This window comes from Amblyomma americanum, chromosome 8, assembly GCF_052857255.1.
Source record: "Amblyomma americanum isolate KBUSLIRL-KWMA chromosome 8, ASM5285725v1, whole genome shotgun sequence".
NCBI classification, from domain to species: Eukaryota; Metazoa; Arthropoda; class Arachnida; order Ixodida; family Ixodidae; genus Amblyomma; species Amblyomma americanum.
The window spans coordinates 66887227-66948174 of record NC_135504.1 but is presented as its reverse complement, the minus strand read 5'-3'; the positions used below and the strand labels follow the sequence as shown (position 1 = coordinate 66948174).

General features: G+C 45.1%; 2 protein-coding genes across 2 annotated transcripts; both read left to right on the top strand.

Annotated features, from left to right (window-relative positions):
- The first annotated feature begins 1809 nt into the window (after nucleotides 1–1809).
- On the top strand, nucleotides 1810–30149 carry LOC144101845 (retinol dehydrogenase 13-like). The gene is made up of 6 exons (XM_077635066.1): nucleotides 1810–1914; nucleotides 16169–16405; nucleotides 18576–18668; nucleotides 19300–19479; nucleotides 23353–23462; nucleotides 27779–30149. The coding sequence occupies exons 2-6, from the start codon at nucleotides 16300–16302 to the stop codon at nucleotides 27944–27946; spliced, it is 657 nt and encodes a 218-aa protein (XP_077491192.1). The 5' UTR covers nucleotides 1810–1914; nucleotides 16169–16299; the 3' UTR covers nucleotides 27947–30149.
- Nucleotides 30150–31785: 1636 nt separating this feature from the next.
- LOC144100400 (retinol dehydrogenase 14-like) lies at nucleotides 31786–53604 on the top strand. The gene is made up of 7 exons (XM_077633360.1): nucleotides 31786–32058; nucleotides 35862–35946; nucleotides 41182–41418; nucleotides 45309–45401; nucleotides 45879–46058; nucleotides 48355–48464; nucleotides 53347–53604. The coding sequence occupies exons 2-7, from the start codon at nucleotides 35871–35873 to the stop codon at nucleotides 53512–53514; spliced, it is 864 nt and encodes a 287-aa protein (XP_077489486.1). The 5' UTR covers nucleotides 31786–32058; nucleotides 35862–35870; the 3' UTR covers nucleotides 53515–53604.
- The last annotated feature ends 7344 nt before the right edge of the window (nucleotides 53605–60948 follow it).

Below are 60948 nucleotides of genomic sequence, written 5' to 3'. Positions count from 1 at the left end.
GAATGAAGATTATACATGATAGCACACATTGCAGGAATCACACAAAACTAGTGAAATTAAAAAGAAAAGAATTTTACTACAGATCAACAGAAGCGAAATTACGCAGGTACATGTGGCACATCGGACAATACAAACAATAATTTTCACGATAAGAGAACACATTTATACTTGTCATTCGTTAGATAATTATTTCATACTGAACGCAGCATATATCATAAATGTTGTTTGCTGGAACTCAGCCGAAACGTAGGCACAACTGATTATTCTGGAGAATGTGTGGTATAATACAGTGCTTTAAGGTGCAGCAGGGCGAGAGTTTGAAGAGTAGATAGGTGTTTTGTACATCATATTTAAACTTCCCTGTGAGTCGTTATTTATACCGGTGTAATATCGTAATTATTTAAGATTTATAGAAAAACATTTCTGGTTTCCTTGCAGTAGATCCATATGGTTTATTGTAGATGTGCTGAAAGTAATATCGCGGACAAAATTGCCCAGGACCCACGATCGCCATCAAAAGCATCTAGCTTTGTTATCACCTGGTGGCTGTAGATCATACTCGAGGTGATGAAACTTGTTTTCGACTCTAAAATGTGTGCTAGTGTCATCCGTAGAGCAAGAGCGTACTTGGCGCTTACAAGCTAATAACATTGTCCTCGAGAATTTTGTCCCTAGTAGTACTTCTTAGCCGGGAAGTGAATGCACTGTAAATTTGAGCAAGAGGCTGTAGCCCAAACTAAATGATAATTTTGTTTAAAGCAGAAACCTGTTTTATTAACAGTAAGCAGAAGATATCTAATTCGATATATAGTATTTGTAATTTGTGCTAATTTCTTAGTTATAGAGAGGATTCACCTCATACCGAGTCACCTATAATGGTCGACTATATCTATCTTACGCGAATTCATTATAATATATTCGTATACTATCAGGAACTTGTTTTCCGTCCTCAGTATCACTACCTTATCTATATTTGCATTTATACGCATGATATTCGGTGGCAACATGACGCAGTAATACAGTAATGATACAATGAAGGAAGCCGCTAACACACAAAAGCTTTGAGGCCTAAGCGTATTCACATGGCTTTGTATCGACGACGAAGTGAACGTGAAGAGTGTAGACGCAGAATGAGGCAAACAACAACAACAACAACAGAAGCTGGCCGGACTGGCCATGTTGATGTTTCCGTCCCCGCGTCACAGGACGCGGTATATAGACGTGTTCAGTGCGTGCTGGGTACGTAACATCATAAACTATTCCCATATGCTATGGCCGATGAAAGAAAGTGGCCGTAGTCCCAAGCCGCAGCACAAATGTCCGTTAGACTATCATGTTTCAGCTCATCCAGCATAGTGTCATGAGCACACGTTATAAACAACGTTTTGTCTTCCTCTATGTACTTTAGTTATGAATTTTTTTGTAAAAAAATGCGCTACGCTTAAGAGCCATTCTTTCATTATCAGACGCCGTTGCAACAAACAAACGATCCCTTTCTGAGAGCGAGCCACAAACACGCCTGGCAAAGTGCCCGACAGTTGTCTCTGTAATTTCTTTCCGCCTTTCTGTCCGTCATCGAGGCGTCTCTCCGCGTCTCAGCGTTCTCCGGTTTTTCCACGGTCAAAAGGGAGCGTCATGTTGGTCCACGAGTGATTCCAAAGTTGAAGGAAAAAAAAAAGAAACACAACAAAACACGTGGCCATTTGCGTAGACAAGGAACTCCCGTGCAATCGCTACGACGGCGTCCTTCTATCCAGCTTGAATGTTTACACCTTCGTAAGGCAAGGCAAATGCTTGCGCTACTCGGCCCGCGTATATTCTTGTGCATTATCCGATGCGGTACGGTCTGAAAACATCGCGTATTCCAACACTTACAGCAGTGGCAGCTGGCCTGTTTGTATTGACTGTATACAGGTGCGTACTCATTCCTGCCTTCTTGTAGGCTTCCTTGTTAAGACGTAAATTAGTAAATAGTACCTTTTCTCGCATTTGAGATGATGTACGTAGATAGCGTCGATGCAAAGAGCGCTGTGACAGAAGGTTTCAGACTGGGCGTTTAGATGAAGTTGATGACGTCGGGTCGAATCGGTATGCTTGGATTGTTTGCTTCATTACCAGCAATTCGGGACATGCGCTTCAAGTTCCCTTGGCTACCACCGCATAGAGCATCACTTGGAGCATTCAAAAATAGCGCGTTGACGTCATCAGTGAAGAAAGAAAGAAAATGACCTGGCAGCTGCCATTGTAGTTGCATAGGCCGCTAGGCTTAGCGGCACTAGACGGGTGTTGTGCCGAATTCCAATGGTGATGGTTGGCCACATGTAAACGGCAATAGGTCAAGCTGAGCGGCTCCAGGGTCAGAAATACATAGTACTAAAGAAGGGAGTGGACTGACTTCCCAGCCCCCCCCCCCCCTCCCCCTAACTTGCAGTCATGATTACCTGCAAGGTAGAACTGCATCAGGAGCCGATTTGCCTCTCACGCGGTCGCGCATTTGTCCTGACTCTCTGGTTATGAGTTCCTCTAAACAAGCAGTCCTCGCTCTGGGTGACTATGCTCAGCCCGGCTCTTGACTTGACTGGGGAAATATTCCCGAGAATGTGAGATACCAACTCACCCCTCGTAGCAGTTGAAAAGCCGTTCACTCTGCTGTGATGGCATTGTTTCAAGCTAATTTGTGTGATTATTGAGTGTATTTAGTAATCTATCCAATGGCGTCAAGACCTCCTGGATGAAAGTTATCAGCTAGCAGCGAAGTAGCGCGTCTAAAAGTTGTAATTTTGAAACGTCAGTCTGATTTTAACTGTTTTCTGTCTTTGTATGCTTGTGCGTCATAAGCAATTTGGCAGTTTTTTTTTATTCTCGCGCAGTTCTAGGAGAAGTTGTAAACGAGGGAACAGGAAAAGTTGTCTGCCTAGCAACGCTGTCTTAGCGCTCCCAGTTAGGAAGACTTCAATAAAGAACTCGAGGAAAGCAAATGTACCTAATTATAGAAGCGAGTGTTCTATGGTCGTACTGCATCCAATTCTCGATTGCTGCGACTACACGCTGCGACTAGACGCTGCGCAGTTAGAATTTGTTTTCATCGCGCTTTTGCTTCGGTGATAGCATAAAGACGCTAGAATCGTCTATGATGCCACCCAGGTAAAACCCCGATGAAAACAAATTCGAACAGCGGGGCGTTCGTGTTTCTTTCCATCGCGATAGTATACGCACCCTGGACAACACTCAGTGTCCCCTCTTTTTGCTGCTTTTTTGTGTTGATCTTTGAAGAACTTATTATTCCAGTGATCGGGACCCTGATTTGCCTAGAGTTCCCGATGTTAGACGGTGCGCAAACTTGATTTTTCGAATTTAAAATGCGCACTGAGAAGCAATAGGAAAGTTGAAAACAGGCGGGGTGAGGTTGCGGAGCGCTATGTTCTGAATGATCCGCTCAGAAGGCGAGCTGCGTATCTTGTGGGCATGTTCTCTCGCGAAAAGCGAGGCAAATGTGGTAGCGCTGTACACTTTGTGTACTGGTGTGCGCTCAGAGAATGCCTAGTCCCGTAACATCGCACACAACAGCAGCTTACAGCTTCCACGTGGGCGCTTACAGGTACGGTTCTTCTCCCCTTTCTAACATTAGCATGTTCCTTAGAGCCAGGTAAATATTCAAATTTTGTCGCACCTTTCATTTTGTATGCTGTTAATTCCGTGTCAGTGGAACCATGTTTTAAAACGCGTCATTAACATCTGTTCTAGTGATGACCATCCCGGCTATGTAACCGGCATGTTTTGTCCAGCTAAGGTTTCAGGTTTTCATGTTAAAGTACATGTCAAAGCAATGATGCATACATATCCGCCCTACTATGATGGGATCTCCAAATTGCAAACAAATCAAAAAAAAAAAGTAAAGTTTCAGCACCCTTTCAATACCGTTTACTTGATGCTTTTTTTTAAAACCGTCGACAAGCTGGCTAGAGACGAAGGTAACAGATAGAAAGTCAAGAAATCAGTTTAGAAGACTCGAGATACTGTAAAGTTCTTGGGATAGGCAGCGATATCAGAGTGGTGTTACATTAAGGCAAGCGGCAACGGCATGTTAACTTCATTGTACGGCAGTGGTCTCTAGTGCAACAAGGTGTTGATTAAAAGGAAGATTGGTCCCTCTTAAAGAATATAATCTTGAACATTTCTCCCGTGCGCACTGCCTCATGTTGGCAAAAGTAGTACGCAAGCCAACAGCCACCGAAGCCAAGGGAGGCGCAGGGGAATGTTTTTTATTTGTGGCGTTGACCAATGAAAAATTAGTATAGTGTGATTGTTTTATGTTAATCGATTAGCAAATGGAAAAAAATGCATCTACATGCCCTCAGTGGGACCCGAACCAAATATTTGCGTCTGTCGCATACGATTCACGCGGTCCATCCACTATCTAATCAATTATCTTTCAGCCATAAAATGATCCTACTGCTAATTTCTCGCTGCTGAATAGCTTAATTAAAAAAACACGTTCACTTATGCTTTACTTTGTTTCGCTGACTGTCGGGTTCATAATACATATGTCATAACGAGCCTCTAATTTGCACACCCTTTCCATCATGCACGTGCACGGGCTGTGCGATGTCAGTGCACGTTAAAGAGTCCCAGCTTGTCGAAATTAATCTGCAACCGTGGACAATGGCGTCTCTCATAGCCCATGCGATGCTTTGCAAAGCAAAACTCAACAAACTACCCAGCTTCCATCTACTGAGATCGCTCTCCTTCCACAAGTCCAGCTTTCTCAGGAAACATTTTGAAAATTGGTAAATTGTTGGATAATGTTATGGAAATATTGATGGTAATTATCCATTGTTCCGATATATAGAAAAATATTTCTTCCAGTGTTTCCAGCGATCGCATCGAACAGTGAAGACTCATAGAAAACCAATAGGAACGCTTTTGAGGATAGAAAAACTTGAACAAAAAATACAAGACTGCTGTCGGGTGATGTGCGGATATATTGATTGTTAAAGTGAAATCTTACAGTGTATGAAAGAATAAACGGCTTCCCGCTCAAAAATGCTTTCATCCAGAATTGATGGGTATGAACAGCTCTTTCTCGATTCTTTTCGGAATATAGAGCTAACGCTAGGCATATGTCTAGATTTGTACAAATATGTGGTATAATTAGGCTGCTTGTTTTTGACTCTTGATTTAAACAAAAAGATAAGTGAAATGAGTCAACATTCACATTCGATGTACCTTTTTCTCTCTGCGACAGCCCTATAGAGAGCGCGCTGATACAGTTGCTTTGTGGCCTGCCAATCAAATGCGCTTCAGTTAAAAATGCGAAAGCTGTATATGTTTATTTCGCCTAAGTAAAAAGTGTCCGCAAAACGTGTCTGCAAATTTGGTCGGCATGATCCTGTCGTCCTGTATGGTTAGATGTGAAAAAGTTTGTGTAAGTTAGTGTGTGAGTATTTCTTGAAATGGGAGAAATTTGTTTGACGATTTGTGATTATTGAATTAATTCAATTGGTTTATATTAGTAATTATTGCGTGTGAAGCATATTTTGTGGGAATGTGTGGATAAAAAAACAGTGAAAAAAATAGAAAATAAGAAATAAAATAAATAAAAATGAAATTATAAAGTAAAATAAAAATAAATAAAATTAATAACGTAACCAAATTTCAATAAAAATGAAATAAGAAACAAAATAAAAGAAAATAAAAACAAATCAAAGGTACCAAAATATTAAAATGTAATAAAAGCTTAAGGAATGAAAAATGGAGGGACAAAGAGAGTAAAAAACAAAGGCCTTCGCATTTCCGCTCTTAAGCAGACTTAAGTGCAATCCTGTAATTAATTCTCGTGCCAGTCAGTCGTATTTTCTGCCTGTCATGATAATTTTATTCGCAGATGTTGGGCTCACTTTTGAGGTCTGCGTAGTGTTTTACAATATGGCCTCAGATGGAGACAAGTGCTACATCGTAATTACGCTTTTTAATGTCTTGTTTAGGCATCGGCGTCCTTGGCCGACGTATTTCCTTTGCCCACGATAGTGGCAAAAAATGTACGAGTCCTTGCTGACAAGAAACAGCACAATGGAGCATGACAGATTACTATTGGCAATATATTTTGAGCGTGACACTTGCGTTAGTAAGTGAACTCTGATGCTGTAGCGTCAAGCGATTCTATACCTGCACGATTAAGATTGCAGTGTTATGGGTCTTAGTTTTGGTGCAGTTGTGCCTTGGTTTCTGTTTTTTTTTACTGTTTTAACTTTTATTTTGGTTACTTTTGCTTCCCCATCCCATTTCATCTACTTTCCTGTTTAATGCGCAACTGCACTAAAATATCCCAGCCGCGATTCAGCGTCTGCAAACTTCTTGCGATCTTAATCGCTCAATGGTGATTACTTAAAAACGCACCATTGGCAAGCTTAGCACAGTGTCCCCTCGGTTATAATTTAGAGCCGTGTTGGTTCCCTCGCGTATTTGAAAGATGTCGCCGGAACAACCTATGACACGTCTACCACGCAAACCGTTGTGCAATGGACAGCCTGCGCACATTTATGCTGACGCAAGTTTTTTTCATTGCTATATCATAACTTACATTTCTGTGCTGAAATTTTTTGACCACACAGATTTTTGACCAGAATAGCCTTTTTTCCTTTACGTGTTCAGCGTTCGGTTTGTCTGCACATGCCTCCATGCCTACACGCGCTATTAGCAAAACGCAACCAAATCAAGCAGCCGAAGTCAATCCTTTCTTTTGCAATTCACTAATTGCGCAAGCTTGCATAACGAAGCGCGTTTTGACTTCCTGCCCGGACCGATATATCGCAGGAGCAAGCCAAGCCGCCATCATGGTGTCAGCATGGTACCTGTTGTGTCTGCCACTGGCAGTTGTTGCCCTTTTGGTGATTGTGAAGTTCTACTGCATGGCCACCGTAGGCAGGTGCAGATCAACACGTGACATGTCCCGAAAAACGGTCATCGTTACGGGGGCAAACTCAGGTAACAGCACCCGTTGCTTTCTCAAATTGTCTCTTCACATTACTTCAATTCGTCGAAAAGGTTGGCGGCAGGCTGTTGTGTCTGAGGTATATCTGTCTGGCTTGACAAACTGAGCAAGTAACAGCATTGTATGATATGATATGACTTTGATAAAGAGGAAACCCTTTGTTCAATACCGCCACGCTCACGCTTCTATTAAAGAAAGCTGGATCTCCATTAGTACACGTTTAATTCAGCGCTAGTAAGCATTTAGTGGCGTAACAATTGCTTCTGAAGAAGAGGTGTGAAAAGCAAATTTCATGTGTGAACCACGATATAACCCTTGAATAATTCTATAACTCCTGCCGTGATAAAATAACCGGCTGATGGCTGCTAAAAGAGCCTCAAGAGTGCTGCACATACTGAAGGCGCGGAATTTACCTGATTGCCTTTCTTTTCAAGGCCTGCCTTTCTTCGATTTCCTGATTTGCAACAAAACCTGGGTGCGTGCCGTGCCTGAAATTCCGGAAAGCGCCCAGCTGGCACTGCCTAGCCAAGCCGCCTATCGCGTATTGTTCTACAGCCAATCAGCCATTCTTTTTCATTCGCACGTCATGGATGACGACAGCCCGCTATTTTTGAATGTTCAAAGCCACACGCTACGTGGTGGCAGGCGAGGGAACTAGAAGCACTTGTCACGAATTTCTGCTAATATCTATAATGATATTGCCACGGACCTGGCTCGAGCTACCTGCGCGCTAAGCCGTGACGAGGACGAAGTGGTCGCGTTCGCGTGAGGCGCGCTCGAGCTGGCTCTGTTCTGGGCGATTAAAAACCTCGGCCGTTCTGCGGTCCCCCTCTACGTCTACGACTGTTCTCCGTCTGGCCTGTGACATCTGGTGGAGGTCGCTTGGGTATTCTCGGCTGATGCTCCATCCTTCCTCGGAGAGCCTAAGCACAAGCCCGGTGCCTCTTGTGCGAACCCCCGTCCATCGTGTCAGCCGCAGGCTCCGCGGCTTGTCTCCAGAATTCGGACTCCAGCCTCAAGAGAGCGCACCCATGGCTACGACCACGGCAGCAAGGTCAGACAGCGCCCCGTTCATACCTGCTTCTTTTGTGAGCCTGCAAAATCCCCGGATCCCGAAGCCCTTTCACGGCGGATACTCGGAGGACGCCCAAGACTGGCTTGATCAGTTCGAGCGCGTTGCGCGTTTCAACGGCTGGGACGACAGTGCTAAGATCCGGAACGTTTACTTCAGCTTAGAAGACGCCGCTCGGATCTGGTACGAAAACCGCGAGACGAGTCTAACGACGTGGCAGGACTTTCGTCGCCAGCTGTTGGAGACTTACACCAGCAGCGATCGCCGTGAACAGGCCGAGCGTGAATTGACCGCTCGCATTCAGCTACCAAACGAGAACGTAGCGATGTACGTGGAGGAAGTGACGCGCCTCTGCAACCGAGCGGACCCGACCATGACGGAAGAGAAAAAGCTCAGACACCTGATGAGAGGCGTGAAAGAGCAATTGTTCTGCGGTCTTGTGCGAAGCCCGCCCAGAACAGTAGCCGAGTTCCTCTCCGAGGCTGTGCTCATGGAGAGGGCGCTCCAGCAACGGTACAATTTCTACGACCGGCAGCTAAACCCTATCTCGGCTCTACACCCCCTGGATGCTGCTTCGGGGGCCAATACAAGCTCCCTTCGGGACATCGTGCGTTCTGTGGTCCGTGAGGAGCTGCAGAAACTTCAGGGGATTTTTCCTGTGGACTCTCTGACTAGCGCCATTCGGGAGGAAGTTCAGCAGGCGCTCAGATCGCCCGTCGCTCCAGTAGAGCCGCCACCACAGCCAGCTGCTTGGCCGCCAGCGACGTATGCGGACGTGCTGCGCCGTCCTGCGCCGGTTCTCTGCGCGCCACCGTATGCCCCTTCGGTAGTCGCAGTACACGCCGAGCAGCCGGTTCCCTACTGGCAAGCTCGAGGACAGGCGCCGAGGAAGACCGACATTTGGCGTGCGCCAGACCGACGTCCCCTGTGTTACCATTGTGGCGAGGCTGGTCACATCTTCCGGCGGTGTCCATATCGGCCTCTGGGATTGCGAGGCTTGTCTGCAGGTAGTCCCCGTCCGCGGCATGCCGAACAGCCTCAGGAGTTTGACGAATACGTCACCCGCCGGCGTGGTTCACCACCTCCTCCGCGCAGAACGCCCGGATCGCCCTCACCTCGCCATCCGTCGCCTCATCAGTCCGGTTATGGACCTGGTGCACAGCGTGGGTCCTCGAGCCCGCAACGGGAAAACTAGAACAGGCGACCTTTGGAGGCGAGGCCGCCGAACGCCGTATTGCCGAAAAGCTTACACCAACGCGCCGACTGACCCTTCCCGAATCGACGACCACGATACCGATGACGACGACGACGACGACGAAGACGGCGCCGACGACTGGGTCTGGTAAGACCAAGGTCTCCCTTGGCATACCCGTGCTGATTGACTCTAAGGAGGTTGGCGCACTAGTGGATACGGGTGCGGACTACTCGATAATGAGCGGTAGGATGGCTAAGGTGCTGAAGAAAGTTATGATGCCGTGGGCAGGGTCACAGATACGTACGGCTGGCGGCCACGTGGTTACGCCGCTCGGAATGTGTACGGCAAGAATTACGGTGCGCGGATGCACGTTCGTGGCAACGTTCCTCATTTTGCCTGAATGCTCACGAGACGTCATTCTCGGTCTCGACTTTCTTCGAGAAAATGGTGCGACTATAGACCTTCGAAATCGATTGGTTACATTTTCAACTGAACTCGCTGCCACCAAACCCGCCCCCGAGAATTGCAGAGCCGCACTGCGTATATCCGACGATGCCGTAACGGTGCCTCCACGGGCGAGTATTCTGGCTAGGGTCACTTGCGACGCGCCACATTGCGGACAACGTGTTGTTGAGCCAAATGTCTCTCTTTTGCTCACCATGGGTGTTTGCGTAGCAAGAGGGCTCGCCTTTCGATCTGACGGTCGCACTGAAGTCCTCGTGACCAATTTCAGTAATGAACACCGCCATTTATTTGGTGGCACAGTCATCGCCCACGTCGACCCCGTCCAAGAGGTGGCTGAGTGTTTCGCATGCCTAGAAGACACGCCTGGTGAAGTTGACGAAGAGGCAGTACGCGCCGTTCACATAAACGAGGGCCTCCCGCCCGCAGAAAGGCAGCAATTGCAAGAATTGTTGCTGCAGTTTAAGGACTGCTTTACCTCGTCGTCTAAGGTACGTCAGACGCCCATCACTAAGCATCGGATAGTCACGCACGATGGCGCGCGCCCAATACATCAACAGCCTTATCGCGTATCTCCCCGAGAGCGGGAGGCCATCCAAACGCAAGTGAAGGAGATGCTCAATGACGGCATAATCCAGCCATCGAATAGTCCCTGGTCGTCTCCTGTCGTTCTCGTAAAAAAGAAGGATGGCACGCTGTGCTTCTGTGTGGATTACAGAAAACTTAACAGCGTAACAAAAAAAGATGTCTATCCGCTACCTCGTATAGATGATTCCCTCGACAGACTGCGCCAAGCAAAATACTTTTCTTCGGTAGATCTGCGCAGCGGATATTGGCAAATAGAAGTTGATGAGAGGGACCGGGAGAAAACCGCCTTTGTCACCCCGGACGGCCTCTATGAATTTCGTGTGCTCCCTTTCGGACTCTGCTGTGCTCCAGCAACGTTCCAGCGAATGATGGATACCATGCTCACCGGCCTTAAATGGCAAACATGTCTAGTATACCTGGATGATGTAATCATTTTTTCAACAACGTTTTCGGAACATTTGCAGCGGCTCAGAGTGGTGTTAGAAGCCGTCCGATCAGCTCATCTTACTCTAAAGCCGCAAAAATGCCATTTTGAATTTACTGAATTGAAGTTTCTCGGGCATGTCGTCAGCTCCGAGGGCATCCGGCCAGACCCTGACAAAATTTCTGCCGTCGCGGACTTCCCGGTTCCCACTGATAAAAAAATTTCTAGGCCTTTGTTCGTACTACCGACGTTTCATAAAAAACTTTGCTATGCTGGCCAGTCCTCTGACGCGCTTGACACGAGATGAGGAGCCATTTTTGTGGGGTGCCGAGCAGCAAACTGCTTTTGACGATCTACGACGTCGGCTACAATCACCACCAGTACTAGCCCATTTTGACGATGATGCCGCCACTGAAATTCACACGGACGCCAGCAACGTCGGTCTTGGAGCGGTTCTCGTCCAGCGTCCGAACGGTGTCGAAAAAGTAATCGCTTACGCTAGCCGTGCACTTTCCCGTGCAGAGTGTAACTACTCTACAACTGAGAAGGAATGTTTGGCCGTAGTATGGGCCATCACAAAGTTCCGCCCCTATCTGTATGGCAGGCAGTTCAAGGTTATTACTGACCACCACTCATTGTGCTGGTTGACAAACTTGAAGGACCCATGTGGCCGCCTAGCACGTTGGGCATTACGCTTACAGGAATTTGACTTCACGATCATCTACAAGTCTGGTCGCAAGCACACCGACGCTGACAGCTTGTCGCGTTCACCCGTGCAACCTTACGAAGGTAACACAGAAGACGAAGCATTCCTTAGTGCAGTCACGTCGTCCGACGTCATCGCACAACAACGTGCGGACGACGAGTTGAAGCTGCTCATGGAGCATCTAGAAGGTCACCATCCCTCGATACCCTCCCACCTGGCTCGTAGGCTGCCATCCCTATGTCTTCGAGGCGGAGTGTTGTATAAGAAAAACTCCGCCTCCAGTGGTAAGAGTTACCTTCTGGTTATACCAGCCGCCCTCCGCCACGAGATCCTCCTCGCCTGCCACGACGAGCCGACCTCTGGGCACCTTGGATTCACGCGCACACTTGCCAGAGTGCGGCAGAACTACTATTGGCCCAACCTTGCCTCATGTGTGAAGCGATATATTCGGACCTGCCGTGAGTGCCAGCGTAGGAAGACGCCGCCTCTGAAACCGCCTGGCATGTTGCAACCTATCATGCCTCCTAACATACCCTTTGCACAAGTCGGCATGGACCTCCTCGGACCATTTCCCTTGTCGTCGGGAGGAAACAGATGGATAGCTGTTGCAACCGATTACCTGACGCGTTACGCCGAAACGCAGGCTCTCGTTCAAGGCACAGCGTTCGAAGTTGCGCACTTCTTTATGCGTGCAATAGTGCTTCGACACGGCGCTCCGTCCGTCGTCATCACAGACCGAGGGAAGGCATTTACAGCTCAGCTTGTCCACGACATCTTTGAGCTGAGTCACACCAGCCATCGAACAACGACAGCATACCATCCCCAAACAAATGGGCTCACAGAACGCCTGAATAAAACACTGGCCGACATGATTTCCATGTACGTGGATGTGGAGCAGAGAACCTGGAACCAAATACTCCCCTACATCACATTCGCGTACAACACTGCGTCTCAAGAAACAACCCGCTTTAAACCATTCCGTCTAGTCTACGGCAGAGAAGTGCGGATGATGCTGGACGCCATGCTCCCGTGCGTGGATGATGACTTGACACCAGATGCGGGCTCCTTTGTCGAACAAGCCGAGCAAGCTCGCCAGCTTGCTCGTTTGCACATCACAGCTCAACAAGACACGGACTCCAGACGTTACAACCGGCGCCACAGGGAGGTTACCTACAACATCGGTGACCGTGTGTGGGTGTGGACCCCTGTCCGCCAAAAGGGATTGTCCGAAGAACTGCTGCACCGATATTTCGGACCTTATGAAGTGCTCCGTCGTGTTGGAAACGTGGATTATGAGGTTGTTCCCCGTGGAACTGTGGCTACCGGTCGTCGGCAACCACGGACTGACATTGTGCATGTAATGCGACTTAAGCCATACTTCTCGCGTGAGAGCGATGACGCTCCACTTTAAACTGTGTTTGGGTTCTGCGTTTTAATTTGTTTCTTTTTGTTCGTTTTCTGCTTTGTACATACCCTCGCATCGGGACGATGCTCTTCTTTTTCGGGGGACTAATGCCACGGACCTGGCTCGAGCTACCTGCGCGCTAAGCCGTGGCGAGGACGAAGTGGTCGCGTTCGCGTGAGGCGCGCTCGAGCTGGCTCTGTTCTGGGCGATTAAAAACCTCGGCCGTTCTGCGGTCCCCCTCTACGTCTACGACTGTTCTCCGTCTGGCCTGTGACAATATTAACATGTTGCTTCAACCGAACTGAGTCTGCAAGGGAAAGCTTCCAGATAGCACTTTGTCAACAGCTTTAGGTGGCCATAGCATCCTCCGTCCACCGTTCCCGCAATCGCTATTGATTTCTCCGCAGTCAGTGATCGCTTGAGCTCAACAGGGCCACGGTATTGCAGCTATTATTGCCAGTTATTCCCATAGCGGAGTGAAACATTAGAAACATCAACTTTGAATTTGCTCCTCTCTTTACGCTCTGCGCAAGGCATTTAAGTAAACGCACAAGCATCATTCTGACACAGATACCTTTTTAGTCAATGTTTACTGTCTGGAATGCTTTACTTTCTTGGGCGGCTGGAGTGGTTGACGGATATCATCCCATTTTGTTTGTTACGTTTTTCTTGTGCGATTATGATTAGCTGGTCTTCGCCCATTTATTTTCATTGGCTTTCGCCGCGTCATTTTGCGTAGTACGTAGTGGTAACAACCTTTTTTAAATTTTTTGCTTGACCGACCGCGTCTGCAACGTTCTGCTACTGATCTTCATGTAACGGCATAGGAATCGGACAGCAGTCACTGTGTTTTAATGGGGTCGAAATGCAAACACACTTCTGGGCTGTGCGATGTCAGCGCACGACGGGGCCCGAACTAGTTACAATTATCCAACATTTTCTTTACTTCCCGGGCATTAGCTTTGTCTTCCCTTCGCACCTCAACAAAAATTATACTCTATTTTACAGCAGACCTATAAGTCACTAAATTGTGGCGTCGTCTTTGGCGTAATGCAACATGTGACCATGACGTCACTGCCACTTGACCGGCCACATGGCATAGTGTGACTGTGGTGTCCTCGTCTGTGGTCGGTCACGTGCTGTTAGGTGACCGCGAAGTCACTGTCACGTAACCAGCCACGATGCGTTAGAGGAAGAAAGAGCACAAATCGCAAGAGGAAACAGCTCCACTGGCCGAACGCGGTATTGTGGAATCATAACCGTAGAGCCATTTTTCCAGCATTTCTGTTTTTACTCATTTCCTCGTTGCATATGGTAAAGACCCTGTATACTCACGCAGCGGCTTTAGAGCGGTGCGTTTATTGTTCAGACAATGAGTGATATGCTGCCAAACATGCAATGCAGTTGATTGAAGAGGCGAATATAGCATCCTTAACATAATTGTTCAGTACCGGGGCATTTGTAGCGAATGATAAGCGCAGGCTAGTCACGTTGGCGAAGGGATAAACGCCATATTCAACCAGAAACAAGTGGAAAAAACGCGCTACCTAAACCAAAGACTGCATGCAATAAAGGGTGCAAAAATAGCATTCTTCTAATTCGTGTTTAGCACGGTGAGCTCAGGGTTTAGGTCCTGAGACGCCGATGTCATACGAGCACTCTGAGTACAGGAATATGGAAGTTTATACTTTTGAACTAACTTTAAGTGTTTCGGTATATACTGATGTTCCTGAACAAGAAAAGATATAAAAATTCCAAATTCCCCATTTCGAAATTACTCAAAATTGAACTTGCCGGTGCATCACCAAACAGAACGGGAAGCAACCAAAACATTTACCTTTCAGATGATTTAGACGGCAGCTTGTAATTCCTATTGAATACACAGTGTTATCAATAATGTTCGATAGCAGCACGTTTTTTTCATACACGTGCTATAAAGGGGACGCAGCATCGGATTGTGCGGCCCGAAATGGACAAACTTATTTTCCTGCATTTCGCACAACGAAAATTTTAAATTTAGTTGCGTAGTGCGCCCGTTATTTTTTAACAATTTGGTATAAATTTGCCAGTGGAACCATTTGGTTTAGTACGCGCCGTCCCTACCATTCGCTGCACTGCACAAAAATATATTGAAAGGTAGCATACCTGAAAAGACATATTTTTTTCACAATTGCTAATACTTGTTTTAAACTTCAGAGTTTAGTAGGCAGTAATGTAATCTACCCAGAGAAGCCTAGGAAACTAAGGCTCGCCCATTGAGATACATATTTGTTTCCTGCCAAATAATACAGTGATTCCTAAAGTCTCTTTTGCCATCTTTATCAATGCAAGTCTCAGAATCTGAAATATTTTGCATAACGACGTTTGCGATGAAGTTTCCCAAAACTAGAAGGCTGAAGCCAAATCAAGGGAATCAGCTGCTGGCTGCCAGCGCTATAGAATTCTGGAAAAAATGGCGCTTCTCTAGTGAGACGGTGCTGTATGACCATCCGAATCCTGCCGAGTGTTCTCCTTTTGAATATATGGAAGTGGTACGAACAATTTAGAAAATATGTGGTCTATGCCGGCAAATCATAGCCAAAGGTGCAATACACACGGGCGCGACATTGTCATGAACGTACTTTTTTCAAAAACCATAACGAAAGGAAACGGAAAGCATGCCGAAAACTAACGCAAAGCACATGAATCTTAACGCATTTTCTACATCACAAGGATTTTTTTTTGTGTATTGCAACAACTCCGCATTTGCGGCACGGAGGGAAAAGTTTAGTACGTTTCAACTCCATGTCTTGCAGAGAAGAGAAACGCGGTAGCCGTGGAGCTCTTCAGCCAAGCTGCTCTGGCCCGTTTTGGAGCGAAAGTTTCACTAAGCTAGGTTTTCAAGAGGGCAGAGTCAGTGCAGTCACGTGACAGGCGCCACGTGGTGTCACGTGGCAGGTCATGTGACCTACTGACGTCATCACAATCTGCCCACCGTGGCAGGTGGCCACTGCCCCGTCGGACTGCCCCATCGGCAGTGTGCCATGCAAAGGAAGCTTTCACTTCTCACCAGGGTTAACCAAAGTTAAAACCACAAATAATTTTTAAATAAAATCCTCATGAAAGGCAACAAGTGCAATGAGGGGCGCTGGTCACGAGAATATGCCACCTGTGGCCACTTATGGACCCGACAGTAGCTGCCCTCACGAGTACAGGATAGAGTACTACATTCGTCACATGCTCGCCTTGAGTTGAGGCTCTGTCAGGGGACTTAGTGTTTGCCTGCAACGCGGCGTCCGCGAGTGGCTTGTGCGGACCACTAACTAGGCTCGCCTATTATTCGCAGGCATCGGCAAGGAGACGGCCAAGGAGCTCTGCCGCCGCAATGCCCGCGTCATTCTGGCCTGCAGGAACCTTGACAAGGCTCGAGTGGCAGCCGAAGAGATTGCCCAGCAGACAGGCGTGCGGCCCGTCTGCATGCAGCTCGACCTGTGCTCCCTGAAATCGGTCAGGGAATTCGCTGAGGAGGTACTCGAACGTGAAGAACGTTTGGACGTTCTCATCAACAACGCCGGCTGTCTGGGTGAGTACGGAGCGCTGGGTCTACCCTGTAGTTTGATCCAGAGCTAACCCTAATTTACGGCTACAATTTGATTCACTTAATCTTGTATCTTTCTCGCGGAAATCTGTCTGCCAAACCACGGGACATAAAAATGTGCTGCCAACCCTACCACTTTTTTCGTAATTTTTTTTAGTCGGCATCCGCGGATTATGTTGTGAAGTCGCATAAAATTTGTATTATTTTTCACCGGTCTCAAAGAGGAAGATATTTCTTCAATCACATGCGTGTATCTAAACATGAAAATGAAGCATCTATTCTTTGCGGTAATGAATAACTTTATGCGGATCTGCAACACAGGTTAAGGTTCTTATTACCTACAGATTGGACTAGCAAGCCTTCGGTCTGCCGGCAGTTGTTGCACTCCACCGTTCCTTCCATGGAGTTATGTCTTCAATGGGCATTGCATCGCATGATATTTGAACTTAGGCGTTTAAATAACTGTCTAAGAGCGAAAATTTTCAAATAAAAAATTGTTGGAGGCACTTAGATATCTCTTAACTGCAGGAAGGCGAAAGCCGTTAGCAATTTTTACCCAAATTAGAGATCTTTCGGTGATCTTAAGGTCACAAGGCCGTGTGACATCACAAGGTCATGTGACCTAGGTGGAGATGTAACGGACGGACGGTCACCGCGAGTACGAGCAATTAAAGCTATCGCCTTAAAATTACAGGGGAGAGGGGAGGGAGCAGCATAGCAAGAACTGATGTGCCAGGAATTGGCTGTCAGCGAGCCTTACAACAGTAGAAGAAGTGAATCGCACATCTTGACAAAGCTGACGACGCACAACTTCGATGAAAAGAATAAAGTCGAGGGCGCTGTTGAGTTAACAGCACCGGCTGTGTTAGCGTCGGGTTTGTAGGCCCTTGCCGGCCGCCGCCAAAGGCGCATAGTGAGCGGTCACGAGCACAGATTTGAAATGCATGCCATTGTTTAAAACGAAAAGTGAAGGAATTGTACCATGGCAGCCGTTTTCTCGGTTGCTTGATTCCGTATCACCTTGTTGCTATGGCGAAATTCAACGTCACAGTCAAGCGAAGTAGATAATGAAATCAATAGCACAGTAATTTTATCTCAGCCACAATTCAGCCAACGGGACAGCATACAGGGCTCGCGTATTATGTTGGAAATTACCATGCATGCAATTCGCGAAGAGAACAAAAATGAGGCGTCATGTAACGTCATGTACGTGCTAAAAATAAAGAAAATTAAGATTAATGCGTCAGTGCTTGATATGGGTTCTTTAAGTTTATTAGGACTGCCAGGGTGAGCAGTGTCCTCGGGAAGCTCTGACCAGTACTTTCTGGTTTTTATAAAAAAATTAAGGCTTTAAAGAAATTAGGATTAGTAGATGATGAGAGAAAGAGGAGCAGAGGAAAGGCAGGGGGTTAATTAATTAATTAATAATTGGTTTTGGGGGAAAGGAAATGGCGCAGTATCTGTCTCATATATCTTTGGACACCTGAACCGCGCCGTAAGGGAAGGGATAAAGGAGGGAGTGAAAGAAAGGAAGAAGAGGTGCCGTAGTGCAGGGCTCCGGAATATTTTCGACCACCTGGGGATCTTTAACGTGCACTGACATCGCACAGCACACGGGCGCCTTAGCGTTTTTCCTCCATTAACCAGAAGGGCATTTCGGTAGTAGATGATGCGATTCCAATACAAGATTCTGTGTAGTATCTTCCGCGTCTTCAATCGAAAACAAGCTGCTTATTTCCAGTTGATTTGTACGTGCAACGCCGTGAAAAGCGGAAAGAAATATCCCACCATACGAGTAAAAGGGAAAAAAATTGCCATGACGGAACTTGTGTCATGCGTACCCCTTATTAACAGCAGAAAAAATCATGCTCTCGGCCACTCCTTTGGTCGCGTGCGGCAACTGATACTTTCTGTCGCTAGTTCCTCTTCCCCAGCGCAGGCGATTTTAAGTTTTACATCAAGTGAAAAAGCAGAGTGTCGTATGGGGAAAATACGACACTGATACTATTCGGCCGAAGTATTTACAAAATTACTGCCATAATAAAATGAAGGATTTCACTATCGATAACCTCTGAAGATCTAGCTTTGTATAGTGCAAATTTCGGAACTCCGAAGTTTGATGTGTAGTGGTCCACAAATACGCACTTTCTTTCAGCCCCTCTCAAAAGAACTGACACGGAAGATGGACTTGAGATGACGCTTCAGTCAAACTACTTAGGTCACTTTCTACTGACGAACCTTCTCATTGGTGAGTTCACTAGTCAAGCACGAAAATGCTTCGCAACACTTAAACACGAAAAATTTTCTTAGGGAAATGGATCAAGTCACGCGCATAATGAACTTGGCCAACATAATGCCCCATGACAGCCAACGACGTTGACTTGACTGGCTTTGAGTTTATATAGATGACACGGTAGAAAATACACTCGAACAATATATAGCTAAAGTAATCGCTTTGAAAACAAAACAAAGGCACTGTGAAAGATGTAATATAACTGGAACTGTTTAAATCACACACACCTAGTGGACAAGAGCATCTACTGAACGATAATTTGACATGTACTCCTTTTTTCTTCTGCTTTCTAATAAATAACATTTAAGTGATAAAATAACTGCGCACTGAATTTCCCATTGATAAAAACTATAAAAAACATTTCCCCTATGCTCTTTGCTTTCGGTGGCTGCTGGCTTCCTTCATATGTATGTCATAACGAACCCCTTATTTCTCTTCCCTTATCTGCTCGGATATATTTAGCGATATATGTTCAGTTACCATACTGGCCTTGCCTCCATCGCAGAGGTTTCAAGCTTCACTTTAACTAACATATTTATTAGCACTTCTTAATTCTCAATTCCTCATGGCGTTCACACCTTCCCAGAGCGTCTCAAGAGGAGCGCACCAAGCCGCATCATCAACGTGGGCTCCATTACACATTGGCTTGGGAAATTTGACGGCGACATCGATTCCATGGGTTATAACCGGCACCAAGTATACGCGAACACAAAGTTATTCAACATGTTGTTTACCATAGAACTGGCTGGAAGACTCGCTGGAAGCGGTAAGTTCATCGTATTGTAGACAAAGCACATTCTTGTACACATTCATTCGCAATACTTTACTTTGTCTCCCATTTTGCAACACTTATTTTCTCTGATGTATTTTTTCCCGACTTTTTCATTTGCAAAGCCATGAAACGCTCGACTGTTAATATAGCTATTAAGTGAACTAACACAGGTGCATTCAACTAACTGGCTCATTAAAACTGTTAACGAACTTTGAGCTGCTGTTTGCGAACAGCCGTGAAATTATTAGCACGGAAAATACCCATTTTGCGCTTTTCAGTAGCAATTACACATTGAACACCCAGCTTGAACGTGTCCTCGACAAACTGTACGCATAACCTCGCGCGATCTAGTGCCCAAAAAAGGCCGTGCCACATCATTGCTGTGTATTTAGAGGGACGTACCCATGACTGGCTTCAATCCTCGTGTATGTCGTTCCTGTCTGTAATTCAGTGTTCCACGCAGGTTTTTATCCACAGTGTTCAGTTACTAACTCGTAGAGCAACCTACGTTAATGCACTGCCTTCAGATTGGTCGTGGCTCCACAGGAAAATATACACAAAGCTCAGAGTGCCTAGCGCACATTTAGAGCGAGGCTATTTCAATAGAATATTTCGGAACACCCTTAAGACTACTGTGGTTCTAATGGTGACGATTTACTTAGTCTTTTCCACACCATTTTTGACCAAAATTAAAAAGACATTCGACATTCACAGCATTTAAGGTTAATATAGGCATATCAATACTGGGGAAATGTCAAAATAACAATTATACTTGGTTTTGGAGGAAAGGAAATTGGCGCAGTATTTTTCTCATATATCGTTGGGAACCTGAACCGCGCCGTAAGAGAAGGGGTTAAGGAGGGCGTGAAAGAAGAAACGAAGAAATAGGTGCCGTAGTGGAGAGCCCCGGAATAATTTCGATCACCCGGGTACCTTTAACGTGCACTGACATCGCACAGCACACGGGCGCCTTAACGTTTTGCCTCCATAAAAACGCGGCCACCACGGTCGGATTCTAACCTGGGGGAAATTCAGTGGTAAAATTGTACACTCTGAACATTAGAAAAGGTTAAAAAAAACGGCAGACATAAAAACACAAAACGCATTTAGTTCATCTTCCGGGAATTTGACTTACACTTTCCCGCAGTTGTTTTTTTTTCTTTAAAACTTCAGAACCCAAAGCGCGTGACACTGCTCTAAATGCGCTACCTTTTGCGGTGACCGTTCTCATAATTTTACTTATTTAAAGACATTTAGGGATACCTTTTCGGCAATCAGTGACAGTGCCATAGCTTCAGCAGCGCTTCTTTGAATACGCTGACGAATGAGCGACGTCGTTCTCATTCTTCGTCTTCAGTGTGTCCGTGTCTAAGATTGCGCTGTTAACTTCATGATGTTAAGACCACTAACTTATTTGTATTGAATAAACTTTCACCGATCTACTTACCTACCTAACGCCTGCATTGCCACGCTTCATTGCCGTAGGACGCAGCTAACAGCCACGTTTCCGCCGGCTCCGCAATGCAAGTCGACGAGGAGTAACACGCAATGCTCACTGCCGCGGGAAGGGCAAACTTTTCCTTCAGTGTGCTCATTTTTTTTTTTGACGTGCTGCCAGGAACTTCTTTCGTCCGTATCTCGGTCCTCTGAGAACCGCTTCATGTTTTAAAATTTATTTTCAAGGATAGTGCAAAAAGATAATTGTACGTAATTTCACATTGGCTAAGGTTTGCTGTGCGATGTCAGTGCACGTTGAAGATCCCCAGGTGGTTGAAATTATTCCAGAGCCCTCCATTACAGCAACTCTTCCTTCCTTTCTACCCTCTGTCCCTTAATATAAATTGTTTTTGTGGAAAAAAATGGCGCAATATCTGCCTCATATATCGGCGGACACCTGAACCGCGCCGTAAGGGATGGGATAAAATGAGGGAGTGAAAGAAGAAAGGAAGAGAGAGATGTCGTAGTGGAGGGGTCCGTCATAATTTAGACCACCTGGGGATCTTTAACGTGCACTGACATCGCACAGCACACGGGCACCTTAGCGTTTTTCCTCCATAAAGACGCAGCCGCTGAGATCGGGTTCGAGCCCGGTTGCTCCGGATGAGTAGTCGAGCGCCCTAACCACTGAGCCACCGCGGCGGGTATCCCTCTGTCCCTTCTTTATCCCTTCCCAACGGTGCGGTTCGGGTGTCCGCCGAGAAATGTGGAGCAGTTGCTTCGCCATTTCCTTTCCCCAACAACCAGTTTTTATTTTCAATTTTTCAAAAGAGGTTTGAACTCGCGGGGCATGCTAACGCAGAAGGCAGTTCCGCATTAAGACATGGCTTAATCATCTCTACGTTGCTTCGTTGCGCTGGCTCAAAATATGTCGTACTTAGGACTTAATCCATGACTTCATTTCCAGCATATGGGCAATCGCTTCTCGCTACTTGCATTGCTTCCTCAACACGTGTTTGTGGTTATAAAGGTGTCGGAGTTCCTTTCTAGCTTAGTACATGCGCATATGTGCTACTTTCTATAAACCTGTCACGTCCTATGCGGCACTCGTGCACGTGTCGTGCATGTCTCCTAGTATTCTTTTACGCTGCGTTTAAGTATCCATTCATTCCAACACACCCAACCACCAACCAGGAGTCACCGTAGAGTGTTGCTTCCTTGGGAATCTCTGTGAAGCTTGCTCACTGACGCAACTCCTTGGAATCACACATACAACCTTCCCTAGCTTATTTATGGAAATTGTATTTATTTGTTGTATAAAATGCCTGCGCGCCCGAAGGAATTATTGCAGGCGGGAAAGAATACGTAATGCTTGCATGAGCCGTACATAAGTAAAGAAGGAAAAAATATATGATTGCATTAAAACACGAACAAGTAACGAAGATCAACAAAAATCACAACCGGGTAAGTCGTTAAATTTATTTCAATTTCATCTGCGCGCAACACTGTGTCATCTCCAAAAGCGAAAATTTACACCGAGCAGTTTATAGCGTTTCTCTCTTTGTGGAATAAAGCACATATGTTCAACTAAGTCTCTATATGTCCAGGTTTCTCGGGCAAAAATTTTGAAAGTAGTAAAATTGTAATAAATATAAAGGAAATATTGAGGGTAATGTTTCATTATTCTGATATGTAGGAAAATCTTCCTTCTAAAGTGTTTCCATCGATGGCATCGGACAGTTAAGTCTGCCATAGTAATTATTAGGGAACTCTTTTGACGACAGCAAAAACAGGAGTAGAAAAAAATACAAGACCGCGCTCAGGTGATCTGCGGATTTATCTATTGTTATAGCGAAATATTGCATTGTATGATAAAATTTCATTCAGAAAGCGTTTCCAGGTGGTGGTGGTATTGGTTTTTATTAAAATAATAGTAAAAAAGGAAGAAAAAGATTTTTGCTAGCACCTGCATCTGCCATCTATACTGAAGCATTTGAGCTGGGGCAGCGGAAATGAAAGATAGCAGGCAGAATGGTGAAATGAAATGAAAGAGGTGAGGGGACAGGAAGAGAGGATAGGGGGAGAAGTAATATGTACAAACTATTTACACAATAAGAAATGTGTCCAGGTTGTGCGCGTGATTAGTTAATTTTATAGGAATTAAATAACACACGCGCACAGCACTGTGTTGGCTACAAATGGAGTGGGGCGTCCAGTTATTAATCGTTCAAGGTAGAACTTGAACGATTAATAACTGGACGCCCCACTCCAGTTGTAGTCAGGTCAGAAATGCTTTTGTCCAGAATTTATAGGTATGTACTCAGCGAGGGAAGGAGTTCTTGCTCTGACCAGCACAGTATACGTGCATGGCAACTGATATTCACGACTGCAGCAGTAATCAACGACCTCTGCTTTCTTTTACTCATCCAGGAGTAACTGCAAACTGCTGTCACCCAGGAGCGGTGCAGTCCAGTTTGACCGAACATCACGGCGACCTCTTCACAAGAATAGTTACCTTCGGCGTGCGAATGATCGGCAAGGTGAGAAATGGTATTAACTGGGAGGGTGCTGGACATTTCCAAGACGCCTATTGCTAGAGTGGTTACCTCCATGTTTACACAGTCCAGTGAAGTAGTGGACGCCACCATTCCGCCGTTTCCTGAAGAAACTAAACGGTGATGGAACTGCGCCGCGGATGCAACCTCTGGGACCGAATCACGGAATGCTCTCATTCTGAAGGCAGCCTCAAAACAGCCTCAGAGCTCCGTAGTCAGGGCCCACCAGTAGCAGCGGGGTTCTGAGTCTGTTTTAAGACTGTCTTTAGATTGCGAGCGTTTCATAGTTCACCCCAGCGCTTACACACACACATATGTACGTACCTCGGAACGCCGAATATATTAAGTGTTCCGCTGTATGAAATTGGCTGAATCATCACGAAAAAAAATAGGAAGACCTTTCTCGTATCAAGAGCGTTCTAATAATCCACGTCAGCTGGAATTGCCGGCATTACCAAAAGCAATTTAAAGCGAAATGCTTTCTCAAGCCCGCGTCGTAAGTGCTTTCCTGTTCTGACAGTAACGTACTTTCGACCAGTCTGTATTATCCTGCTTCCAGTAAATTTTCTCTCCCCTGCATCCTCAGCACGTGGCCAGCACGTGGCTGACGGCACGTGGCTCATGATGCCGCCGTTGATCGGTGGGTTGTTGCCGTGTCAGAGATGGGAAGCCCGAAGCTGTACAAGGAAGGACTTCGCGAATGCCGCCGTGGATGCAAGCGCAAACCGGCTACTGTGTAAAGAAACGGTGTAGTAAGCCCGTGGATTTGAGCTATAACGTCATAGGAGAGTAGAGAATGGAAGGCACTCAGACATTCCAGTCCTAAGATTTTCAAATTTTGTGGTATACTGATGACGTCACGACCCTCACAAATATTTTTATTTGCCGAGAAACCGAGTGGTTTTAGAAATACGACAGCTTAAATGGTATCCCGGCCGCCGCGGTGGCTGAGTGGTCACGGCGCTCGGCTGCTGGCCCGAAAGACGCGGGTTCGAACACGGCCGCGGCGGTCGAATTTCGATGGAGGCGAAATTCTGGAGGCCCGTGTACTGTGCGATGTCAGTGCACGTTGAAGAACCCCAGGTGGTCGAAATTCCTGGAGCCCTTCACTACGGCGTCTCTCATAGCCTGAGTCGCTTTGGGACGTTAAACCCCGATAAACCATAAATGGTATCCCGTTAGAAGCGCGCCTTCGAAGCCAAAGCCGCCGGACGTAGGAGGCGGCTAAGGAAATGGTATTAATAAGGTGTTTGAGTGTCAGTTGAATGCCAACCCGCTTGGCTGTGAGCGTTCAGTTAGTGGCAGACATCCAATGGTCTCGCAAATTTTACTCGTAGCGGTGCTTTAATGGGGACACCCGGGAGCTATACAAGTTCACCTCTATCGATTGATAAGCCATAATCTCGAGAAAGACGTTAGTTTAACTGAAAACAGAGCTTTAAGTTAGAATTGGCAAAATACAGGTGCTACAATGTTGAAAATATAGTACAGTTGCTAGAAATACGCTACAATAATAAACACAGCTGTCGCCGTCTTCGGCTGCTCTCGGGCTTAAGATTTGGTGTGTCGACACAGCCTCTTCGTTGTAGATCTCGAAGGCTACGCTAAAATGTCATGGAGTTCAAAACAGGGATTACGGAGTCATTTTTTGGAGATGAACGTCGCAAGTTTGAATCGAGCCGCGCAAATTTTTTCAGAGCAATAAATATGCTTTCTGCTGCTGGACAAATAACAACACACTCAGGAAGAGCAGCAAAATCAATATTGGGGAAACAAAAAATAAAATCTGCCCTCAGTTTCTCTTTAACTTCCCGTTCTTCAAGTACGCCACAGGGAGGAAGGATTAAGTAACGTGCCAGCGCTCAGATTCGCAACGCCTTTGATCGAAGGCTGGGAACTTTTTACAGCTCTGTAAGTTATATTCGTCACGGTGAACCACGTTAATAAGCAATAAATTTCACCCGACCGCATTTGAACCAAACCAGTATAAAACGTACACTTGTGAAAAAGTCTACTATCCTAGTAGGTATATGTAGCAATACATGCGGAAAATTATTTTGGGCGGACATATTTCGCGAAAAAGCCGCCTACCTTTTGCTTCGGTTTTGCACGCATTTCAAACAGACGAAATTCATTCGCATTGCGACCAAAACTCAATTTTTAATTAGTGCGACATAGAACTGAATATTAATTTATGTGGCGAGCACATTTTATTGGGAGGTCCCGCCTCACTTGCAGCATTTTGACATGAATGGCTGGAAAATTACCGCTCGGATTTTTCTTTACCGCAAAGAGTCGATGTGATGGGCGAATAGCTTTTGCTTAAATGATTTCGGCGGCTTTCTTATTCAAAAACGCGACAGGACTTCTAAGTCATTATGTTCCACCACCCCGCTTATCGCTTTACTTAAGCTTACTCTTTAAACAATGACGTAGCATGCAGTATGCCAATGCAGACTTGCAAACTGGCGAGAAGGCATGAGGACGAACACACAGAGATAGCACTTGGAGCCAGGAATGGCACCAGTCCTGTCTCTGTGTGTTCATCCTTGTGTTTTCGCGCCAGTTTTCATTTGTGCAGTCATCTTTCGTTACAGCCAACTAGTTCAGAGTAAAGTATTGCTAGAAAGCATGCACTTGTACGTATGCCCGCGTGTATGATGAGTGTACGGTGCAGATATATTAGTATCAGTGCTAGTTATAAAAGCAGCGTGCACCAATAAAGGATCATCACTGCCCGGGAACGCTCTGAAAAACAAAAACAATGTCAAATTACGATTTTGTTTCGCCGTCATTTAAGTGAAGAAGAACTAGAAGGGCGCCCAAGTGTTGTGCAATGGCCGCACAAATTAAACAACCCCAGGCGGTCGAATTAATACGGTGTCCTCGACTAGAGCGTCCCTCGTATCATTTGTATACAGCCACTTAGTAATAGCCAGTTCGCTATAGCGAACCGATTCAGTCCTCATATAGAAGTTAAGTGTTTATTCTGAGCATGTCGCGCAACCCAGCGCAATCTTAGAAGCTTTTGTAGCGATAGCTACATTACGGTTGCATTTCGAGCCTTCAGCGTGGCGGCGCCGCCACGCTGCCGCGTGGTTGGTCACGTGGCGCGGAGCAGCTGCCGGCGGCGCGGCGCCGTGGCTGATCACATGGTTCGTCACGTGGTTGGCCACGTGACCAAGTTTCACTCGGCCAGCTGTAGCTATGGTGTCAATCCAGGTTTAACCAAACCTAAATACCGCCATTTTTTTTTTACCTATTTCTGCTCATTTAATCGAATACGATCAGAAATGTACCACAGCGTCCCGAACCTCGTTCTCCTCCAAAACCGCGCGGTTTGGCAGCCTCACTTTATCCTTTCAATCTGATACGTTCCACACCCGTCGCTGCTCCTCTAGATGCCGAGCTGAGGGAGCACACCGCAACGCTGGATATTTTCCTCAGCGGCCGTAGTCAAACTGTGCGCTGGGCATCGGTAATGGTAATGTTCGTGTTATCGGTCCTACGATTCTTATTCATAAGAGATTACAGTTTATACAACTTACCTGACCACAATGGCGTTGAATTTGAAGCTTGATAAGTAGAATGGACCGGTTTCTAGACACGCTTATCTTGAATGGTCTGCCGCAGCCATTCATCACAAGCGGACTTTGCCACGGCATTCTGCGTCGCATCAATTTCTTCGCACAATAAGACAACTGCTGGTTAGCTTTGAGGAGGATGCAGTTATTTCTTGGTTTTTTTAAGGTATCCTGAGAACTATGGTCTTGAGAGGGAGTGTGGGGGAGTTCGTGAAACACTAACTTAGCGAAACATAAGAGAGCACGAAGAATCTCTTACACGGTCGGAGTTAATAACCAGTAAAAAGTTTTAGATAACATGTTACGAAATTTGTTGTCCTCTGCTAAGCATTTGTGGATACGGCAAGGCGGCTACAGTCTCTGCAGGTCCTGAAAACGAAGAGTTTTGAGCATGCTTTCAAGCACCTGCAAGAAATTGCAAATATTTGCTCATGCCCATAGAGGGAAAAAATACGCGGCGAAGACGACGGCAGGCCATTGTGCAAGAAGCTGTTGTAAGAGTAGGTTTTTTTTTGTTAAATATAGCAACACGAAAGTCCAGACGACGGGAAGCAAGAGACGGCAGTTGTAATTGTTTTTCTTGGTCGTCGTGCTAGCTCTCTGTGTGAAGTTACGGGAGATGAAACGTCCTGGTTTATTTTTAGAACTACTCTAGAGTCACTACACGTGACACCTCTACAGCGCTGACTGGGACCACTATTTTTTTTTCTCTTGCAGAGTGCTGAGGACGGTGCGCAAACCTCAGTGTACCTGGCTGTCTCAGAGGATGTGGAAAACATCAGTGGGAAGATGTTTGCTGACTGCAAGCCTTCATGGGCTCCCGGAAAGCCCGAAGACGTGCATAAGCTATGGGAGATATCTGAGCGTATAACTGGACTCTCCTGACTGGAACTTCTTGTGCTTGTGCATCAATGATGTTTATGCTTTTCATCAGTCTATTACTTATCAACCGAGTATAAGCAGACTAAGGGCGTTACAGACACCTGACTAATGCTTACAAGTTGGCATTTCGTGTTTAATATCATGATCGCATCCGATCTAAAGGGGCGACAAACTCAGGGGTTAGCGGTACGAATAGAAGATTATGCCCAAGATAATGTAACACAATCTGCCGTTGTTAAAAATCTACAGACACTACAATTAGACAGAGGTATGCATAACTACATAAGGACCTTCCTCAGTAACTGAACAGCAGCCCCCACACCAGGCCCCCACACACTCCCAAACATCCAGCTCGGTGCTCGGGAACCCCTCAAGGAGCGGTCCTTTCCCCGATACTTTTTTACATTGCTCTTATTTATCTCCCCCAACAACTCTCTCAAATTCCAGACATACATTTCACTCTTTATGTGGACTACATCACTTTCTGGACATGCCGAGGCAGTGAGGCCGCCATAGAGACCCATCTAAAGACAGCCTTTAGCACTATTGATACACATGTGAAGGAAAGGATTATCCTGCTCACCCTCTAGATCCCAACTCATTTTATACCAGCCCAAATCCACTCAGCCTGCGAACCCACACTCAGAACACAGCCCATTCCATTAGTAACTCAAATCAGAGTGCTATGAATGACACTCTATTCCCATGGAGGCCAAGGAGACGTAATGAAAGCCCTCCAGACTCACACTCCACAAACTGCTCAACATCCGTCGAGTTACACATCGAAGAACTGGCCTTAAAAACACCCTTCGCCTCACCTAAGCATACGTTACTAGCAGAGCCACATATGCTGTGCCCTACCTACCCCTCACTAGCAAGGAAAAACTCTGCGCCTTCCTCGCAGCACTTCTACAGTGCACCTATTCAAGACTGGAGCCTATAACACCTACGAAGAACTCCGCGAGGCCACAGTCATAGACCAGACGGCCCGCCTTTCGCGCACACCAGCAGGTCGCTCACTACTCTCTTCTCTATACATCGCCAGTAGGACTACCCTCTGGGGGCACTTCACCCCCCCCCCCCCCCCACCGTCCTGCAATTCGATCCAAAACTGTACTACCCCTTCCCTAAAACATGCCCCAAGAAGGGACGGGAAACGCAGCACAGCCAAGGCGCAAGACTTACACAGACAATTTGGCGAAGGCCCCAAAGTAGCCTATGTCGATGCAGCCACCTATACAACCGGCCATCGCAAAGTACTGGCAGTCACAAACAATGACACAAAACTTCTCACTGCTGGCTCAATTCTTACTGACTATACAACCGAGGCAGAGGAGGCAGCCATGGCGCTAGCCATGACCTCCACGCCCGCCACCAAAATAATATCGGACTCTAAAACGGCCATCCTTAAATTTACCAATGTCATAGTGTCTCCAGCCAACCGCCGCTTTTTGCGTTCTTGGCAGCACCGACAATCTGTCACCCTTATTTGGACACCCGCACATGCGGGCCTTCCAGACAACGAGGATGCTCACTCCTTGGCAGGAGGTCTCACTTACCGGTTTGGGGAGGAACGGCTTTTCTCGGAATGCGGTGGGTGCCTGCTGTCGTTTCGCGACATCCTCCTTATTACCGCGAAAATAGAACATGCGCTCCCCCTGTCCCGACCCTCAGAATCACGCAAGCCGCCCTTTGGCGCAGGCTACAAACGCGCACAACCCCATACCACTTCCTCCTCTACGCCAGCTTTTCTGATCAATTTCCCTCCACTTGCAAGCTCTGTGGCAAACCTGGAGACTTTCTACACATACTACTCACCTGCTCCTCATTCCCACATTCTCCTGCGGCAGAAGTGGCCCTAGATTACTGAGAGTGCCTACAGACCAGCACTTTAGATCGGGACCAGGGCAAGATAATTACTAGCGCTCCCTCTGGGATAGCCCTAGCCCTCCAAGGACCCTGCTTTGCTTTGTAAGCGGGCCTTCCATACATCGGGAGGGCTCCCAAGTGCCATGTAGGGGGCTCCGCCCCCACCCTCTGCAATACTGGTAATAAATGTTTCCACGCCACCACCACCAAGTCCCAGAGGACATTTCGCAGATGCACTTCGGGCACGCAGTGCAGTCTAGCAGAGGAACGTGACAACCATCTCTGCACATACATTGTTCGGCCGGAGACGCAAAAAGTGATATAATTTTCACGATCAGGCGCCTAATCAACTGTAATCGACTAATAAACTTTTTAGCGGCTGAAGTCAGCGGTCATGTTTATATTCGAAACTTCGGAGCAGTCCTATCCGTAGCATTTCCATGTGGTAGAATTCTCTTAGCACGCGTATGAATAATAATAATAATAATAATAATAATAATAATAATAATAATAATAATAATAATAATAATAATAATAATTGGTTTTTGGGGAATGGATGTGGCGTAGTACCTGTCTCACACATCGCCGGACACCTGAACCGCGCCATAAGGGAAGGGATAAAGGAGGGATTGAAAGAAGAAAGGGAGAAAGAGCTGCCGTAGTGGGGGCTCCGGAATAATTTCGACCACCTGGGGATCTTTAACGTGCACTGACATCGCACAGCACACGGGCGCCTTAGCGTTTTTCCTCCATAAAAACGCAGCAGCCGCGGTCGGGTTCGAATCCGGGAACTCCGGATCAATAGCCGAGCCCTGATATCCGTTTCCAAATTTTCAGCTCAATTCGCGTAATTGTACATGCAAGGCGGTGATAATCGACTCTAAACTGCACCCAGCGTGACGCATCATTTCGTCTGCGAAAAACTCGGACCGTACTTCAAACTGCCGCCATTACGATGTCCAAGAAATGGTCCACCCATCTCAATGACACCTGCCTTGAAATAAACAGAATATTCCGACACCGGCGCTCGTAATTCCGGGGCTTCTGCAAGACAGACCCTCTGGCATCCGGGCATTTAGCATAAAGAGCAACCGGTGAAACTGACAACAGTTTCTCTTTCACTTTCGGTTATCGAAATGAACGAAATGATAGACGCGACAGCTTCGTTACATTAGGGAGAAGTTTCGCGGCGACTGCTATCGCCTTGCAAGCGTAATGCGCAAATGAGTGGAAGCTTCGGGGGCTAATATTTCCTAAAACCAGTGTTTGAGAAGAAGTGTACCGCATGAAGTAGCCTAGGAAAACAGCCGCCTCTATGTTTCCAAAATAAGTATTCACTCTAGCCGCGGGGAGAAAAATACGCACTATTATACGTTAGATAATTGGGTGCCGTACGGTTATAATTATTATCTCACTTAGAGGTCTTATAATTTATGCAGATAAGTGGACTTAACGCACCACACCGCGCCTACTTTAAAGAATATTGTTAAGTCCAATTGCGATCATCCTTTGTAATGAAAAAGTATGAAAAGAGAGATTGCCACGAAGCGAGCTTCAAACTACTGATATGATCAATAAAGCTGTTAAGAGCCGAAAACCTTGAAGCATTAATGTCTATAGTACTTAAATATGCCGTGCCGTGTGAAGCAACCGACACATATCTTCAAGCCACAGCGTTGCAGCGTTATAGCAATGAAAGCAACGTTTCATCTTTTATATCTATCGCAGCAATTTTCGTCACATTTTTTTTTTGTTTATAGAAAGAAAATACGCTAAGGGGTAACACCGTTCCGTCATTACCCGAAGGTGCTCGAACGAACTAAAAACTATGAGAGCACCCAAACTGTCTCTTCTCTTGCCGAGCAGGAAGTTTGCACAATCGCGTCTGGCAGAATGCTCAAACGGGCCGTAATTCCTCCTCCTCTCTGCACGTCCTCCCAGCATCTTTCTTTCTCTCTTCGTCACCAGTGCTGACGCTGTCAAAAGGGAAAGCTATCTTGCTTTATGGGCATTGTCCGCATGTAAAAAGGAAAAGGACATAAAAGGCATCCGGGCTACTGCGTGCAGCGACAGTTCGTAAGACCTTGAAGGCCACGGTAGTTGCCATCTGTTTCATCACGCTGAAGGCAAGGTAGCGGTGTCGTGCCGTCCACTTTGTATACTGGCGTGTGCGTTGCGACAGGTAACGGCCTCGTAGCTCTCTACGCAGCAGCAGCAGCACAGCGCTTCGTCCTCGGAGCTCGCAGGTTTGTGTATTTTTTAGTACTTTACGTAACCTCTGCGCTGTAGATAAGATCAATGCAAAGGACGCGATTGCAGTGTACGTAGCTGAGAAACGAATGCCGTGTTATTTTTAACCAAAGTGTATAGAGAAAAAGAGCTTTATAGGATAGATTTTTGCTGCTTTTCTAGAAAGTTTGTTAGCAACCAGCCCATATAAAGAGTCCTCTCCGTGAAAAAAAGAGTGATTATGGCGACTGCCGGTACAAGACGTCCACAAGGAAATTTTCAAAGCCTGGAATTAGAGAGTATGTGATACTAGTTACTGGAACAGCTCTGTTTAAACGTTCATCACATCGAAGCCTGAACGTCATTCGAATATTAACGGGAGTTAGCCCCTTTTCTGACTGGTATAGAACGTGCTATGGCAGAAACGCGTTGTTTTTAACTGGAAATGATGGCGTATCTAGCAATGGAAAAAAGTTAAATATCGAAAGTTCATTGTTACTGAAGAACAGGTAAGGGCAAAGGTACCGAACATTTTGAAGATTTTTTTTTTTCAATGAATAGCTCCACGCAACACCTAGTTACACCGAGGCGGAGTTTTACGCTCCCTTTGATGGACTTGTTTTGTGTCATTGGACGGGGACGTTTAAAATTTATTCGCGAATACTTTGGAACACGGGCGAGCTATATGATTTATGCTAGATCGAATAGGGAAGGAGATGATCCACCTCTTAGATCTGAGAATAAACATGCAAGCTATCTAATGTAACTGGTAATCTTACAATTTGCTGTATACACTCATGAATAACTCTCTGTATTTGATGTGAACGAAACCAACCAAAGAAATTAGGAAAGCTTAAAGACATGTTTTTTTTTTGTCGTGTTGATATAGCTCGAAAAATTACTGTAAATATTTCCTCGGGGAATTTTTTTGAATTAAAAAAAAAAACAACCACATGCTGGAGGTGAGGTGCGAACATACAGTGTGGTGACCCTAATGATGCCTATTATATCACTCTGGTGAGCTCCAATGCAGATTTTATGACAGGTTCCGCGACATATCTGGCGTGCAAGGCCTTGAACAGATTACTCAATAAAGATTGCACAAAATAACATTGCCAAGTATTCTACGAATTTAAGTTGCAGTCAGAGCACCGAAAACAGAACATCCCAAAGCATCACCGGGTAACCTACTTCAATGCTGAGTAGCCTTTCAACGTAAAATGTACATCTCGTGTTTCCGACATTACGTCTACGAGAACATGGGCATCATTTCTTTCACAAATGTTCTCAACCGCGCACGTTTCGATCGCAGTGCAGTCTTTCCAGCTCGCTTATCGTGCACTTCTTACGCAGTGAATACAAACAAAACAAAAGCATATTTCAATGAAGAGTGCCCATCTTTAAATATAAAAGAAGTATGTATTTCAAACATTTTATTTTAAGTCATGTCCAAGATTACTGTGCAAATGCATTTTTGAGCGGGAAACATTTTATGAACGCAACCTTTTAAATATAATGCGAGATTTCACCATAACAATCAATATATCGGCAGATCACGTTATTGCAGATCAACGTTATTGCTATCGCCAAAAGCGTTCCCCATTGGTTTTCTATTGTACTTTTAACTTTTCGATGCGATCAAAGGAAACAATTAAAAAAAGGATTTTGCTGCATATCAGAATAATAGATGATTACGTTCAATATTTGCATACGAATGTCTTACATTTCATGAATTTTTAAAATTTTTGTCCGAAATTGATGGACATGGATGGACGAAATACAGGGTGCAGGACCAGCGATGAACCCTTTTTCCGTCTGTCTGGTTGCCCAGCGCCTCCGGCAATTGTGCTGCACTGCACTGTTCACCACTGCCATTTTGAAATACATTAGTTTGGCACAGCGTCCTTTCTCTTATCTTTATTCATGTCTCAAGTGCCTGTCGTATGGAGTCTTATACCAGCCGCACGCTACTGGAACAACGTTACAAGGCGACTTACTTCACTAAGATAGATATATAATTCCGGCAAAAGCAAGTGCTTTGTTGTCGTTCTCTACCCCTTTCCTGTCCCTCTTTTCTGACACGTGTTGCTTTGTAAGAAAAGAAAAAAAAAGAGGAAAGCCTTCAATGCTCCGAGGGATACATTAGCGTGCTTGGCACAGCGCCCAGAATGTTTCTTTGAATATTTTCCTTCTCCTGGCCTTCTCTCTTGATGGCTTATTATATACCAGTGACTGCGTCTCATGTTCGCTAGCTACCCGCCGTGGTGGCTGAGTGGCTTTGGAGTCCGGCTGCCGGCCCCGAACTCGCGGGCTCCATTCCAGCTGCCGCCGCCGTACTTAGATGGAGGCGATGTACAAAAAGCGCCCGCGTGCTGTGCGATTGCAGTGCACTTTAAATAATACCAGGTGGTCTGAATATTCCCGCAGCTCTCCAGTGCCGCGTCACTCAATGCCCGTGTGTCAGTTCAGGACTTTAAACAGTACAATTAATAATTCTCGTTCGCTAGACTTGCCTGCGCAGAATATGCTATGTATTTTTTGTTAAAGATTTGTAACGCCGAAAGAAGACAGCGATCGGAACCTCCGAGCCTATTTCCTTAAGCACAATGTCTTCGAGATGATTGGCTCAGAGATCGCACTGTATGCTGCTTGTGTCCCGCCATCATGTGAGAAAAGATGCAATCATGTTGCGGTGTAGTCCGCGCGCTCCGAGAAAAAATGATCTTGTAGCGAACATGCAATCCGCAGAAACCACGAGCAAAACAAGGCCTATAACAAAGTATCAGAAAAATGAAAGATATGTATCATTAGTGTCAGTATAAACCGCGAACAGAATAATCAAATATAACCGAACAACAAAAGAACACTAAGGTATTGGCTACTAGGGATTACATATCAACAGGCACGTGTACGGTTCTGCCCGTAGTCCGAGTGAAAATCAAATGCACTAATAGCCGTTCTGTTTCAAGAAAAATGTTCAGGTTTTCCAGCTTCCATCTCAGGTGTATTGTTCGGGTTTCATTCGACGACGACAGTACATCTACAGCTAAAAAGTTTATGGAAAGAAATATTTGCAAACTGCAGTTCATCGTGGACTTTGCAAGCAACACAATTCTCAACTCGCGAATTACACCAAAGCTCCTTCCCTCTCTCTCACCCCCCATCGACGCGAAAACCCGGCGTCACCTAAACAGTGGCGCAGTTAAAAAACCGACGATTGGTCGAAATGGTGTGGCATCAGCTAAGGCGGAAAAAAAAGAAGTGTAAAAACGTAACAATAGCAGTACATACAATTGTACTAACTCCAAAGGCACCGAACAGTAATAGTAGTGCTATGCTGTCGCATTGCTCGTGCGTAAGTTTCAGTGCCCAGGTAATTTTTTTAGTTTTGTTTGAGTACTACACTGTTTATTATTATTTTTGTTGATGTTTTTCATGCTTCTTTTCCGCCTTCCCCGCTACTCCTCTTCCTTGATTATTGCGTGGCAGTGATAAAGAGCCCGTGTCGCGAATCATTGCTTTGTGAACTTCTTGCTCTTGTCACCCTCGATGAGCTGTATTTTCTTTCACTGTAATTTATTCGATGTGCTGTACTTTCTTCGTTCTCATTAACATCCCTGACATTAACGCATCAACGAAAGGCTGGCCAAGCGAACGCCTTTGCAAAACTATCAATAGATCGACTGCATATGCTCGAGGGTGGGACTGGGTTTTGAAGGCTCGGAATTTACACGCAGCAGGGTCAACCCATGCCACCTATGTCGCCAGCATCCTTCATGATGTATTTCGTGCTGACAGCTATTGTACTTGTGGTGTTAAGTTTTTCAGCATGGCCAACACAAGCAAAGGCACATCAGCTCGAGACATGTCCGGAAAAACGGTTGTCGTCACGGGAGCTAACTCAGGTAACTCTATTCTTTGTGTTCTTAAAAGGTGACCTTACTGAATCGACGAGGAAGCTGTCATGTGGTTGCACGCGGGCTAAAAAATTGCGCTTCGCTTGACATGCGGAGCTGGTGAGAGGGCTCTACGACAAGACCTCAATAAGCACGACCAGCTTGATATCGTGCTGTCTCGGTCACGGTCGAGACCAAGAAAGCTGTAACTTTAAAAGTGAATTTTTGATTTCGGTCGAAAAGCGTATTTATCAAAATATGATTGAAGAACCCGCCCATAACATTATCTCTTTATTTTCCTCTCATTTTGTTAATAATAATTTTCTTCACTTGCCTCTGAGTGGATTGATATTATCATCAACCATCACGTACGCATGATGCACATGAAGCACAGGTGTGAGTAGAAATGGACATAACACAGCGCTGAACTATAAACTGGCATTTATTTGGTGGGCTGCGTATGTAAATGCACGTGAGGCAACCAAAAAAAGAATGAATGAAAACCACCCCAATGAGCACACTCATGCATCGAGGACCCTGCAAGACACCAACGGCTAAGCCATACAGTTAACGACTACAGAGAGGCCTTGAACTGTATGTCTTAGCCGTTGTGGTCTTGCGGGGTTCTTAGTGCATGAGTGTGCTTATTGCGGTGACTTTCATTCATTCCTTTTTTGGTTACCTCACGTGCATTTACATGCGCTGCTCACCAAATAAATGCTGGTTGTTAGTTCAGCGCTTTGCTGAACTCTTCTTAGGCCGTGTGCCCTCGCGCTGCTTGACGTTCGTTATGCAAAACCAACTGGCCCAATGGTTCGTGTTCTCAGGCAAGCATGGTGTGAGCGGTTTGCTGCATTGGGCTTTCGTGCACGCATTTTTCCATGATTTAATACACCTCTGCAGTGCGTGTGAACCTGACAATGATACATTATTTCTACTGCTTTGGCTATAGCACAAAAAGCTTCTCAAGCCCAAGAAATCTTCGCAAACGCTTCTGCCAACTCGTGCCGAGTAGCTCAGGACACTGAACATCATGGCGAAAGTTTCGAACTTTCGACACACCCTTTGGGTTTTTTTATGACCATCGCAAAGTAGCTCGCTTGGACAGAAGGAAGCATTTTATTCGTCAGGTTTTCCAACGAGGAGGAATAGTGGCCAGTGGCTGTGAAAATCACATTAGCTCGGAATCTATCTCGGCGTTTTGGTTTCTCAAAATTAAAACCTTAATATTTTCCCGCCTGTGTTATGCGGTTTTTCACTACTGCCGGCCAACAGATGCAACTAGTTTCTGAATGTACAAGGAAATCTAGACGATAATTTTTGAGTTGCCACGCGTTTTAGTTAGCAACTTAGCTGTTATTGAAGAAACAAAGGTCGGAAAATGAAGGGCTCGTAAAGGAAACTATGGTAAGGAAGCCAAGATTCAACAAAACCAGGTAAAGCATAAGGACTTTTTTTAGTTTGCGGTGCTGGTCAGTGGCACATTTAAACTGTAATAATTTTTATGAGTAAAGAACAGTTGATTAGAAATAGGAAAAGAACCAATTGCCGTATGTGATATCCGAACCCAGGACCACTGGACTTAGAGTGTGATGCTCTACAAACTTAACTACGGCTGCAGCTGTACAATCTTTTGCTTTATAGTGGTGTTCGTTTTACGTGTAACTCAATATTTGAGGATGTTCACCCCCGCCACCACCCTCTTTAACGGCAGACGAATTGTCTATATTACTACCAGTGTCACGTGGAACGTGATCGAACAGGAGGGGTGGGAGCTACGCAAGCACCTTACTTGTGAACTATGGCATCAAGGATGGCAGAATATAGGCCCTCCTTAAAATACTGAGCACACAAAGGTAAGGAACTGAGGGACTCTTCATAACAAACACATGTAAAAAAAGCAGACAGTCACCGAAACGTTGCAAATCATTTGGGAATGTTTTTTTTATGGTGCCGCTCAATGATATATTAGGAGGGTAATTTTTTTGGCTATAAGATAATCGATTACAAAGTAGAAGAAAAAACAACCATATGCCGCCGGTGGGATCCGAAATACATGCGCTTTCGAAAAGCTTGCAGGCAAAGCAACTTCTCCAGTGCACGTAATTAGTCTATAATAATAATAATAATAATAATAATAATAATAATAATAATAATAATAATAATAATAATAATAATAATAATAATAATAATAATAATAATAATAATAATAATAATAATAATAATAATAATAATCCGTTTGGGGGCAAAGGAAATGGCGCAGTATCTGTATCTCATATCGTTGGACACCTGAACCGCGCCGTAAGGGAAGGGATAAAGCAGAAAGTGAAAGAAGAAAGGAACAGGTGACGTAGTGGAGGGCCCCGGAATAATTTCGACCACCTGGGGATCTTTTACGTGCACTGACATCGCACAGCACACGGGCTCCTTAGCGTTCTGCCTCCATAAAAACGCAGACGCCGCGGTCGGGTTCGAACCCGGGAACTCCAGATCAGTAGCCGAGCGCCCTAACCACTGAGCCACCGCGGCGGGTAGTCGTTGATATAGCCAAAATTCGGCGCTGTGGCCCAACACATTTTAGTCGTCGATATAGCCAAAATGTCTTGGGCCACAGCGCCGAAGGTAACCACGTTGTCGAAAGTCTAAAAGCTTATATTTATATTACTTACGGTGGGCTACACGTCTCTCAACAATTAAGGAGTGTAAAGGTGATAGTTAAAAAAGTTTATTCAATATTAGTAAACCAGTCTGCTAGTTAGCACTTCTTAGCTGTGTTCTAATGTACTACACCACTGACAATGCTCTGCGGAAAAAAGCGTTCTTCTTACTCAAAATGCCTATTTTTAAAAACTGCGTGAGTCTTAGATGAAATGCCCAGTGTATGTAGATGCCGAACAAACAACTGTTTCAACTCCAGACAGAGTCAACACTGAATCCTTCTCGGAGAAGCGAACTGGGACAAGAAATAGAAATGTTTTAGAAATAGAACTTCCCCACGCAGTTTATGATACACTGCATGAATCCCCCCCCCCCCCCCCGGAAAAAACAGTGATTTCTGCATTCAAACTGCATTCATACTATGCATTCGTGCATTCGTACTGGCCCCGCATGAGCTGCAACGATAGCTGCCATTGCCATCAGACCTTGCTTGTTTTTAAACCGCACGCTCTATGAGAGAGTTTTCCGCGCCCAACAATGGCAACGTAGACGTTGTGATACGCTGTAGCCGCAACCTCTAATATTTTTCTGCGGAGTAAACGCATTGTTTCCCAGAGGCAGCATTTTGCAAAGTTATATTTCGTCTTGGTTTATTTGTACCCTTGCCGTATTCTTCAAACACGGTCGCGGACGGTGCAATACGGTAGCGGAAGTGTATCGTAACGAGTTTTTTTTTTCGTTGCATATTTCGTGACCTTGGTTTAAATGCAGGAAAGATGGACCAAGGAGGAGGTACGCTGCTACAATAAACTGTATCGGCTCCTTCTGAACTTGCCAAAAGACGCTGGAGAATAAAATAATATTAATTGTGCGTAGTTTTTCTCAGCTCATTAACTAATTTGGCGGAAATTAAAAGCACTCCGGGACGAGCAGCACAGTGGAAAAGGATATGCCGTTTAATTTATGCACCTGTGGCACACTACTTGTTTTTAAAGTTCGGCCCATTTTGAGTGAAGCACCCGGCATATACATCTACCGCGTGAAAAATAATCAGCTAGTTAATAGGCACATTGTTGAAGAGGCAACGGGCTCTTGGCCGGAAACACGTGGAAATGGTTAGATGTTGCCGAAATAAACAAAAACGAGAAAAAAGACAAACCAACGAAAAATTTCAGTTAAAGAACAAGTGTGGCTTATAATGAGTTAGCAAAAGCTCTAGGAAGTGTAACAAATATAAATTATTTGAAAGCGAGTCAACAACGTAACAAGTAGCATGTTAAAGCGTAAAACAACGTGAAAGCTAAATCCAGCTGATGCAAAAAGAAAATGCACGCGTGTTTTAAAATGGAAGGTGCGTAGGGGTCTTCAGAACATTGAAACACGAGTAAAAAATCTTCTAGTTTAAATGAGCTGGGCAAAAGCGAAGTAGGCAAAGCATGCAAATGCCAACAGAAACAAGGGTAAAGGATAACAAGATCTGAATCAGGCAAGAAAATTTGCAGACTGACATTTTAAACGAACAGAAACTTTGCAACATACATAGACTCGTAAAAAGATTGAATTTTGAAAAACACTAGACGAAGTACAGAACTGCGGAGCATGAATTCCATTCTGTTTTTACAAAGAATCTTGTGAATCATAACTGCAGAGGATCATATTAAAACTAAACTATCGCTCATGTAGTAAAATGGCCGTCATGCTCACGCACTTTTGCCAAGCCTTCTATTATGCCTTGTTGGCTTCGAGGCTTTTCTATATTTCGCGGTTTTTATGAATTCCGTGTGGTTTACTATTTCAAAGGATCTTCGGCAATTCTTGCAGTTATCTTCAAGGAGGCTCCTCAGTTGTTTTCCACACGAGCAGTATCTGCTCCCGTCTCCTCTTATTGAAACATCCTCCTGTCAATTCAAAGTACTTGTGGCGCCAACTCATCCAAATAATGTACCTATAATATCATTTTATTAGGTATAATTTTTTTCCTTAGTGAAGATTCTTCAAGGCTCTTACATGGAAAAGAAAATAACTTCCAAGTCATATCGTTCCGCCAGTTTTTTTTTATACTTCGTGTGTTTAAGTAGCTTCACGGTGACCGCTCGGGTGCGGTGCAGAACAGTGCCAGTACACCAATGCACCAGCGGTTTCGCTTCCTTTTTGTTTTTTATTACTAGAATGGGGTTTCTCTACAGTTATATACATTTCGTCTTCCCTATGCTTTCCCGCTATCCCCTTTCTCTTTATTTCGCCCCTCTCTCTTCCTCTTATTTTCGCCGGCCGCCGCCCAGAAGCTTAATATAGTTGACAACAGTTTCTGCGGCTGTCTCTCATCCTTTCCTTCTGTTCTAATTTGTATTTATTTTAGATTTAAAACATAATGCAAAAAAGCAACAGCCGAAGGATGTAGTGCATAGCCTACACGGGTGCTGTTCCTTTGCTTTCATTACGTTCCAGTTCGCCAAGCTGTTTTTTTGTTTCATTCAGACGTTCATTTCTTGTGTTTTCTTTGAGGGAAACCTTGCGCCTTGTAGTCTCTTTAACAACTCTTGGCAATACAGTATTCTACAAACCAGGCGCACCTGCTCATCGCAGGCATCGGCAAGGAGACGGCCAAGTGGCTGTGCCGCCGCAACGCCCGCGTTATCCTGGCCTGCAGGAACCTCGACAAGGCTCGAGTGGCGGCCGAAGAGATTGCCCAGCAGACAGGTGTGGGGCCCGTCTTTATGCAGCTGGACCTGTGCTCCCTGAAATCGGTCAGGGAATTCGCTCAGGAGGTACTCGAACGTGAAGAACGTTTGGACGTCCTCATCAATAACGCTGGCTGTCTGGGTGAGTGCAAATACTTGCCTTCTAGTTCTCGCTTTTGGATAGCAGGAATTGAGTACATCATATTTTACGATTTTTAGGATGCAGCAGTACTTTCGGGGCGTTCAAGCATAAAATTGTTTTACTTTTGTTATTCTGGTTCTACTGTAGGTGCGTACCTTTAGTGCAGATTTTCGTTTTAGAGATATACCGAGTCTTTCTCGTTATTACGGCACCACTCATTCAACGTGCTCGTTGCTATATTTCCAGGACAAAAGCTGTTCGGTAATTTTAATTTATGTATGCAATTCACTGCTCTCCTTGTCATGTACACTCCTCTTGCTTTGTCTCAGGGATTAGTACCTTCTACACGAAATTAAAAAAATAAAATTAGTAAGCCCTTTCTTCTTGGAGGGATAAAAGTGGCCGCAGCTAAAACGTAGTTTTTTTTCATTTAAGAAAGTTGGGTGCGCCACCTCTGTAACTCACGTTAAACATGCACTGCTGAAGATTACAACTCAAACATTGGGCATTATTTTTTTTTACCCTGTGATAATCGGTGCGATCGGGAGTGCGAGGTAACAGCGGGTCCTCAACGGTGGCAGCTTTAAGATGATCAAGAGAAAGGATGCCGTGAAGGCCGCGAAAAAAGAGCCCATGGTGTTTCCCACTACGCTTGACTACGCGGTTAACGACCACCTTAAGGGCGCTGTAAAGGTTTCCTGACTGATCCGGGACGGGTGAACACATGTGTAGTCATCTTCAAGCCAGGAAGGAAACAGAGGGTTACATGGTGTTGTAGGCGAGGAAACGGGGCAGGAATATTACGCAGGCCTCTCCGCAGCTGCCCGACGCACTTTGTGGTGTCAGGCCGCGGGGAGAAAGGTTCGGAGTCGAAAAACTGCAGTAGAAAATGGAGCGCAAAGGCGTAGTCGAGGTCGGTAGGTGTCTAGTTAACATCCTGCTTTAAGGTAGCTCTAAGGCTAAGCAATACAAGAGACCGGCAACTTGCACAGCGGACCTTGTAGGGTTGCGCCATCAAGGATGACTTCAAAAGGATCTTTCCAGCGTGCCGTCGGCGATAAGATGATGGTAGTATGGTAGTGATGGTAGAAAGCACACCAAAACGTGACACCCAGCTCGAACCGAACACTTTGCCGACAGTTCTGCTCTTGACGTCGAGAAGGAGAAACACTTCTGATTGCCCCGTAAAGCAGTCGATGGGCGTCAACAGGTAGGTGTTTCCGTTTAATGGAGGCCATGGTCCATAAATCTCGACATGCACTTTGTCAAAGCGCTCCGAGGGTAGTGTGAAGCAGTCGTAACGAGGCATAGGTGGCGATGAACCTTGGCCTGCTGGCAAGCCAAACAGCTGCTGGTCCGGGTGTTAATTCTTTTTGATGTTCTGGTGGCTGTTTGCCTGCGCCAGTAAGGCCTTTAAGAGATGGAGTGAGAAAGTGGAGACCTCATGGGACGCTGCATGATTGGAAGGAGCCTTCCTTCGGTCGCTGGTGGGTTCCAATGTGTGCTATATTCCAGCTAAAAACATCCCGTTGTATTTCAGCCCATGTGGCTAGCAGCATAAATGCTTTCTACCCAATGCAACAACCTCATAAAAGTACAACTATTTTTCGTGCTTGGATCACGTGTAACTATCACTGTGAGCTTTGACGTGATCATGTTGATTTTGCCACAGTCCCGTACTATTACTATTACTAGGTACTATTTCTTTACAGACGCTCTGCGCATGGAGCACGTCAAGTCCTTGCTTATCTGCTATTTCGAACTCTTCCTGCTAAAGAGATGTTACTTGCCATTGTTCTTGGTTTTGTTTTTTCCTTACTGTGGCACTCAACTTGAAGCTCCGTTGACAGTGCAAAGTTGGAGGTTGATTTGATCGCAGAAAGATGCCTTGAATAAGTAATTCAGTGTTGGAATAATGTTTCGTTTGAAGTTTTATAAATGATCAATTATTCATTTATTTATTTGCATAACTACCTGACTGACTGACTGACTGACTGACTGACTGACTGACTGACTGACTGACTGACTGACTGACTGACTGACTGACTGACTGACTGACTGACTGACTGACTGACTGACTGACTGACTGACTGACTGACTGACTGACTGACTGACTGACTGACTGACTGACTGACTGACTGACTGACTGACTGACTGACTGACTGACTGACTGAATGACTTGTCCATCGAGGCGTGGCTGTTAATGCCGTAGGAAAATGGGAAGGCTGTTGCGAAAGGCTCCGGAATAATTTCAACATCCTGGGGTTCTTGCGTCATAATCAGCCTGACTACGCCCACTGCAGGACAAACGCCTCTCCCATATCTCTCCAAGTAACACTGTCCTGTTCCTACTGCGGCCACCTTATCCCTGCAAACTTCTTAATCTTCTCCGGCCACCCAGCTCTGTGATGCCCCTGCTACGCTTACATTCTCTTGGAATCCACTCCGTTACCCTTATGACCAGCGGCTATCTTGCCATCGCATTTCATAGCCTGTCATGCCCATTTATTTTTCTTCATTTTAACCAAGATATCAAAACCTCATGTTTCTTTAACCATTCTGCAGTCTTCATGCATATGAACGTTAAACCCTTCATAATCGTGTGCATAGCTTGCTGCGCTGTCCCTAATTTAATTTAAACCCTTTTCATTATCTTCCAGGTTTCTAGTTAGTACCCAAGTATTGCCAAGAAATAAGTATTATGCAGTTCGGTCTTGAGGGGAACTTGAAACCTTCCGTGCATGACCTAAGAGTACCGGCCAAATACGCGCCAGTCCATTCCTTTCTTGTATTTATTTCAGTCTCCTAGCCCGGATTTAAACTCACTAGCTGCCCTAAGTAGATGTACTCCGTCACCATTTCCCATCTTTCTGTGACTATCGTGAACTAGTGTTCTTTTCCCATGCAGGTGCATATTAGCATAGTTTTCTTCGTACTTATTTCTAGACCCATCGTTCTAATTTGCCTGTCTAGGTTTTCAATCAGCCTCTATATTTTATCCCTGTAGCTGATTAGCTGGTAAAATCATTAGTAGATCGGAGATTTTAACGTATTCAACTCTAACTTTAACGGCCAGATCATCATAATCCAATTTTTTTAATGAACCCTCTAAATGCGCAGTGAATAGCAATAGAGAGATCGTGCCTCCGAAGCCGGCACCTTTCCTAAATAAGACTTTATCACTTTCAATGGGAAGAATTGTGGTCGCTGTGCAGCCTCCATAGGTATTGCAAGCGCGTTTACATACACCTATTCTACACCCTGGTTGCGGAATGTCTACATGGTTTCTAATGTTTAGGCTCAATAAGATGCTTCCTTGGAATCAATGAAGGCTCTGTATAGGTGTGGTTTACATTCTGGGTACTTTCCTAGCACTTCATCTGATGCTCTTTTATATAAACCAAAATATCAGTGAGCGCCCGTTTTTACACAGCCCCGCCATAGCCGGTATCGAATTAACCAGCCGAACCTCACAACCATAAGCTGCCGTAGTGGGCTTTGAAAGATATCAGCGGTGTGCTAGCCTGAGAGCATCTTCCTGTTTATTGCGCATCCATGGATAGAGGAAATAAGCGTAGAAATGTAGTTGAAGCTAGGGTACGTCGAATTTAACGCATCTTCGGGCACTCGTGGGGAAGGATGAGTTTTGTTTTCAGCCTGCCATCGCCAATTATGACAATCTCAGGCTAGCGTTAACTGGTCCACTGCACGCACTGCTTGGATAAAACTTATTGCTAATCTAAAGGCAAATTTACATGATAATCCAGCACTGATACCAACGCGTGTTATTCTCTTCAGAAATGCTGCATAGTTTTTAGTTTTATGCACTGAGCAGTTCTGCGTAGAAATCTTCGACAAGTGCCGCTGCACTGATGCTTACTTCCTTACAGCACCTCCCAAAAGAACGGAGACTGAAGATGGGTTTGAGGTGACATTTCAATCAAACCACCTTGGACACTTTCTACTGACGAACCTTCTTCTCGGTGAGTTTTCAGCCATACACGCAGTTTTCATGAAGCAATCATAATTTTAACAGAGGAACCAGGCAAGTCGAGCAGAAAACGGCCCAATTAATTTAACTAATTAATTTAACTACTTTAACATGATACGAAACACTTAGCAAGCCCTCGAGTTACGTATTATGGAGGCAACAAAACAAGACGTCATGGTGCAAAAATATTGCAGTCTGAAGCACTTAAAATTACACAAAGGCCGCATGAAGGATGTGTAATTAATGGCACAGAGTGTAAAAAGAAGGTGAGGCAAACTCTTAGACCAGTAGTCTAATGAGCGACAGCATATACTAAAGGATAAACGAGTGTCCATACTCACGTGCATTACGCCGAGATAAGTTTGACGACATAAAAGGCTTCACGTCGTACAAAAACGCTTCAAGGGTCTGTTGCATTAATATTTTAAACAATGATTCTTAATTCTTTAACGCTTACACAACTTCACAGGGCTTCTCAAGAGGAGCGCTCCAAGTCGCATTGTCAACGTAGGCTCCGATGCACACCGGTTCGGAGCATTCGATGGTGACATCAGTTTCAACCGATACAACCGGAATCGCATCTACGCGACTACAAAGTTATTCAACATGCTTTTCACGATGGAACTGGCTGAGAGACTCGCTGGCAGCGGTAAGCTCACCATGCTGACGTAGAGCGCATTCTTTTGTGCAAAAATTACCTGCAATAATCGAGTGTGGCACACACTTTGCTACTGTCAGCTTTTGCGATTCCTTCCTTTTTCCCCCTTTCTACTTGTCATTCCGCTAAAAACCTGAACAGAGACCTTTGACGAACTAATTCCTTTTTATATTTTAGGTTAATTGCAGAGTAGGATAGTGGATCAAGTTCCTGCTGTGGTTTTCAAACAGCCACGAACCGATAACGTCTTTGCGCATTAATTTTCATCTATCACTGGTGATCAGATTTTAGAGAGCCAAGTTGAACGAATCCTTGAAGACCAAGGATAGACGGACATAAATGAGCAACATATGTTTCCTGTCGAAAGTGATGTCCTTTAATGATACGGTGAATACGAACATAGTGTGGTATACTGAATGAGGAATAAAGTCATGCCTCGTTATATAGACTTTTTGGCTCCTGAGCACAAATTGCACAGAAAACCGAGTCGTTAGTAACAAAGAATAGAAATAAAAATAAACAAAAGCCAAGTAAAAACACTTTGGGCATAAATTTTGTATCTTTGCATAGCTGTATTCAATAAAGTGAAAATTAGAAACAATCCCGGTCACCATTATGCAAAAAAGAAACTAGTTCAGTTCGAAGGACCTAGCGGTCCATGCGATGCTCGGTGATGTCGCATGTGGGATCACCTGCTTCCTGCTTCGAATGCTCATATCCCGCAACCGCGAGCACTTGCCTGTGCCAAGTCGGTCGACAACTTTTGATCCCGGATTTCAACGCAGCAGGAGCTGTGTGTCTAGACAGCTTCCTTCGAAATGTTTATGCAATATGGCGAGTGAAAATACATATTAAAAAAACACCTTACACTGTGAACTATGAACAATTCCGCCCTCATCCCATACCCTCCCCCACTCCCCATACCCTCTGTCTCTAAGTTATTCACCTTTTCGCACCGCTGTTTCGCTGTTGTGCTGGACATAAAACGCAAGAAAGGAACTACCTGGTCGGGGTACTCGAGATTTTGGTCTGATCGCCGTCCATACTAACATGAGAAAAACACATTGGCCCCATTTATTCTGCAGTTTCATCCTCCGTTGTCAGAGCAGCGAGTTGCGCTATTATAGAGGCGAAAATAAACTGAAAAAAAGTTTGGTCTCCAGGAAAACTGTCAGCAATTTTAATGTTTCATAACCACTGGGTTCATATTAACAGAGAGCGGCTTATGCCACCTCGGCGTATATTCACCGAGCATAAACGGCATCAGATGACAGTCCACTGGTTTTTAGGGCTTTCTGTGTATTTTCCCGGCTCTCTTTCGACTCGAAAAGATGCCACGTTGTAGAAAACAAGCCTTTTCTTGCTGTCAGCTCTGATGTCAAAGCCGGTAGTCGAGACAGTAATTCGGAAAGCAATCAGGATTCATTATCATTCTCGACGAGAAATATTCTAGTATTTGGTTATGTCGCGACTTTACGAGAACATAGAGAGGCCTCTCAAGTAGGGTTTCCACGGTCGCGATATCAGCGCACATTATGAGACGGTTCTACCAACTTCTCTCCGCTACAGGTTGCCAAGCACTTAGGAGCCATCACAATCTGTGAGCGCCACAGCAATTAAAGTTTCACTGTTACAAAAAAACCAAAGCGCTACCAAACCAATCAGACAACACATTAACCGGATTGACCATAAACAAAACGGACCTACCAGAAAATACACAGCGGGATTATTTTCGCGTTACGCTAAGGATCGTCAATTGGATGCTTTGCACAAGATCCTCCGCTGTATCTTTAAGCCCGCGGTATGTGGTAAGAGCGGAGGGTAGGTGCTCCACAGGCAAAACCTGCGCCTGGAAAAGAGTGTGTTTAGCGTGAATGTCAACAAAACGGCATGCACGTATCGCGGAAAGCAATTAAACGTCTTGTCAGCTTGAAGCTTATCGACATAGCTTCGAACGGACTAGCACAAAAGCTCCATTAAGCCTAAGGAAGGATTAACGGCATTGTACTTTTACTTCTCACTTCTCCCTGCTTGCACGACAAGCAGAGTTGTCACTTTCTATTTATATCAGCGTCAATTTCACCAAATCAACTTCAACTAAATTAACTGCAATTCGCCCTCATTTTTCTTATAAGTACTATGGGGAGAGAGAACTTTACAAACTGCAGTTCACACTGAGCATAAATTGCACACTTCTTGGCTACTTAGAAGCTACCGCCGTTGTAGCCCCAATAATAAAGCTTACCCTTCTGTGTTTTCGTTCTTTTCTTGTCTCATATTGGCGCAGGGGTTACCGTCAACTGCTGTCATCCCGGCGTTGTCAACTCTCGTTTAACTGACGGTCATAAAGACCTCTTCACAAAGGTGGTTTCCACCGCAGTACGTATATTTGGCAAGGTGAGCATCAATGTCAAACCGAAAAGTGCTGGATAAGTTTAAGACGACTTGTTGGGAGGCTAGGTTCTCGCATATTGTCGGTAACCTTCCAAATTTTAACACTATAAACGTTAGAGGCCCCGTTGTGCAGAAAATCGAGCGTCGGCGTTATGAGAGAATGGTAACGACCATGTCTCTGGCAGGTGGTGCCCAGAGAGCAACCTAGGAGGCAGGTGGGCCACCTAGGTCACGTGACCTTGCGGCGTCGCCACAACCTGCCAACCAGGTAGTGAGCAAACTGCCTACCGTGGCAGGTGGCAGTTAAATTAACGATTGGTCGCTCGGGATCGAAGAGCAACCTTGACCCCACCGCTGGGAGCACCTCCCATTGCTTGGCAGTGGAACATCGCTTTACCGCGGCTGCACTGCGCCAGGAGAGGTATGAGGACTTCCAAGGATCTATAAATGTAAAGTAGAGAATGACCTTCTGCATACATCAGAATTCACCCATTACGCTATCGCGTCATACCATTAATGTGGGGAAGTGTACTCTCAAGTTATATTTCGTTTTCTTCTTGGCTCAAAGCCATCGTCACCTATTATCATTTTATTTCGTGACGTCAAAGGTGAGTAGATTTCTTTGGATGGACTGAGAACACGCGCAACTCTTCCTACTTTGTTCTGGAATATTGTAGGTCTAATAGACGCCTTATTGCGAAAGTTACTTGTCCCATTAAAATTCAGTGCGGCGGATAGCGACGGCCGTTGTGTTTTTCGACGCCAGCCGAGCACCCTTTCTGCTATATGCAGGCGCACAAATGTTTCTACTTGCGGGCACAGGTTACCGCGCCAAGTATTTCGCGCTTTGCGTCAGTCTTTATTCTGCACCAGTGTTTTCCGTCATCGCAGCCCGTATGTAATATGCAAACCATCCAACGAAGCTGGTGGCCCCACGCGTCGTCTACCTGAATCAGCGTAGTGGCGACCGCACTCGGCGGGCGTGTGAGTGCAGTGCTTCGAACAATGCATATACGCACTGAAAAGACAAGTATACCTTGCTATTCCGTGTTATGAAGATGAGAAATAAAGCGAAAAAAAAAACTATCGCGCCCCTGTCACCAAGCACAAAATGTTACAAGGGCGCAGTGAGATATTGAGACGCGCGAGCAGTTCGCAGCAGCTGAAGAGGTGGGCATTACGATTTGGCATCAAAGCAAAATGCTTTCTTGATGCCGCGTCGTCAGTACTTTGCTTTTCTTGCAGCTCTACCTGTTAAGGGAATGTTCGACCGGTTTTGCGACATCTTCTAGCCTTGGACTATAATCGCGTCTGCATCGCTAGAAGCGTGAATTGCTGGCCGAGTTGGTTATTCACGCTCTATAGAAAAATAGGAGAAAACGAAGACGCAGGAAAAGAAGTAGGCACACAAATACACACTGTCGCGGACTTCCAACTGATGTCTTTCTCGTCTACGCACTTAAAGCCATTGCGCGAGCGCATATGCAAGATAAAAAAGCACGTGGCAAAGGTGTGTGGTTCGTGACGTCCCCTTCACTTAGTCGGCCAGAAAAGGTGGATCACCCTAAGCAGAGCCCGGAAAAAACATCGCGAGTTCGAGAGAACACTAAGCAAAGAAGCCTGCCCAGATGAGACAACAGCATCAGGATCAGGAACTACGCTCCCGAGTAGCCAATGACTCCGGTCGTAATGGACATGCCATTAGCAATGATGGCACTATATTTTTCAATCTAACGCCAATTTGTTCCGCTTTGAGTATTCATTGATCTACAGACTGTCATACATGATTCGAATTTCAGTGGCAGCTGTCTGCTTAGCAGTCTAATTCACCAGCAGCATCGCACGGAAGCGGGGTTAAGTGACCTGCTATGGCTGAAACTCGGAGCATCTCTGATGACATCCTGACAATTTCGCTGGGAATATCTAATGCGACATCACTAGAGTTGTCGTCACAACATGCACGCAGAGAGGTCCGATATAAAAATTGCTGATTGGTCGAGAAAGGTCACTTTACCTTTTGCCGTCATTACAACCTTCCCGCCGATTATGAGCAGCCGAGTTTCTGCGCAGGAACCTAGATAAAGAACAGAAATCAAAAGTTTAGAGAACAATGGGCTGTACACAAACGTCCGCTGTCGCAGTATCGCGCATACGTGCTTCTGCGGTTAGCAGTTCGAATATGGCCGTTGGTGGACCGACATCTACAAAAAAAAAAAAAAACTGACGCAAACACACACAGATGTTGCAACACAAGCTGTGACGAATGTGAAGTCTAATGCTATCGTACTGCTTTCTTAATGTGACTTAGGCGTCCCCATAGTTTTTCTACATCTGACAAAGTGTGTCGTCTTTATAATGATTAAGGTTAAGACTACCGCATATAAAGCGAGACAGTTCACTGTATACACTGCTGAATAAAAAAACGGGTGAAAATTATATGTATTTGGATAACGAGTGGTGGTGCTAGTGGTCGTTTATTAAAATAATAGTAAAAAGGAAGGAAAAGATTTTTGCTAGCCCCGGCACCTGCCAAATGTGTTTTTTTTTGCAGGAGACGTTTTTCGCGAAAACAGAATTGTTTTTACTCCAGCTTCGTCTGTAGTTCCTTGTTATCAAATCCAGTCGCACTTGTCAAGTATGGTCTTCATAGAATTCGATTCCAGTTGAGGCGGAGAGCTCCACTGTGCGGTTCCCTCATGACTGCGAAGTTGTGTTATGAATTGCTTGAATTTCTTATGACAGATATTAATTTATCGCACAGCCTGCAGCATTGATATTTAAAGCATTTGTTGAGAATTTGACTGCTTGGGTTTACTCGATGATAGGTGGCTTATGCATGGTAACTGCAATACGACATCTACATCATGCTATACCGCGAAGCGTAAGTGATGAGCTCTCGCCTCAAGCAATGAAATAAATCTCCTCTGTTATTAGCGCAATATTGCCGCCGTACGAACCACAAATGCCAGTTTCTCTGGAAGGTATGAGCCTAGCTCACTAAATATAATTAATCGCTCCTTAGTATACACTGAAGAAAAAATGGAAAAACTTGGGGCCTTCTTAAGTTCATTATTAAAGAAAATGCGATAGCATTTTAAAGGTGACCCACGCCCAAATACTGCAAAAGACCCTCTGGCTTCGGAAATACGAACCTTTCAAAAATTGAATTAAGTTAGATTAGTGGGTGGGTTAAGGTAAAATTTATAGATTAGTGGGTGAAATAAGCTGAATTAGTGGATATGAATTGGTGGATTAAAGTAGAAGAGTGGGCCGGGTTAATATAATTCCTAACAATAATCTAATGGAAGGTGATCGAACATTCAGTCCTCAGATTTTCAAATTTGGCTGGGCTGACGGCGCCTCAACTCTCGCGACCAATCAGAGAATTTGGATACGTGGAAACCGAGTGTTGTTATTCAAGACGGGAACCTAAACACTATCGCATTAATAACAAACCGTGATTTCATGTCTTCCCCACACTTTCAATAGCGGTAGTTCCATAGCGGATGAGTGGCCAGAGGCCGGCTTTTGCTGAAGGACGCTGTCAGTGCTCATTAAACAAAGCCAGGTGGCCGAAGATAATCCCGATAATGCTGATGCCTGGAATGCCGCATCCTTCTTTGCCGACATGCTACATCAGGACTTCAAACCCCATAACCATAATCTTAATGCTGTTGTTGTTGTCGTTAGTGGCCATTTGTTAATAAAATAATAACGAAGGAACAGATCTTGCTAGCGGCTGTGTTGCTTTTCGGCATGCGTCATAATGTCGAACGTTTTAGCACTAGTTCTGATGATCATGATGATGATGATGAGATGACGTAATAGCGTTAAAGGGTTATTGAGGATATGCGCGGAATTGTCCATTTACTGATTTACGTTCATAGATCACTGCTAGTCCTCACCCCACTTGCTCCCACAATGGTGCAGTGATTAAGCGATGCGCTACTGCCCTGCTTGTTCCAGCAATCGGTGGGACTTCTGAGACTCAGGTTATTCTTTCCGAGCAACATCAAAAGTCACGGAGAGAGGCTTAGGACAGGCAAACATCGGTGATATTGCAGATTAAGCTATAGTGCTAACCCACTAAAACACAAAGTGCTCCATAGACGGTAGCACATCAGAATGGCCACCAAAAATCGAATAATCTTGCCCAAGAAACACACGGGTCAATATACGCAAATTATTATAAAAGCAGTTTTCACCAGGAGTTTTATATTGTTAAGGTGAGCTCACAGACGTCACGCTCAAAGATCAGTGATGCATTCGAAGCTATTGTGAGCACTCGTACCTTGATCCTCGGTGAAAAAGCAGTGTTGCATTTATTTTCTCGAGTTATGCCACTCCTAATGTCCTCGGCCGAGTTACCAGCAAGAGGACGGAGCCCGAGAGTTTTGTGCCACTTAAATATTACGAAATACCTCTTGATGTCTTTTCAAACGGGGCAAAATATAGCTGCTTCACCCGAAGTGGTATATATGCCCAAAATGCATTATAAACTCAAGGAAAAGATTACCTACTTTTATCTCTTTTTTGATCGTGTTATCTACTTTCTCGCTACTTTTATGTTGCATTCTAACTGCTTTTCTTCTGTTGCATTTTAGAGCACTGATTACCAACTGCGACACTAAAATATAGCGAAGAAGGTAGCAAGATCTTCCGAGATGAAGGTTTTAATAATGTATTTTATGGAATGAAGATGAGGGCACAGACTCCAGGATGTAAAAGCCAGCAGCTGTAATAAGTTCGTCGTGGACGTTCCCCTAAAAGTCACTGTGGAGTTCCGAAGGATAAAACATGCAGCTTTATTTTGAACGTGCTGCTGGAGAGCCACTGCACATAAAAGTCCGTCAGCCATGAGAAACCTGGTTGCATTCCTCCGCAGAGTGTTGAGGACGGTGCGCAGACGTCAGTGCACCTGGCTGTCTCGGAGGACGTGGAAGGTGTCAGCGGCAAGATGTTCGTCGACTGCAAGCCGGTCAAGGCACCCGGGAAGCCAGAAGACGCTCGCGCCCTGTGGGAGATCTCACAGCGTATTACCGGAATGTCTTGATCGGAACTTCCCATCATGCAGGAGCACCTTTTAATGTTGATATCAACATATTACTTAAAGGCAGAGAACAAACAAGCTAACGGTGTTACACTCACCTGACTTAGAGCAGGATGTGTTGCTGGGCTTCTTGGTTTGACATTGTGAACTCTGAAGCGCTGGCAGACGACGGACGAGAGAGAGCGCACTGTGTGTCATGTCCTCCTCTCGTCCGTCGTCTGCCAGCGCTTCAGAGTTCATCTGACTTAGGCCTGTCCTTTCCGACCAATTGTGGACAAAAGCATTTTCCAGTGGAAAAAGTCTATGAATGCAATTTTGTATACATTGCAAGATCTAAGTATAACAATCAACGCGTCCGCAGATCTCTCTTCGGCAGGCTTGCATTGTTTTGCTGTTAACGTTTTTGCTATCGGCAAAAATGTTCCCCATTGGTTTTCTGTGGCAGTCCTAACTTCTTGTTTGCTGCCGCGGTGGCTCAGTGGTTATGGCGCTCAGCTGCTGACCCGAAATAAGAGGGTTCGATCCCGGCCGCGGCGGTATAATTTCGGTCGAAGCGAAATTTTAGAGGAACGTGTGCAGTGCGATGTCAGTGCACGTTAAAGAACCCCAGGTGGTCAAACTTTCCGCGGCCTTTCACTACGATGTCCCAAATAGCCTGAGTCGCCTTGGGACGTTGAACTCCCATAAACAAAGCATTTTCTCTATTCGAGCGATGGGAAGACTTTAAAACTAAACAATGAGCCATTACATTCAATATTTCTATACCAGTACCTTACGATATTCTCATATTCAATATTTTTGTCCAAGAATTCTGGACATATATTCGCATTTAATCTTTAATCGCATGGTCGCACAGGCTCTTGCCGTGTCTCGAGCTCTGCAATTAGCAGTACGATAGCAATCTTTAGTTCGAGATAAAAGCTCCTCAAGTTACTGTGCAGTGAGCGCCTCTCAGTGCAGTAAGCGCCATACAAGTGAAAAGACAAAGCACATTAAGCGAAAATGTGTAGTGAATGAAGTAGTTGCACTCCGCAAGTCTGAGCTAAAATTGAATCTGGTAAATACTGGCGGTGTTCATAAGCATGCATTGTGAGGGAAGAGAGTTCTCGGAGGTGGGGTCAAAGGAGTTTCTGTTTTCGGTAGCAAAGAAAGGCGTTGAATAATGAGACTAAGAGTGCTAATCAAAGTTTAATTTGTCTAGTGACTGGATAATAAATGAATAATACAAACAAAGCACGCAAACTGAATGCTCTCTTGCCTAGAGCGAGGCGGAACAACGTCTGATAAGGTATCAAATGAGCTTCCCGTTAATATTTCCTTGTTTTTGCATATAGCCTCGAAGCGCCCCCGTGTCTCTCCTTGAGCATGCAGTCTTCGCGCTGTCAAAAGGGACATCTGTTTTGCTTCATACACATTTCCAACACTGATGAAAAATAAAGGACAGCAAAAAACAGCCGGGGAAATGCGCAGAGAAAGAACTCATGCCATATGAACTTGAAGGGACGTTGGATGCGAAGGTATGTTTTCTCACGCGGAAGAAAAGGTAGAAGTGTTCGTCTACCCACCCTTCATGCGGCAGGTAAGCCTCGTACTTTATTTATTTATTTATTTATTTATTTATTTATTTATTTATTATACCCTCACGGCCACTACGGCATTATAGAGGAGAGCGGTTACAAAAAAAGCAAAATCAAATTCACAAACCGGAATTAATGAAACAGGCAAGGTATAAACATTTTTTAGCTGAGGCGTTCAGGAGAAAAAAAAAGATAACACAATATAAAATGCATCCCAGTTATACAATGTTAGCCAGAACGCTCTTGAATAATTGATGATCGGTGATGGTGGCCGTCGAAGAAGGAAGGTGACTCCACTCATTCGATGTGCGTGGTACGAATGACTGAAAAAGGTTTTTGTTCTGCACAAAGGGCAGCAGAGCACCGCTTCGTCCAGGATTTAACGGCCTGTATGTTCTTCCTTCTTCAGTTAGCCTTGCACACGACATCAACGCAAGAGGCGCGATTGCAGAAGGTGCCTGAGAAACGAAAGCTTCCCTACTTTGAGCGGAAATATTTATGCCAAAGAAGTTTGCCTGCAAGATTTTGGGTCTTTTGGCGGGTAGTGTGCTCTCACAAAAACGAGCCAATATAATAAGACTTTTGGGAAGAAATAAGATTAGCCCACGTTTAAAGCCGGCTAAAAGTCATCCGGAAGAGAATGCTCATGTTGGCAATCGCAGAGCATATGCAACCGGAACGCTGCTTTTGACTGCTCTTCGGCGCGAAGCCTGAATGCCCTCCGAACTGATCAGGGTTGTTCACCTTTTTTTTTCTGATGTTGGTTCCATTGAAGAAACCAGCATTTGAAACTGTAGCAGTGCATATCTAGCAAAAAAGTGAAAGTGAGATATCAATAGTTTAAAAAAAATTCTGAGTAAAGATGCCAGACTTGTCTTGAAACAAACGCCACATGCAACAGCTGCTTTGGACTTGAAGGAGCTTTGGACCTGCCTTGAGCAGGTGCAGGTTGAAGAGTTATGGGTAGATATTTGGTAATGCGCTCACGCTCTAATTATTGTACCAAATAGCATGGTCAAGGAAAACATTGACCTAAAATATTTTAAGCATATACATGCAAGCTAGCTTGTGTATCTCTAAATCTTATGATTTGATTTATAAATGAGCAGTTTTTGTTGTGCAGAAGGTTGCTATTGCGCTTCTGGTGAGTTATAATTAGGATGCCAAAACTGGGTAACCGAAAATTTGGCCTACAAGGCCCTGAACGCATTTCTGGACCAAAAGCGCACAAGCTAATACTACGAAGCAGGTTTAAATATATATTGTTGTCAATTAGAGTGCCAACAAAATAATCGTTGAAAACATCAGTAGATAAGGTACTCCAAAGATGGGCATTATTTCAAAATAAAGCGCACTTATTCTCGGGCTGCAGAGAGTCGTCGAGAGCGGCGGCATTATCCTTGTGTCGCATGGTGTCAAGCGCGGCATTACGATCGCAGTTCACTGTCCCTAGCACGCTATGGTAGTGAGTTCCTTGAACAGTGAACATAAAAGATACAATAACTCAATTTTGTTATCCGTTGGCACCCTTTACAATTGAAAAAAATGTAACTGAAAATGACCGAGTGGTGAGCTATTGAGTCTGGCTCATTTGCCCGCAATAAAGCGCTACCAAACACGCACAAGATGGATGCAGGACCAGTGACGGCCCCTTTTCGCTTACGCGTCTTGTTGCCTATAGTGTTACTGGCAAACGCGCTACATCACATTGCACGCAACTGCGCCTTTGAAGTACATTTCGTCTGCAGGGGACCTTTATTATCTTTCTACATGTCTCAAGCGCCTGTCTCGCGCAGCTTAATACCTCAACGAGCTGCCCGCACAAGGAAGATTAGGCGACTTCATTAAGAAGGATCTGTAGCGCAAACAGAACTGAGCGTCCTGCTGTCTTTCTGCACATCTTTCCCCTCCATGCCTTGCTCCACGTGTTTATCCTAAAAAAAAAGAGTATTGGAAAACTTCCAATGCTCAGAGTGAGACCTTGACGCGCCTTGCACAACACCCAGAATGCTGCTATTATTGCTTTCCTTGTTTAGGCCCCCCGCTTGCAGACGTATTATATTCTTGTGGCGCCATCTCTTGTTCGCTAGCCTAAGTGTCGCCGAAAAATTCAGCGCCTTTCTTTTTTTTTTCCGAGACAGTGCGCCTGCTGGCATAAAGTATTTAGAAATATAGGTACACACTGGACTTCAAACTGAGAAAGGAGACGAATATAAAAACTGCAGGGCGATTTCATTAAGCTCCCACTCCTAGCTTATTGGCTCGCAGATGGCGCTGTATGCACCGTGTGTGCTGTCATCAAGCGAAAATTAAGGCAAGGTGGCTAAATGATCACAAGGACAAAGCACAATCTCTGTAACAATGCGCAAAGCAAGACGCACATTAGAGAGTCGGAATAGATAAGATTATGGTAACATCCGCGCAAACAAACGCGAAAATCACAGCATTGCTGCCGAAACCAAAAAACAAAAACAAATATTCGTAGCAAGAGAAGACTTATACGCAGGGAACATTAACAGTTTCACATGACGGTGCTGCCGCCATCGGTCTGAAAATGAAATTCGCAAATAGTCAGTCTATTTCAAGCACTGTCTTCTTGTTTCTCTGCTTGCACTTCAACTTTCATGGTGGCGTTCCAGTAGACGTTGACAGCACAGCCGAACTCGTAACGTAACAGGACGGTTACAAACGTGTATCGCGAATGTTCGAGCGTTAGCTGTGGTATCACAGCAAAGAATCTTTAACAGACATGTTCTGGTTTTGTTTCTCACAAAGTCAGACAGCCGGAGGTGACTCCGCACTTTCCCAGGATGTCAACGACACTCTGAAGTGAGCTTCTTTCGAAAGATCACTTGCAGCAGCGACAGCTGACCTGTAAGTCTGTTTAAACACGGTCGTTAGAGCCTACGAACTTGATATCCGTGTTACCACGATAACACGAAGAACCTTTGAAAACTGAGATGCTCGAAACTGGATTTGCCTCCGTAAGAGAACAGTGCCGTTTGCGGAGTCTCTTCCAATCGACGACCCCTGAGAAAGCCGGGCGCCTTGCCGGGGTACGCTTGTAGGCAGTCTTGTGCAGGTGTGGATTTAGAACCATTTCCCACAGACGAGGCGGGCGCCCAAGCCGCTAGTCCACCCGTCACTTCCCACCCTTTCTCCCACAATCTTTCTCCCTCCTCTCCCCTGAAATTGTAGACCAGGAATTTCCTCCCCTATTTTCGGCATCTGCCAACCGAGGCAGGCAGCAGGTGGCGCTGTGGACGCTGAAGCCCATGGCGTGAAAAAGGAATGAGCTAATAAGGGCTCACGCTGTAAATGAGAGATGAAGATTATTTTACCCCCAACTATCGCAATTTCATCACTACATTTGAATGCAGTCTGGAACAGACATATGCAACCTAACTAATAAAGTCAGTCCCCCATCTCCCCTTTCCCCCTTCCTCCATTTACCGTCTATTGCAAGAAATGCCACTTGAAAAAAAAATTTTTTTTGAAACATATCCTGGGTGCATAGAAATCAAAACAATTGAAAGTGATGTTTAACAAATGTTTGACAGCTGATAAACAAAGAAGCTTAAATCCTGGTCTCATAAAGCGACACCGATATGTTTTGTTGTGAGACGACGAAAGTGCGGCCTTACGCCTTACCTTTGATATCGCAGCGTGTCACATGATACTATTTCAAACAGCCTTTTCCTATGAAAAGCGACTCTTAAGACGACAAAACGACGTTAAAGGGATAAATGTGACGTATGCATGTACACAACACATTAAATGGGGTAAAACTTTCAATTTTAATAAACAACAGGACACGTGGTCACTGGATCACATACGCGCATATTCCAACCAAACATTATACTGCGTGATAAAATTTTGGAATCAAATTCTTTGCCAGTTAGCAGATCAGCAAGGCACATGAAGCAGCTGAACTTATCAGAGAGGAGTTACAATACAGTGCACTGAAGTGAACTTCACGGAATGCTTTTTTCTTGGTATAAAATGGTTTTTGTAGCCTTTTGACGCTTTTAGAAATGTAACACTTTTTTTTCCGCCCCTTAATTCGAAATCCTGAGGTGAAGACCCATAATAGACTCTGACAGCGATACCTGCATTTATTCTTGAGCTATTCCTAGGTTTTCGCAGCTGCCATGTTAGTGAAAACATTCTGTAATCAGAACGCGGAAATCTCACGACAGATGCCTAGTTCAGTTTGTCCTCAGGCTCAGTGTCCTTTAAAGGCAGAGGGTAAGGACAACCGCGAGGTAGCGCAGTTTATTGATACCTAACACGGTTGAAGCAGAGTTGACGTAAGAGGGGTGTTTGAAATATATTAAGGTTTAGTATTTCTTCCGTACTTCGCGCAATATCTTTGCAAGCGGGTGCGTTGTTAACTTGGCTCGTATATTGTTATGTGACGACAAGCCGATGAAGACAGGACTACATGACGGATGGTGATGACATGATTTAATGGTGATGGGTATAGCGGACTAGAATACTGGTAGTATTCTAGTTCACTATAGTGGTGGGCCTAGCGCGAGCTCTCCGTGCGCAGCCATGCACGGCCCACTTTCTCGTCTACTAGTCCGTGGCACTATCAGAGGCCACCGAGCGATCGTCCCGATGATGCGAACAGAAGAATGACAGTGACGATGGGTGTAACAGGAGGGATGAGCACAGAACAGAAGAATACGTAGGGCTAGCCGTCGCGATGAAAGATACGAGGAGATGGTTGGATGAGCACTGCTTCACAAGGCTTCCGGCCCACGGACCAGCTTGAGCCGACGGCTGAGGTCCATTAGCGCGAGAATCCATTCACGAAAGACGTCGCAAAAAGGGCATGCACTCCAAACGAATGGATCCAAGTTAGGCCATTCAAGCAAACACAAAGCCCATCTACTTGAAAACGAACAATGATATAGCAAATAAAGCAGGAAATAACGTAATGAAAAACAAAAAACACCTCGAGCGTATGGAAAGGTGTGTATGTTGAAATGAAGTTAATAACAATCATAAAAAAATGTACGCATCTGTCGCCGACGAATCCACCAAGCTCAGAAAAAAAGGCGGACTCCCCTACTGCACCTGCAGGGAAACCTCTCAGGTTCGCCCGTATCGTTTTGCATGCACCCGTTTCTGGATTTTTCTCCATCGCAATGAAGGCGTGGAATGGAGGCCGAATCCTATCGGCCAACCGTGGGATCGGAAGCCGCGAATTAAACCTCTGCTGAGCCAACGTGGCACTCCTGACACGTTAAAAGAGCGCATTGAAACGGTTCATAGTACATAGTCGTTGGCACAGAGTGCTTTGTTGCTTTGTCTTCGCTCTGCCGTGAGAAAGGTGCTGGTTAATTACTGCCAAAGCTACAATGCTGGTTTCGCCATTGTACAATCTGAACAATTGCACTAGTCAGGAGGACTACATGGAGGCAAGTGCACGTATGCCCTTATCACAACGAACTTAACAAAAACTAACACAAGAAAACAAGAGCAACAATAAAATTCAACCATGCCCTCAAAGTTTTATGCTTTAATATTGGTGGGTTTAATTAATAGTCCGACTTGAATATATTCTATATAAATTGTTTTGTTCTATTCTTGATTTTTATATTCATAGTGACGCGTGACATGCAGTCTAGTATATAAAAGAAATTCTGTTAATAATGAGCAATCTAAATTCACGCCGAGCGTTATACGTTTATTGTGTGTGTCGTTCCCTCTTCTCTCTTGTGCATCAGTCCAGGGCGATCCATTCCTATCGCACATAAATATTAACATGGTCTTCATTAGGGTCAACTACACCTGCTTGAGCTTGTTTTATAAGCCGCTTAAGGAAACTTCTTGGCTGACTGCTGCCGGA

Bases quoted from the DNA above. Each gene is read 5' to 3' on its own strand.
- LOC144101845 (XM_077635066.1), top strand. From the start codon at position 16,300: ATGCAGCTCGACCTGTGCTCCCTGAAATCGGTCAGGGAATTCGCTGAG. The intron at 18,669-19,299 runs GTGAGTTCACTA...ACACCTTCCCAG, and splicing joins ACTGACGAACCTTCTCATTG to AGCGTCTCAAGAGGAGCGCA. The intron at 19,480-23,352 runs GTAAGTTCATCG...TTACTCATCCAG, and splicing joins TGGAAGACTCGCTGGAAGCG to GAGTAACTGCAAACTGCTGT.
- LOC144100400 (XM_077633360.1), top strand. From the start codon at position 35,871: ATGGCCAACACAAGCAAAGGCACATCAGCTCGAGACATGTCCGGAAAA. The intron at 45,402-45,878 runs GTGAGTTTTCAG...ACAACTTCACAG, and splicing joins ACTGACGAACCTTCTTCTCG to GGCTTCTCAAGAGGAGCGCT. The intron at 48,465-53,346 runs GTGAGCATCAAT...ATTCCTCCGCAG, and splicing joins CAGTACGTATATTTGGCAAG to AGTGTTGAGGACGGTGCGCA.